The sequence below is a fragment of the Eriocheir sinensis genome, unplaced genomic scaffold (assembly GCF_024679095.1).
Source record: "Eriocheir sinensis breed Jianghai 21 unplaced genomic scaffold, ASM2467909v1 Scaffold64, whole genome shotgun sequence".
NCBI classification, from domain to species: domain Eukaryota; kingdom Metazoa; phylum Arthropoda; class Malacostraca; order Decapoda; family Varunidae; genus Eriocheir; species Eriocheir sinensis.
In genome coordinates, this window is record NW_026111987.1 from 864,901 (window position 1) to 936,989 (window position 72,089).

Sequence of the window (72,089 nt, forward strand, 5' to 3'; positions counted from 1 at the left end):
GGAAGGGAAGAGTGTCGGAGGGACGTGATGGGGAAGGGAAGAGTGTAGGAGGGACGTGATGGGGGAAGGGAAGAGTGTCGGAGGGACGTGATGGGGAAGGGAAGAGTGTCGGAGGGACGTGATGGGGGAGGGAAGAGTGTAGGAGGGACGTGATGGGAGAAGGGAAGAGTGAAGGAGGGACGTGATGGGAGAAGGGAGGAGTGTCGGAGGGACGTGATGGGGAAGGGAAGAGTGTGGAGGGACGTGATGGGGAGGGAAGAGTGTCGGAGGGACGTGATGGGGGAGGGAAGAGTGTAGGAGGGACGTGATGGGGGAGGGAAGAGTGTCGGAGGGACGTGATGGGGAGGGGAAGAGTGTCGGAGGGACGTGATGGGGGACAGAAAGAGTGTCGGAGTGACGTGATGGGGAAGGGAAGAGTGTCGGAGGGACGTGATGGGGAAGGGAAGAGTGTAGGAGGGACGTGATGGGGGAGGGGAAGAGTGTCGGAGGGACGTGATGGGGAAGGGAAGAGTGTCGGAGGGACGTGATGAGGAAGGGAAGAGTGTCGGAGGGACGTGATGGGGGAGGGAAGAGTGTCGGAGGGACGTGATGGGGAAGGGAAGAGTGTCGGAGGGACGTGATGGGGGAGGGAAGAGTGTCGGAGGGACGTGATGGGGAAGGGAAGAGTGTCGGAGGGACGTGATGGGGGAGATGAAGAGTGTCAGAGGGACGTGATGGGGAAGGGAAGAGTGTCAGAGGGACGTGATGGGGAAGGGAAGAGTGTCGGAGGGACGTGATGGGGGAGGGGAAGTGTCGGAGGGACGTGATGGGGAAGGGAAGAGTGTAGGAGGGACGTGATGGGGAAGGGAAGAGTGTAGGAGGGACGTGATGGGGAAGGAAAGAGTGTAGGAGGGACGTGATGGGGAAGGGAAGAGTGTCGGAGGGACGTGATGGGGGAGGGGAAGAGTGTAGGAGGGACGTGATGGGGAAGGGAAGAGTGTAGGAGGGACGTGATGGGGAAGGGGAAGAGTGTAGGAGGGACGTGATGGGGAGGGGAAGAGTGTAGGAGGGACGTGATGGGGAGGGGAAGAGTGTAGGAGGGACGTGATGGGGAAGGGAAGAGTGTCGGAGGGACGTGATGGGGAAGGGAAGAGTGTCGGATGGACGTGATGGGGGAAGGGAAGAGTGTCGGAGGGACGTGATGGGGAAGGGAAGAGTGTCGGAGGGACGTGATGGGGAAGGGAAGAGTGTAGGAGGGACGTGATGGGGAAGGGAAGAGTGTAGGAGGGACGTGATGGGGAAGGGAAGAGTGTAGGAGGGACGTGATGGGGAAGGGAAGAGTGTAGGAGGGACGTGATGGGGAAGGGAAGAGTGTAGGAGGGACGTGATGGGAGAGGGAAGAGTGTAGGAGGGACGTGATGGGGAAGGGAAGAGTGTTGGAGGGACGTGATGGGGAAGGGAAGAGTGTCGGAGGGACGTGATGGGGAAGGGAAGAGTGTCGGAGGGACGTGATGGGGAAGGGAAGAGTGTCGGAGGGACGTGATGGGGAAGGGAAGAGTGTCGGAGGGACGTGATGGGGAAGGGAAGAGTGTCGGAGGGACGTGATGGGGAAGGGAAGAGTGTCGGAGGGACGTGATGGGGAAGGGAAGTGTCGGAGGGACGTGATGGGGAGGGGAAGAGTGTCGGAGGGACGTGATGGGGAAGGGAAGAGTGTCGGAGGGACGTGATGGGGAAGGGAAGAGTGTCGGAGGGACGTGATGGGGAAGGGAAGAGTGTCGGAGGGACGTGATGGGAAGGGAAGAGTGTAGGAGGGACGTGATGGGAGAGGGGAAGAGTGTCGGAGGGACGTGATAGGGGAGGGAGGAGTGTCGGAGGGACGTGATGGGGAAGGGGAAGATTGTCGGAGGGACGTGATGGGGAAGGGGAACAGTGTCGGAGGGACGTGATGGGGAAGGGAAGAGTGTCGGAGGGACGTGATGGGGAAGGAAAGAGTGTCGGAGGGACGTGATGGGGAAGGGAAGAGTGTCGGAGGGACGTGATGGGGAAGGGAAGAGTGTCGGAGGGACGTGATGGGGAGTTGTCTAGTGTCGGAGGGACGTGATGGGGAAGGGAAGAGTGTCGGAGGGACGTGATGGGGAAGGGAAGAGTGTCGGAGGGACGTGATGGGGAAGATGAAGAGTGTCGGAGGGACGTGATGGGGAAGATGAAGAGTGTAGGAGGGACGTGATGGGAGAGAGGAAAAGTGTAGGAGGGACGTGATAGGGGAGGGGAAGAGTGTAGGAAGGACGTGATGGGGGAGGGGAAGAGTGTCGGAGGGACGTGATGGGGAGGGGAAGTGTCGGAGGGACGTGATGGGGAAGGGGAAGAGTGTCGGAGGGACGTGATGGGGAAAGGTAAGAGTGTCGGAGGGACGTGATGGGGAAGGGAAGAGTGTAGGAGGGACGTGATGGGGAAGGGAAGAGTGTCGGAGGGACGTGATGGGGAAGGGAAGAGTGTCGGAGGGACGTGATGGGGAAGGGAAGAGTGTCGGAGGGACGTGATGGGGAAGGGAAGAGTGTCGGAGGGACGTGATGGGGAAGGGGAAGAGTGTCGGAGGGACGTGATGGGGACGGGAAGAGTGTCGGAGGGACGTGATGGGGATTTGGAAGAGTGTCGGAGGGACGTGATGGGGCAGGGAAGTGTGTCGGAGGGACGTGATGGGGATGGGAAGTGTGTCGGTGGGACGTGATGGGAGAGGGGAAGAGTGTCGGAGGGACGTGATGTGGAAGGGAAGAGTGTCGGAGGGACGTGATGGGGAGGAGAAGAGTGTCGAGGGAGGTGATGGGGACGGGAAGAGTGTCGGAGGGACGTGATGGGGAAGGGAAGAGTGTCGGAGGGACGTGATGGGGAGAGGAAGAGTGTCGAAGGGACGTGATGGGGGAGAGGAAGAGTGTCGAAGGGACGTGATGGGGAGAGGAAGAGTATCGAAGGGACGTGATGGGAGAAGGGAAGAGTGTAGGAGGGACGTGATGGGAGAAGGGAAGAGTGTAGGAGGGACGTGATGGGGAAGGGGATGAGTGTCGAAGGGACGTGATGGGGGAGGGAAAGAGTGTCGGAGGGACGTGATGGAGAAGGGTGTCGGAGGGACGTGTTGGGGAACAGGAAGAGTGTCGGAGGGAGGGACGTGATGGGGAGGGAAGAGTGTCGAAGGGACGTGATGGGGAGGGGAAGAGTCGGAGGGACGTGATGGGGAGGGAAGAGTGTCGGAGTGACGTTATGGGGAAGGACAGATTGTCGGAGGGACGTGATGGGGGACAGGAAGAGTGTCGGAGGGACGTGATGGGGGAGAGGAAGAGTGTCGGAGGGACGTGATGGGGGAGAGGAAGAGTGTAGGAGGGACGTGATGGGGAAGGGAAGAGTGTCGGAGGGACGTGATGGGGAAGGGGAAGAGTGTCGGAGGGACGTGATGGGGAAGGGGAAGAGTGTCGGAGGGACGTGATGGGGAAGGGGAAGAGTGTCGGAGGGACGTGATGGGGAAGGGAAGAGTGTCGGAGGGACGTGATGGGGAAGGGGATGAGTGTCGGAGGGACGTGATGGAGGAAGGGAAGAGTGTAGGTGGGACGTGATGGGGGATAGGAAGAGTGTGGGAGGGACGTGATGGGGAAGAGAGTGGAGGGACGTGATGGGGAACAGGAAGAGTGTCGGAGTGAAGTGATGGGAGAGGGAAGAGTGTCGGAGGGACGTGATGGGGAAGGGAAGAGTGTCGGAGGGACGTGATGGGGAAGGGAAGAGTGTCGGAGGGACGTGATGGGGAAGGGAAGAGTGTCGGAGGGACGTGATGGGGGAGGGAAGAGTGTCGGAGGGACGTGATGAGGAAGGGAAGAGTGTCGGAGTGGACTTGATGGGGAGGGGAAGAGTGTCGGAGGGACGTGATGGGGGAGGGGAAGAGTGTCGGAGGGACGTGATGGGGAAGGGAAGAGTGTCGGAGGGACGTGATGGGGGAAGGGAAGAGTGTCGGAGGGACGTGATGGGGGAGAGGAAGAGTGTCGGAGGGACGTGATGGGGAAGGGAAGAGTGTCGGAGGGACGTGATGGGGAAGGGAAGAGTGTCGGAAGGACGTGATGGGGAAGGGAAGAGTGTCGGAGGGACGTGATGGGGGAGGGAAGAGTGTCGGAGGGACGTGATGGGGGAAGGGAAGAGTGTCGGAGGGACGTGATGGGGAAGGGAAGAGTGTCGGAGGGACGTGATGGGGAAGGGAAGAGTGTCGGAGGGACGTGATGGGGAAGGGGAAGAGTGTCGGAGGGACGTGATGGGGAAAGGTAAGAGTGTCGGAGGGACGAGATGGGGGAGAGGTATAGAGTCGGAGGGACGTGTTGGGGATTGGAAGAGTGTCGGAGGGACGTGATGGGGAAGGGAAGAGTGTCGGAGGGACGTGATGGGGAAGGGAAGAGTGTCGGAGGGACGTGATGGGGAAGAGGAAGAGAGTGTCGGAGGAGGGACGTGATGGGGGACGGGAAGAGTGTCGGAGGGACGTGATTGGGAAGGGAAGAGTGTCCGAGGGACGTGATGAAGGAGGGGAAGAGTGTCGGAGGGACGTGATGGGGGAGATGAAGAGTGTCGGAGGGACGTGATGGGGAAGGGAAGAGTGTCGGAGGGACGTGATGGGGAAGGGAAGAGTGTCGGAGGGACGTGATGGGGGAAGGGAAGAGTGTCGGAGGGACGTGATGAGGAAGGGAAGAGTGTCGGAGGGACGTGATGGGGGAAGGGAAGAGTGTCGGAGGGACGTGATGGGGAAGGGAAGAGTGTCGGAGGGACGTGATGGGGGAAGGGAAGAGTGTCGGAGGGACGTGATGAGGAAGGGGAAGAGTGTCGGAGGGACGTGATGGAGGAGGGGAAGAGTGTCGGAGGGACGTGATGGGGAACAGGAAGAGTGTCGGAGGGACGTGATGGGGAAGGGAAGAGTGTCGGAGGGACGTGATGGGGAAGGGAAGAGTGTCGGAGGGACGTGATGGGGAAGGGGAAGAGTGTCGGAGGGACGTGATGGGGAAGGGAAGAGTGTCGGAGGGACGTGATGGGGAAGGGAAGAGTGTCGGAGGGACGTGATGGGGAAGGGAAGTGTCGGAGGGACGTGATGGGGGAGAGGAAGAGTGTCGGAGGGACGTGATGGGGAACAGGAAGAGTGTCGGAGGGACGTGATGGGGGAGGGGAAGAGTGTCGGAGGGACGTGATGGGAGAGGGGAGGAGTGTAAAAAGGATGTGATATGAGAGGGGAAGAGTGTCGGAGGGACGTCATGGGGAAGGGAAGAGTGTCGGGTGGGCGTGATGGGGAAGGGAAGAGTGTCGGAGGGACGTGATGGGGAAGGGAAGAGTGTCGGAGGGACGATGGGGAGGGAAGAGTGTAGCAGGAACGTGATGGGGGAGGGAAGAGTGTCGGAGGGACGTGATGGGGGAGGGAAGAGTGTCGGAGGGACGTGATGGGGGAGGGAAGAGTGTCGGAGGGACGTGATGGGGAGGGGAAGAGTGTCGGAGGGACGTGATGGGGGAGGGGAAGAGTGTCGGAGGGACGTGAGGGGGGAGGGGAAGAGTGTAGGAGGGACGGGATGGGGACGGGGATGAGTGTCGGAGGGACGTGTTGGGGACGGGAAGAGTGTCGGAGGGACGTGATGGGGGAGGGTAAGAGTGTCGGAGGGACGTGATGGGGAAGGGAAGAGTGTCGGAGGGACGTGATGGGGAAGGGGAAGAGTGTCGGAGGGACGTGATGGGGGACAGGAAGAGTGTCGGAGGGACGTGATGGGGAAGGGAAGAGTGTCGGAGGGACGTGATGGGGAAGGGAAGAGTGTCGGAGGGAAGTGATGGGGGACAGGAAGAGTGTCGGAGGGACGTGATGGGGAAGGGAAGAGTGTCGGAGGGACGTGATAGGGAGGGGAAGAGTGTCGGAGGGACGTGATGGGGAGAGGAAGAGTGTCGGAGGGACGTGATGGGGGAAGGGAAGTGTCGGAGGGACGTGATGGGGGAGGGGAAGAGTGTCGGAGGGACGTGATGAAGGAGGGGAAGAGTGTCGGAGGGACGTGATGGGGGAGGGGAAGAGTGTCGGAGGGACGTGATGGGGAAGGGAAGAGTGTCGGAGGGACGTGATGGGGGAGAGGAAGAGTGTCGGAGGGACGTGATGGGGAAGGGAAGAGTGTCGGAGGGACGTGATGGGGGAGAGGAAGAGAGTCGGAGGGACGTGATGGGGAAGGGAAGAGTGTCGGAGGGACGTGATGGGGAAGGGAAGAGTGTCGGAGGGACGTGATGGGGGAGAGGAAGAGAGTCGGAGGGACGTGATGGGGAAGGGAAGAGTGTTGGAGGGACGTGATGGGGAAGGGAAGAGTGTCGGAGGGACGTGATGGGGGAGAGGAAGAGAGTCGGAGGGACGTGATGGGGAAGGGAAAAGTGTCGGAGGGACGTGATGGAGAAGGGAAGAGTGTCGGAGGGACGTGATGGGAAAGGGAAGAGTTTCGGAGGGACATGATGGGGGAGTGGAAAAGTGTCGGAGGGACGTGATGGGGAAGGGAAGATTGTCGGAGGGACGTGATGGGGGAGATGAAGAGTGTCGAAGGGACGTGATGGGGAATGCAATAGTGTCGGAGGGACATGATGGGGAAGGGAAGAGTGTCGGAGAGAAGTGATGGGGAAGAGGAAGAGTGTGGGAGGGACGTGATGGGGGAGAGGAAGAGTGTCGGAGGGACGTGATGGGGAAGAGAAGAGTGTCGGTGGGAAGTGATGAGGGAGGGGAAGAGTGTCGGAGGGACGTGATGGGGGAGAAGAAATGTCGGAGGGACGTGAATGGGGAAGGGAAGAGCGTCGGAGGGACGTGATGGGGGAGAGGAAGAGTGTCGGAGGGACGTACTGGGGAAGGGAAGAGTGTCGGTGGGACGTGATGAGGGAGGGGAAGAGTGTAGGAGGGACGTGATAGGGGAGGGGAAGAGTGTTGGAGGGACGTGATGGGGAAGGGAAGAGTGTAGGAAGGACGTGATGGGGGAGGGGAAGAGTGTCGGAGGGACGTGATGGGGAAGGGAAGAGTGTCGGAGGGACGTGATGGGGAAGGGAAGAGTGTAGGAGGGACGTGATGGGGGAGGGGAAGAGTGTAGGAGGGACGTGATCGTGGAGGGGAAGAGTGTCGGAGGGAGGTGATGGGGGAAGGGAAGAGTGTCGGAGGGACGTGATGGGGGAGGGGAAGAGTGTCGGAGGGACGTGATGGAGGAGGGAAGAGTGTAGCAGGAACGTGATGGGGGAGGGAAGAGTGTCGGAGGGAGGTGATGGAGGGAGGAGGGACGATGCGGGAGGGGAAGAGTGTCGGAGGGACGTGATGGGGAAGGGAAGAGTGTCGGAGGGACGTGATGGGGAGGGGAAGAGTGTCGGAGGGACGTGATGGGGAAGGGAAGAGTGTCGGAGGGACGTGATGGGGACGGGAAGAGTGTCGGAGGGACGTGATGGGGGAGGGGAAGAGTGTCGGAGGGACGTGATGGGGAAGGGAAGAGTGTCGGAGGGACGTGATGGGGGAGAGGAAGAGTGTCGGAGGGACGTGATGGGGGAGAGGAAGAGTGTCGGAGGGACGTGATGGGGGAGAGGAAGAGTGTCGGAGGGACGTGATGGGGGAGAGGAAGAGTGTCGGAGGGACGTGATGGGGGAAGAGTGTCGGAGGGACGTGATGGGGAAGGGAAGTGTCGGAGGGACGTGATGGGGGAGAGGAAGAGTGTCAGAGGGACGTGATGGGGGAGAGGAAGAGTGTCGGAGGGACGTGATGGGGGAGAGGAAGAGTGTAGGAGGGACGTGATGGGGGAGAGGAAGAGTGTAGGAGGGACGTGATGGGGGAGGGGAAGAGTGTCGGAGGGACGTGATGGGGGAGAGGAAGAGTGTAGGAGGGACGTGATGGGGGAGGGAAGAGTGTCGGAGGGACGTGATGGGGGAGGGGAAGAGTGGCGGAGGGACGTGATGGGGGAGGGGAAGAGTGTCGGAGGGACGTGATGGGGGAGGGGAAGATTGTCGGAGGGACGTGATGGGGGAGGGGGGGAGTGTCGGAGGGGCGTGATGAGGGAGGGGAGGAGTGTCGGAGGGGCGTGATGGGGGAGAGGAAGAGTGTCGGAGGGACGTGATGGGGGAGGGGAGGAGTGTCGGAGGGGCGTGATGGGGGAGAGGAAGAGTGTCGGAGGGGCGTGATGGGGGAGAGGAAGTGTCGGAGGGACGTGATGGGGGAGGGGAAGAGTGTCGGAGGGACGTGATGGGGGACAGGAAGAGTGTCGGAGGGGTGTGATGGGGAAGGGGAAGAGTGTCGGAGGGACGTGATGGGGGAGGGGAAGAGTGTCGGAGGGGTGTGATGGGGGAGGGGAAGAGTGTAGGAGGGACGTGATGGGGAAGGGAAGAGTGTCGGAGGGACGTGATGGGGAAGGAAAGAGTGTAGGAGGGATGTGATGAGAGAGGGGAAGAGTGTAGGAGGGACGTGATGGGGAAGGGGAAGAGTGTCGGAGGGACGTGATGGGAAGGGGAAGAGTGTAGGAGGGACGTGATGGGGAAGGGGAAGAGTGTAGGAGGGACGTGATGGAGGAGGGGAAGAGTGTCGGAGGGACGTGATGGGGGAGGGGAAGAGTGTAGGAGGGACGTGATAGTGAGGGGAAGAGTGTCGGAGGGACGTGATGGGGGAGAGGAAGAGTGTCGGAGGGACGTGATGGGGGAGAGGAAGAGTGTCGGAGGGACGTGATGGGGGAGGGGAAGAGTGTCGGAGGGTTGTGATGGGGGAGAGGAAGAGTGTAGGAGGGACGTGATGGGGAAGGGAAGAGTGTAGGAGGGACGTGATGGGGGAGGGGAAGTGTCGGAGGGACGTGATGGGGGAGGGGAAGAGTGTAGGAGGGACGTGATGGGGGAGGGGAAGAGTGTCGGAGGGACGTGATGGAGGAGGGGAAGAGTGTCGGAGGGGTGTGATAGGGGAGGGGAGGAGTGTCGGAGGGACGTGATGGGGGAGGGGAGGAGTGTCGGAGGGACGTGATGGGGGAGGGGAGGAGTGTCGGAGGGTTGTGATGGGGGAGAGGAAGAGTGTCGGAGGGACGTGATGGGGGAGGGGAAGAGTGTTGGAGGGACGTGATGGGGGAGGGGAAGAGTGTCGGAGGGACGTGATGGGGGAGAGGAAGAGTGTCGGAGGGGTGTGATGGGGGAGGGGAAGAGTGTCGGAGGGACGTGATGGGGGAGGGAAAGAGTGTCGGAGGGACGTGATGGGGGAGGGGAAGAGTGTCGGAGGGACGTGATGGGGGAGGGGAAGAGTGTCGGAGGGACGTGATGGGAGAGGGGAAGAGTGTCGGAGGGACGTGATGGGGGAGGGGAAGTGTTGGAGGGACGTGATGGGGGAGGGGAAGAGTGTCGGAGGGGTGTGATGGGGGAGGGGAGGAGTGTCGGAGGGACGTGATGGGGGACGGGAGGAGTGTCGGAGGGTCGTTATAAGGGAGAAAAAGAAAGTTGGAAAGTTTTGTTTAGTGGGCTAATGACCTCCAAGTTATGGAGCCCTCCATGATTATATGTCGGGAAAATAAATATGGGTGGAGGTATCTTTTATGTAGTAGTTGAAAAAAAAGTAGTAGTAGTAGTAGTAGTAGTAGTAGTAGTAGTAGTAGTAGTAGTAGCAGCAGTAGTGGTAGGAGTGGTGGTGGTGGTAGTAACTCGAACATCACCAAAGAGTGAAATATAAGTATGACTGACCTTTCTGTCGCGTCCTTGCATGGTAATTCTGGGCTGTTCTACTCTTGTGCCTGTGTGTCTGACTGTCCTTATGCCACGACACTCTGATGGACGGGAAAACGATCATTAATAAATAGTACCATTGAAGGATAGTTAGAAAAGCATAGGAATGGATTGGATAAATTGGTCATGGCAGCAATTGTAAGGATGGTAATAATGATGATAATAATGAAAATAAAAATAATAATAATGATAATAATAATAATTACAAAAATAAAAATAATAATAATAATAATAATAATAATAATAATAATAATAATAATAATAATAATAATAATAATAATAATAATAAAATTAGTTACAAAACAGAACATTAAATCACACACACACACACACACACACACACACGTCAGACGTCAACCACAAATCGGAGCAATACCAGCACACTATTACCAGCGCCTATCACACCTGCTTCCCCATCAAGACGTTCCCAGTCCATCCATCTGATGCCCCCTGGATCAACCCCACCGTCAAGAGGCTCATCGCGCAGAGAATCAGGGCCCACAACGCAGACCCTGCCCGCTACAGACAGCTCAGGAACAGAGTCATCAGGGAGATTAAAACCGCCAGAGCAAACTATTATCCTGAAAAAATACACCATCTTAAACAGGCCAACAACAGACAGTGGTATCACAAGGTCAGGTCTCTTTGTGGACTCGGCAAACATTCACCCTCCTTCCCTTGCACTTCACATTCATCACCTGACCGGGCGGCCAAGGAGATAAATACCCATTTCGCGGGTATCTGTCAAAGCCTCCCAAAACTTGATCTCACCGCCCTCCCCGCTTACCTACCATCCCCCTCCCCACCCCCCTCTGTCCAGGAGGTTGACGTTTTCAATAAATTAAAGAAATTAAGGACGCACAGAGCTACCACGCCCACTGACCTCCCAATCAAAATCTATAAGGAATTTGCCCGTGAGCTTGCCACCCCCATTTGCTCCATAACAAATGCTTCACTTGAACAAAACACTTACCCTAGCGACTGGAAAACTTCCTTTGTCACTCCCATCCCCAAAATGTCCAGCTCACAGTCCCTTAATGACCTAAGGCCAATCGCCATCACGTCCATTCCCAGCCTCATTTGTGAAGATTTTATTTTTAACTGGACTTATGATGATATTAGCAGCCTCATAGACATCCAACAATTTGGCAACATGAAGCACTCCTCCACCACTCATTGCCTGGTCAGCTTTCTAGATTTCATACACAGCCACCTGGACAAACAAGACACCTCCCTTGCCCTTGCTTTTGTCGACTTCAGGAAAGCTTTTGACCTTGTAGACCACACTGTTGTCATTACTAAGGCCATTGAGCTGGGGCTTCACCCTAATTTAATATCGTGGCTGACTGATTTCCTCAGCGCACGCCAGCAAATAGTTCGCTCCCAGGGCTCGGTCTCCACTCCTCTTGAGCTGACGTGTGGCGTCCCGCAAGGCACCAAAATGGGTCCGCTTTGCTTCTTGGTGCTCATTAACAACGCCCTCATGGACACACCGCATCGCTGGAAATATGTTGACGACAGCACCTTGGGCGTTCCCGTCAACAACAGAGATCCTGACTATGCACCTCTTCAAGCGTCGCTCGACAACCTTCAGGCATGGACGGTTGACAACAGTGCCACTATCAACCACACCAAGACCATGGTGATGCACGTTTGCACGTCCAAGAGAGATGTGCCACCTCCGCTGCTGTCTATTGGCTCACACCACCTCCAGGTCGTCCAGTCCACCAAACTACTAGGCATCACTGTGGACTACCAGCTCAACTGGAAGCTCCACGTCTCCAACACCGTCAGAGCAGCCTCCTACAAGCTGTACATGCTGCGTAGACTCAGGACGCTGGGGGCACCGGCTGCTGAGCTGTGCAGTATTTATTCATCATTCATATTGCCAAAGCTAATGTATGCCTCCCCGGCGTGGTCATCGTCCCTTACCCTCACCCAACAACAGCAGCTTGAGAGGGTTCAAAAGAGGGCATTCAGGGTCATTTTAGGCCTTGACTACCGCACCTACGACAATGCCCTGGCCACCCTGAGTCTCCCGAGGCTCTCTGACAGGCACCAGGACGCACTCAGAAAATTCGGAATCTCCCTGCTTCACCATCCTCGCCACCGCCACCTCCTGCCACCCGACGCGCCTCCTCCCACCCGCTTCACCAGACACCACAACAAACTCAACCCCTTCAGAGCGCCGCGAACCGACCGTTACAAACATAGCGCAGTGCCCGCGATGGTGCGGATGATAAACAATGCCCAGTGACAGTCATACCCAAAGGGCCGCGGTGGAGTTTAGCACCTCGCCGCTACCCCTCTAAGTTCCCCCTTCACACCACCCTCCCTCTTCCTTATGTCTCTATTTTTAGCTCTCCCAAACCACCCCCCACCCTCTCCCTCCCTCTAGTGTAGCCTATTTACTATTAGTTTCTTGTATTTTAATTTGTATATTTTCAGCCTGACGGCTGCCTTACATTAATAAACCTATTACTATTATTATTATTATTATTATTATTATTATTATTATTATTATTACACACACACACTGATGACAAACATACTAACGAAAAAAATGCTGACGAACAAATTTTCTTGTTACTGACAATGAAAAACAACACTGACGAAAACAATGTAAAGGATCTGACTGCCTTTTACAGCGCCTAAGGAAACACTCCATGGCCTGCTGTGTCACTTTACATTATTCTTCTGTGACTTCCAATAAATTATAACACACTGACTAAAGTAAAAACAATAATAAAATAAACATCAAAAGTCTCCTAAGCCATACAAATACAACAGCTGCATCACCTACCATTTATGAATTTGACAATTAATTATAACATAGCCTTCTCACTAAATCTCTCTCTCTCTCTCTCTCTCTCTCTCTCTCTCTCTCTCTCTCTCTCTCTCTCTCTCTCCAAAACAAGCTCGACCGCCACTTCCTTCAACTTAATATTCACTAAGTAGAAATGCAAAGTCTTGGTGGCATTTGATTTAATACAGTTTCACCTAGACTCTGTGAGGTCTGAGTAATTATGTAAATCTATGTAAACACTTCAGTTCAAAGTTGGCGCGGTGCTCGTCGGGACAAAGATGGCGCCCTTCAGCATTATGCAATAGTATTAATAGTTGTAGTGGTAGTAGTTGTTGTTGTTGTAGTGGTGGTACTAGTAGTAGTAGTAGTAGTTATATAAAAATAAAGTAGTAGTAGTAGTAACAGTAGTAGTAATAGTGGTGGTAGTAGTAATAGTAGTAGTAGTAGTAGTAGTAGTAGTACTGGTAGTAGTAGTAGTAGTAGTAGTAGTAGTTTCATCAGTCCACCAACAAAGCGGGAATTTTGATAGATGTGTCACCCTCGCATTCTTAGTTCGTGAATACGTGAAAATCAACTGTTGTGATAGACATTCAAGCAGATTTCTCAATAATATATTTCAATGTTTATATGTAAAAAAAAAAAAAATCGGCAGTGTATTTGGGGCTTTGGGCCCCGTTCACACTGTGCCGACTCTGGGCCACGACTACCCTAAGTCTATATACACCAAGTCAGGTCATACGCAGGTTTGTGGGAGGAGACATGGCCGAGGCGTGGTTTATGCATGACACTGCTTAGAGCCAAACTAGAGAATGTAGAAACAGGGATTTAGAGAAAACGAGGGAAGGCGTACTAATTTAAATCAATCACTTCAACATGCCCTCCCTCACATCCCACACCGCCGTTTGTAGCCACTAAAATTACAGTCATGAAATAGCGCAATAAAAAGACATATTTTTTCGTCAGTGGCTTGCCTGAATGCGCTGTGAAAGAAGGCGAGAATGCACATTCAGAGTGCACATATGGCGCCAATTTTAGCCCATTTAAGCCGGGAATTAATGAAAGTTTGAATTTGATAACGAGGCTTTAGTATACGCATATACAACGCAATTATGGCGATATGAGCTCCAAATATGAAATTCCTCTATTTTATTGAAGAAAATTTGGCGTTGCGCAAATGCAACGAGCGGCGTCCCTTCAGCAGTACATGTTGCGTAAACGCAACTACCGGCATACATATGATACCAATAACAAAACACTGAAGCATCAATGCGAATATACTAGAGAACAAAGTTACTTTCACATAAGAAAAAAATAAGATACGTTTCTTGGTACACACAAAAAAAAAGGAAATATGTAAACTACACTTTCTGTTGAAAAAGTTAAAAAAAACCATTTCGTTATAAAACAACGAAAAGTAAAATATGCTTTCTTTTAACAAACTTAGGATAACCTTCTTGATAAAAACAAAGAAAAAAATAGGATTCATCTGTTCATAACAAAAATGCACATCCGATCACATCCTGATAAGAATAAAACAAGGATATATTTTCACAGGATTATTCTGGCCTACATGGTATGATACTCTACTGAACACTTCTGATGCATGTGTACTTTACACTTCTGACATATGTATACTGTCTGACTGTTACATAATTTGCAGCGACAACGCCTGGAAGAATTCGTTTTCACAACGTGATGTCTAACGTTATCATACCGCATTTGCGCAGACACGCTTGCAGCACTGAGAATTGATCACAATCTTCCTGGATTACCTGGGTTTTTTCCATGGTTCTGAAGCCATTCAGTAGCAATGGCACGCGTGAATGATAACAAATCATCTTTCTAACCTCCCTCTCTTGCAAAAATCCAGGCATTTTTTACACATACGTTAATCATGTATCTGACAATTGGGAAGTACAACTTTTTTCCTCGAATGGAAGGCCGATACTGTGCAATGTTTTGAGCTAGTCTATCTACTCCACCCATTTTCTGATTATATTGATGAATGACATTTGCCATGGGAACTTTCATCCGTTTCTTTTGAGAAGCAATCTAACGTTCACCCTTCACTACTGGTGATACACCACATTCTGATGATGCAATAGTAACAATACCATTATTATACCAGCGTGCTGCAATTATCTTTGATTCAGTATCACAAAAATGTTCCAGAGATCCTCTTTGTAACTTCATAAACTTTGTAGGGTTACTGAATGGGCACTTTTCGATCCGTTTTTTTCTTAGCATACCTGTAGCATCATGACCCATGCTCTTGGTTTTTTTCTAAAAGTTTGAGTGATGTGAAAATGTTATCAAAATAAAGGGATAACTTCTTTGTTGGATAATATTTTTGCATCACATCTCAGCCATCAAGAACAGCTTTTCCACCAAGACCATAAAATGTGACAGATTTATCTTTAGCGCCGTCTTTGCCGTGGTAAACAGATATATCAAAGGCATAGTCATTTGGATCAGTTGCCACCCATGCTTTATAGCCCCACCGCACAGGCTCTCCTCGAATGAACTGCTTAGCCGGGTGCCTTCCAAAATATGGTGTCATTGACTCATCAATAGATACGTTACCTGGTCCAAATACTTCCCCATACTTGAGAATATTATCATTCAAGATTTCCAAGAGCGGACGGACTTTGGCATTCTTATCATTTTTCGGCAGCTTTGTGTTGTCTGCAGCATGGAAAAACTTCATTATTTCATCAAAGCGATCCCGAGGCATGGAGCCAGCAATGAGCTCACTGTACACATCTGGTTGCTTCTGCCAGTACAATCTGCGACGTGGAACGCAGCAGTAACCTGACACCAACAAAATTCCTATGAAAGTTTTCTTTTTTTTTTTTTTTTTTTTTTTTTTTAAATTGCAGCCTATTGCGCCGGTAGGCTTCTTCCGGTGGATCCTGATGGTCGGTCCAAGGCTTCTTTCCGGTAGGTCCTGATGGTCGGCCCAGCCCGTTCTGGCGCAGGCGAGTGTTTATAGTGGCGCCATCTTGCATTGGCTCATGCTGCCCTCCCAGAGCTCATCTTTGATCCTAGAATCTAGAGTCCGGGTTGATAGGTGGTCTTCTGGACAGCATGTGGGTAGTTTTAAGCCACTCGGCGGCGGCTGAAAAATCCCAGCTTGGTGGCACCGGGCGGGGATTGAACTCGCGTCCTCCTGAACACGAGGCCGTTACTTTGACGACTCAGCCACCGCCTCCCATCACATGTTAAAGAAAATTAATGAAGTAGCTTGGATACATTTTTATGGAGCACTACACTTTTTTTTTAGAAACTGCACGAGGCAGCTTAAGGGCAAAAGTTAAAAACGACAACACAAAAAACGCTAAACGCTGCTCAGGAGAAAAAAGAAAAAAAAAGAACGAGAGGCCAGAAGAGACGTCACCCTCGGGTAGAGAGGTGGAGAGGTGTCTTGACACTCTCATCAATGTGAAATCCTCTTGCATACAAACATGCAGATATACGGAGGCTATAAGAGGCCAGGCGTCCAACACATGGCATCTGAGAGTAGGCTATTCTACGAAGTTCCTTTCTATCTATATGTACACCTACCCTTTACCGGAAGTTTTCAGTTGTGTTTCCCCCAACTCTGTAGTGCCTGTTCAGGCGCGGCATCCAAGAAGCAGGTTGCTTTCCCGTTGATATTTAGCAACGTCCGATTAACCCACTGCTCTCAAGGCAACCAACTAACAACCTCCGCTCGGCGCGATCCAAAGAGAATGGCGGGGACTGGATGGTGGCGGTTGCTAACGCACTAAGCGTGTTCATTGGTGGGCGGGAGTGATACGTCACTGGTACTCACTGACTCGACGTCACACGCAAGACAGCCAATCACAAGAAGCCTTTCTCTTGAGGTTGTGGGAGTCACGCGGCATTATTTACAAGCCTTCAGACAGCGTCTCTTCACCACAGGCTACACTCATAAGTCCTGACAGCGCGTTTAACACCAACAGTATGGCTACTGGACCATCTAAGAAGAAGCTTCGGCCACGGTTCAGCGTTACGGAGATCCTAACACTGGTACAGGAGGTGGAGAGTCGGGCTGCTGTGATACGGGGGAAGCTGGACAGAAAAATCACTGCAGACAGGAAGAAAAAAGCCTGGGAGGAAGTAGCTGCATCAGTCAGTGCAGTCGGCCGAGCTTTCAGGACAGCGGAGGAGCTCATGATTAATAACGGGAGGCGTTACGGAGGAGCAGCCCCCGGGGTACTCTACGGCACGTTAGGTTTGGTTAGATTAGTATAACCAAATGGGGTAAAGTACCCCTTTACCCATATTCCCAGCATAATTTATCGTAGAGATGTTAAGATGTTTTTTTTTTTTCTAAGGGGGATATAAAACTCTTTCATTCATATTTCTTTTCATCGGATATTTTTGAAATAATTCTTCTGATGCAACCAAATGTCTGATTTATGAAAAGCACATTGATGTCTAACAGGAAAAACTAGTTTCATGAAAACAGTCTGACCTTTGCAATAATAATACCCTTGTGGTTAATAACCAGACATTACCTAACCTAACCTGCCGTCAAGTACCACGGGGGCTGTCCCACTCTCATCTCCATTATTAATCATTCACTCACATATTTCGACACTACCGGGTAGGAATTTTTCTTGACATGTTCCTGCCACTGGCTAATAACTTTATAAACCGTGGCGTACAGTCCCTTTGCTGTAGTGTTTTTCATCTTGATAAGCAGCCACACCTAAATGTCATGACTGACATTCAACATCATTTTATTCGCCCATTCACAAAAAAAAATATATAGCCGTGACGTATGTAGCGGTATTTATGGGATTTCATATAACTATTTATTTCCACTTTATCAAAGGAAAAAAAGGCCATAATTCTGAGGTGAAGATGTAATAAGTATATATGCATCACCAGAATAACACACATTATATATGTGATCACACTATCTTACCAGCAGTGTCTCCAATGGCATTTTGGAAGGAGCCACTTGCAAATATCCTCAGGGCCTACAAAACCTGGAGTGCGTTAGTATTGCATGGCCATGATGGGTCCTCCTTTGCAGGTGATGCTGCATCTCCTCGATCATCTGCTGCAAGGCATGCCGAGGGAAGCGGTATTTGAGGATGAGATCGTTGTCATTTAATGCCAGGCGGTCAAGGCGATTCCGAAAACGTCTCTCCCTCCTCATTGCACGTGCAAAGATTATTTCCATTTTGGCGCTACTCTATTGTCAGTCTGCAACAACATATTTTGGTGACTGCGTGCGCGTCTCCAACGGCACATTTACCTCCTCATCCTTACTGTATTTTTCGATGTTTCATGAAAAATTTCACTTTATGCATCACAGAATCATACTCCCTTGGTGGTAAGGCTTGCAAACCGTTAATATCAGGTTATTTTGTGCACATATGTATTTTGGTAAGAGCATAACAACCCCTTAACACCATCTCGGGAGGTGATGTTATTAGCAACCCGTTAGCGCCGCGCTAGCAACCCGCTAACGCCCTCCTCCGCGGCTTTGGATACCAAATTCTGGCCAGGCGGTTGCTATCTGGTTGCTTTCGCGTTGTTAAGCTTCTTGGATGCCGGCCCAGTGTGTTCAGCGCCTCCACCTCCTGGATCGTGGAGGCCTAGCTGTTTTTGTAGTGACACGACTTGCCTGATGGGCGAGCCTCCCATAACTCCCGACTCGGTAAGGAGTGGCTCTCCCGTCACGTTGGTCGCGGGTTCGATCCCCGGCGCCGGCAAAACCTTTCCTTGTCTGGATTAATTTCTCGTGTGTTTCGTTACACGCAGAGATCGTGTTGGAGTGTAGAAAAGAGAAAATTCTGGCATTTCATTTTCCCCCTAGCCCCCTACCCCCCCAAGAAATTACGACCTTGGGGTGGCCTGCAAACACTCCACCCTAGAGAAAGCTGCTGGGTGGAGTATAAAAAGGATGGGAGACAGAGCAAGGCCCTGTGCAAAGAATAGGTATTGCATGTCTACCACAGTAGAGACCTCAAAGGAAACTGAAGATAAAAGTACAGAGAGAGGGACGGAATCCGTAGGATGGTAGTTTAGGAAGCAGATATGTCCCCTATGGTTTTCCTTATAAGACATCTTGTAGGATGACAGTATCAGACATAGTATTATTTCACGAGTCGGGGCTGTAAACTGCAGTGGGACAGGCCTGGTAGTCATGTGGTGAGTGCCAATACTAACAGTTGTGGATGAGTGGAACAGGCTTGGCAGTCATGTGGTGAGTGCCAATACTAACAGGGTGGTGGATGAATGGAACAGGCCTGGTAGTCACGTGGTGAGTGCCAATACTAACAGTGGTAGATGAGTGGAACAGGTATGGGAGTCATGTGGTGAGTGCCAATACTAACAGAGTGATAGATGAGTGGAACAGGCATGGCAGTCATGTGGTGAGTGCCAATATTAAAAGAGTGATGGATGAATGGAACAGGCCTGGTAAGTCATGCGGTGAGTGCCAATACTAACAGAGTGGTGGATGAGTGGAACAGGCATGGCAGTCATGTGGTGAGTGAAATACTAACAGAGTGGTGGATGAGTGGAACAGGCATGGCAGTCATGTGGTGAGTGCCAATACTAACAGAGAGGTGGATGAGTGGAACAGGAATGGCAGTCATGTGGTGAGTGCCAATACTAACAGAGTGGTGGGTGGATGGATCAGGCATGGCAGTCATGTGGTGAGTGCCAATACTAACAGAGTGGTGGATGAGTGGAACAAGCATGGCAGTCATGTGGTGAGTGAAATACTAACAGAGTGGTGGATGAGTGGAACAGGCCTGGCAGTCATGTGGTGAGTGCCAATACTAACAGTGGTGGGTGAGTGGAACAGCCCTGGCAGTCATGTGGTGAATGCCAATACTAAGAGAGTGGTGGATGAGTGGAACAGACATGGCAGTCATGTGGTGAGTGCCAATACTAACAGAGTGGTGGATGAGTGGAACAGGCATGGCAGTCATGTGGTGAGTGCCAATACTAACAGAGTGGTGGATGAGTGGAACAGGCATGGCAGTCATGTGGTAAGTGCCAATACTAACAGAGTGGTGGGTGAGTGGAACAGGCATGGCAGTCATGTGGTGAGTGCCAATACTAAGGGAGTGGTGGATGAGTGGAACAGGCATGGCAGTCATGTGGTGAGTGCCAATACTAACAGAGTGGTGGGTGAGTGGAACAGGCATGGCAGTCATGTGGTGAGTGCCAATACTAACAGAGTGGTGGATGAGTGGAACAGGCATGGCAGTCATGTGGTGAGTGCCAATACTAAGGGAGTGGTGGATGAGTGGAACAGGCATGGAAGTCATGTGGTCAGTGACAATACTAAGGGAGTGGTGGATGAGTGGAACAGGCATGGCAGTCATGTGGTGAGTGCCAATACTAACAGAGTGGTGGATGAGTGGAACAGGCATGGCAGTCATGTGGTGAGTGCCAATACTAACAGAGTGGTGGATGAGTGGAACAGGCATGGCAGTCATGTGGTGAGTGCCAATACTAACAGAGTGGTGCATGAGTGGAACAGGCACGGCAGTCATGTGGTGAGTGCCAATACTAACAGAGTGGTGGGTGAGTGGAACAGGCATGGCAGTTATGTGGTGAGTGCCAATACTAACAGAGTGGTGGATGAGTGGAACAGGCATGGCACTCATGTAGTGAGTGCCAATACTAACAGTGGTGGATGAGTGGAACAGGAATGGCAGTCATGTGGTGAGTGCCAATACTAACAGAGTGGTGGATGAGTGGAACAGGCATGGCAGTCATGTGGTGAGTGCCAATACTAACAGAGTGGTGGATGAGTGGAACAGGCATGGCACTCATGTAGTGAGTGCCAATACTAACAGTGGTGGATGAGTGGAACAGGCATGGCAGTCATGTGGTGAGTGCCAATACTAACAGAGTGGTGGATGAGTGGAACAGGCATGGCAGTCATGTGGTGAGTGCCAATACTAACAGAGTGGTGGGTGTGCATATACTATATTGTTTGTTTGTTAGTTTGTTCATTTCCCTCTACCAATTAAATGATAATAATAATAATAATAATAGTAATAATGATAATAATAATAATAATAATAATAATAATAATAATAATAATAATAATAATAATAACACTAGACTTGCATATAAGGTTTGAACAGATGAAGTAAAAAAAAATGGCGATAATAAAAAAAATAAGAAGAATAGGAATAAGAAGAAAAAGAAGGAAAAGAAGAAAAAGAAAAAGGAGAAAAAGAGGAAATGTATATAAAGGAATAACAATAAGAAGAAAATGAAGAAAAAGTAAAAAAATAACGATGATAAAAAGCAGTAATAATAATAATAATAATAATAATAATAATAATAATAATAATAATAATAATAATAATAATAATAATAATAATAATAATAATAATAATAATAATAATAATAATAATAATAATAATAATATACCGTAATAATAATAATAATAATAATAATAATAATAATAATAATAATAATAATAATAATAATAATAATAATAATAATAATAATAATAATAATAATAATGATAATGACAATAATATCACTCACCCAAGCCTTGACGTAGATGCTATAATTCTTTATCTCTTTGTTCTTCCTGTTCTTGCGATAACAAACTTGGTGATAACATGGACTTGATCAATCTTACCCTATATAATTATGTAACCGCAAAGACACACCTCTGCACGCACGCACACACGCGCACACAAATTTCAAGGCCTTTTCTCACCTTCTTCTCTTGCACTTTCCTAACTCTCTCCATCACCACTTCCATCACCACTTGGTCACTGGCACCTTCCCTGGCACTGTGACGCTCTGGGAAACACGTAATTCGATGTAAATTGAGAAATCCACCATTGGCACTCACTCCCGCCATTCCCCCCTTCACTTTCTCTTATTTCCAGCCTTATATACGCTTTTCCACACGCTAGGATTGCCACTATAAGAACACTGGCACCTTTGCTTTCCTTTCCTCGCACTCGGCACTTTGGGATACACGTAAATCGCACGAAAACACGAAAAATAACGTTGGCACATCGGGTTAAGATCTTCCCTTCCCCCGCCATCTTCCCTTCCTCCCCACAATTTTCACGCCTTTATCTCGTTTTCTAAACCTTCTCGCGAAAAAGGAATGGCACCCATGTAATCTCTGGCACTTCTTATACTTGCTGTGGCACTATGGCTCTCTGGCACCGCGTATTTACAGTAAAATGAGCAAAAATGATTCGCGGGACCACACTGTCACGAGCAAAGGTACGCCACGCCGGGAACTGCCCACTGCCGAGCCGAGCGAGCAGTGTTGCCAACTCAAAATTTATAAATCCGCTAGGATGGCCTAAAAAATCCGCCAGATGATAGGTGAAGCTATAAAAATTTGCCGCCAGATTGGTCTTGAAAATCCGCCAGTTACTCTTGTCAATTCTAAGATTTTTCCCGCTAGATTAACTGCAATTCCGCCAGATCTAGCGGAAAATCCGCTAAAATGGCATCACTGCGAGCGAGTCGAAGGTTCTTCTTCTTCTTCTTCTTCTTCTTCTCCTCTCTCTCCTCCTCCTTCTCCTTTTTCTTACTGTTAATATTATTCCTACTTCCACTTAGTATTTTCTCCTCCTCATTCTTCTTCTTCGCTGTTCATCTTTTTTCTCCTCCTCCTCTATCTTCTTTAATTTCCTCCTCCATAAGAGTAAGCAGGAATTAAAGAACTATAGGCCAATCTCTCTGGTAAACTCAATAGGAAAAATCTTTAGTGCTGTGTTGAATGAAAGGTTGTGTAAATGGATTGAGAGTGCCAGGGTGCTGGGTGAGGAGCAGAACGGATTCCGAGTGGACAGGCGAGCAGAAGATAATATGTTTGTTGTAAATGAGCTGATTGAAAGGAAAAAGAGAGAGGGAGGGAAACTGTACGTAGGCTTCCTAGATATAGAGAAAGCTTATGACAGGGTGAAGAGATGTGTTATGCAGAGTGCTTGAAAAAGTTGGGCTGAGTGATAAGATTGTTAACATAATTAGAAGTATGTATGTAGGTACAAGAGCAAAGTATAGACTAGGTGATCTAGAGACAGGTTGGGTGAAGAGTGAAAGAGGAGTGAGACAAGGCTGTATATTATCACCAACATTATTTAGTCTTTTCACAGAGGAATTAGCAGTCAGAATGAGGAGAATGAATGCAGGAGTGAAAATTGGAGAGGATAAAGTATGTGTGTTGTTGTATGCGGATGATGTGGTGGTTATGAGTGAGTCTGCTGAAGAACTACAGTCTCCTAGATGTGGTAGGGGGTTATGGAAGGGATTTTGGGGTGAGGTTCAGTAGTGAGAAGAGCAAAGTAATGATAGTAAATAGGTCAGAGGATGAGAGAGAAACAACTTGGAGACTGGAAGGGGATGAGTTGGAACAGACAGAAGAATACAAGTATCTAGGGGTGTGGATGGAGGTAAATGGATGCGGCAGGGCCAAGAATGTAAAGATAAGTATGGCAAACCAGTGGGTAGGCCGTTTAGGGAATGCAGCGAGGATGAGAGTCAGCAAGTATGATGTCATCCGTGAGGTTTGGAAGAGTGTGGCTGTCCCGAGCATTATGTATGGTGTGGATGTGATGACATGGAATGACAGTGAGATAGAAAAATTGGAAGTGGGGCAGAATAGGGTAGCAAGAATGGCACTGAATGCACCAAGGTTTGCAGCAGTAGAGGCTCTTAGGGGTGACATGGGATGGAGCACGTTTAGGGAAAGACTAGTAAAGGCAACCTTGAGATATAAAGTGAGACTGGAACAAATGGAGGATGCAAGATTAGCAAGGAAAGTATACTTGTGGAGTATAAGAGATGGCAATTGGGCGAATAAATGTGGGCGAATGATAGACACGAATGTTATGCTAAGTAGGTGGGTGTACCGACCCTTTGAAGATAGACAGAATGTGTTTGAATGGAGAATAACAAACAGAAATAGAGAGGGGTTTGAGTGGGATGTAAGAAAGTGGAAGAATGTGATAGATATGGCAGTTAAAGATGAGGGATTGAGCAAGTGGAAGAATGAGATGGAAAGAAAGGAAACTCTCGACTGGTATAGGGAGAAAGAGGCCCCAAAGTGTGAGGTGTGGTATGAGGGAAGCCTGGGAGGTGATCTTCTTTTCCGTGCTAGAGCGCAGTGTCTGGATGTGAATGCAAGGAACTATAGATGGTCTGAGTCCCGCAGCAAAGTGTGCCAGATGTGTGATAGGGGTGTGGACGAGACTGTGCAGCATGTAGTGCTGGAATGCAAGAAGTATGACAGGGAGAGAACGAAGATGATGCATGTGTTTTTGAGCGAGATGGGACGTGGAGTAAACGGGAGGACTGGAAGGGAGTGGATGGTGCTGCTGCTGGGGCTCAGTGGAGAGACGAGTGGACGAGTGATTGAGGCAGTGAAAGAGTTCTTGGAAGGCATGTGGCGTGCAAGATGTAGGGAATGATATCTTGCCCCGAGAATATTGACTTCCCGCATGTTTTTTTGTTTTCTTTTTCACAGGAGCTGCCGCTACAAAGGCCTGGCTGGGGAGAAATCCCGAGCCACCTGTGACATCAAGATCAAGATCAAGATCTTCTTCTTCTTCTTCTTCTTCTTCTTCTTCTTCTTCTTCTTCTTCTTCTTCGCTGTTCTTCATCTTTTTTCTCCTCCTCCTCCTCCTCCTCCTTTGCCCCAAAATTCTTATATTCATCAGGATCATAAAATGACAAGAAGGAAAAACGGAAAAAAATATATATGCTGTGATTTCACAAGCTTTCTTTCACCTCACTACGGCAACAATATTACCACTGTTATTATCGTTATTTTTACTGTTTTTGTTATTGTTATTAAGATTCGTCAAGGGAAAAGAGGAGAAAAACATACATGGCCAACGTGAACAGATCGAGTCCCAATGATAAGAAAGTGAAGACATTCCTCTTAAAAATAGCCGAGCTCTCTCTCTCTCTCTCTTCGTGAAGGAAAACAAGGGAAAGAAGAAAAGCAAGAAGGGAGAATAAAATATATAAGTAAATTATACGAGAGAGAGAGAGAGAGAGAGAGAGAGAGAGAGAGAGAGAGAGAGAGAGAGAGAGAGAGAGAGAGAGAGAGAGAGAGAGATGAAGGAAGAGACAGGAGATAAATAAATATATAAATAACGAGAAAGGGAAAGGATGAACTGGAAGAGAGAGAGAGAGAGAGAGAGAGAGAGAGAGAGAGAGAGAGAGAGAGAGAGAGAGAGAGAGAGCAACGAAGCAAAAATGTTAAGAGATATAAAAGAGTAATAAAATACAATAAAATACGTTTCTTGAGAAACTAAACAGACAGATAGACAGATACCCCCCCCACGCTTCCTTTCCCTCCATCCCTTCCCTTCCATACTCTCCCCTTCCCAACCCTTCCCTTCCCTTCCCTACCCCTCCCTTCCTTTCCTTTCCTTTCCTTACCCTTTTTTCCGATCCTTTCCCTTCCCATCCATTTTCTTCCCTTCCCATCCCATCCCTTCCCTTCCCTTCCCTTTCCTTTCCCTTCCTTCCTTTACCATCCCATCGGTTCCCTTCCCTTCCCAACCCAATAGCCTTGCCTTCCCAACCCTTCCCTTTCCTTCCTACCCTTCCATTCCTTTCCTTTCCTTTCCTTACCCTTTTTTCCGATACTTTCCCTTCCCATCCCTTTCCTTCCCTCCATCCCTTCCCTTCCATACTCTCCCCTTCCCAACCCTTCCCTTCCCTTCCCTACCCCTCCCTTCCATTCCTTTCCCTTTCCTACCCTTTTATTCCGATCTTTTCCCTTCCCATCCCTTTCCTTCCCTTCCCTTCTCTTCCCATTCCTTCCCTTCCATTCCTCTCCTTTCCTTACCTTTTTTTCCTTTCCTTTCCCTTTCCAACCCTTCCCTTCCCTTCCCTACCCTTCCCTTCATTCCTTTCCTTTCCTTATCCTTTTTTCCGATCCTTTCCCTTCCCACCCCTTTCCCTCCCTTCCCTTCCCTTCCCATTCCTTCCCTTCCATTCCTTTCCTTTCTTTACCTTTTTTCCTTTCCTTTCCCTTCCCAACCCTTCCCTTCCCTTCCCTACCCCTCCCTTCATTCCTTTCCTTTACTTAATCTTTTTTTTTCCGATCCTTTCCCTTCCCACCCCTTTCCTTCCCTTCCCTACCCCTCCCTTCCCTTCCCTTCATTCGTTTCCTTTCCTTACCCTTTTTTTTCCCATCCCATCTGTTCCCTTCCCTTCCTAACCCTTCCCAACCCTTTTCTTCCCCTCCCTTCCTCTCCCTTCCCTGCCTTTCCTTTTCCTCCCCTTCTCATCACTCCGTCGATCACTCATACCCATCCGTTCCCTACCCCTCACCTCCCTTCCCTTCCCTTCTCAACCTATCCCAACCCATAAATACTCTTCCCTTTCCATTGCTTCCCTTCCCTTCCCTTCTCATCCCATTCCTTACTTCCTCTCCCATCGATCCCATTCATACCCTTCCCTTCCCAACCCTTCTTTTCTCAACCTTTCCCTATCATTCCCCTCCTAACCCTTCATTTTCTTTTCATTATCTTCCCTTCCTTCTCTCTCTCTCTCTCTCTCTCTCTCTCTCTCTCTCTCTCTCTCTCTCTCGCGTACCGACTAACCGTTACGCTCTAGCCAATAACAGTCATGAACACACACACACACACACACACACACACACACACGTAATTATAATGCCTGACTTAATTCCACTTCAAGGAAAGGAAGGGAAGGGAAGGGAAGAGAGAGATAGGAACGGAGGAAAAGAAGAGAAAGGAAGAAAGGAAGGAAGAGAAAAGGCAGAGAGAAAGGAGGAGAAAGACAGAAAGGAAGAGGAAAATTAAAAAAAACCGCTAGAACGAAGAGAGAGATACGAACTGAGGAGAAGAAGAAAAAAGATGCAAGAAAGAAAGAGAAAGGAAGTCAAAGGGACAAAAGAGAAAAAGAAAAGGCAAAGAGAAAGCAAGAAAAGAGGAAGAGACAGGGAAAAGGATAAAAAAGGGAACCGCTAGAACGCGTCGACTCGGTTTGTTTACGTTTTTTCCCCGCGAGAAGGTGTACGTGTGGGCGGCGTTCAAAAAGATCTACGTTTATTTCACGTTCTTGACCTCGCCCGCCTTTAAAAGTAAGTAGGCCTCTGGGAAAGACCTTGGGGCATCGGTAAGCTTATAGTACGGAGGTCTAGTGGAGCGGTAGGCCTATAAATATGGGTGCTAGGTGAGGGTAAGGTAAAATTTTCTACTACGTTGTTCTCTTCCTTCCTCCTCCTCTTCCTCTCTCTTTCCTCTTCTGCAGACCTTAAATTTGAGTGTAAGGTCAAGTTTAGGGCTTATGCTATAGCTACTACTACTACTATAGGTGCGCGTCGCCTCAGAGCTCATCTTTGTCACATCCTGCGTGGCCGGCCTGAGGGGTTGTAACGGCGGGCGTGACATTACCACAGTGTGCCTTCCCCAGGTCCTCGTTGCTATAGAGCGTAGCTCCGCTACCCTGGGGGGGCTATAGGGGTGCGGGGTAGAGGCACCCATCGCTCCCCTTACCCAGGGGTCCTGAGGGAGGTACATCTTTCAACCCCAGGGAGGATGAAGAGCTCAATACTAAGTTACATGAAGAGAGGAGGAAGGAAGTGAAAGAAAAGTTTAAATATATAAACGGATGATTGAAACAGCAATCAATTGATAAGACTGACTTTGCGTAATACTGAGGAAAGCATGCACAGCCACCCCTGGCCAAGTTAATACTTACAACATGGATTATTTTTAGTCCCTGAAAGCAGTGCATTAACAAGGGACTTCCTATAAATAAAAGGGGGTTGAGAGGGGGCAAAGTCCCCCTGAGTGCTAGGTTACATAAAGTAAGGTTTGGTTAGTTTAAATATACTGGCCAGGCAGTGAGGGGTGGCGGGAATACACAGTGCAGGGTGGGGGTGGCCCACTACGTGGGCCGGTGTTGTGAGAAATGCCTCCTGCAGAAATGAGTGGCTCTGGTGTCCACCATGCATGGGGCAATACACAGCAGAAGACATTAATATGCCTGGTTTTGTTCTGGTCTGTCCACTTTTTTCCTTAATAAGCTTGGGTGTGATTCTAGAGATTTTGGATAAGTAAGTCACTGGTGTCCAACGCTCACTGGGGGAACACACACACAGCGGCAAAAAACAATAATTTGCCTGGTTTTGTTCTGGTTTGTCTACTTGTGATCTTGGTGAGCGCTGAGTATAATCAGTAAGCAAATTGAACCTCTCTGTCAGCTATATAGAGGCAGTGGGAGGTGACGGGTGTACAACAGGCATTGAAAAGTCAATCAGATAGTGATATCTGAAAGTGAATACTATCTCCATAATAAACAGCATCATATTTTGTCCAGAAATAAGCAGCCAGCATCTCAAAATTAGTAGGCGACCCTCTAGTGAATAATCCCACCTGAGGTTTTGTGACCCGGGAGGCCTGGAATGTCTGTAAATATGAGTTGATGGTGGCAGGAATGCATACTCCTGAAGTCTGTATGGGTGTGTTCTGCCTACTCTAGAACAGGGCAGGATAGTTTAGTTTTTATTTATTATTATTATTTTTTTTTCACATCTCCGCCTGTAGCTTTCTTCATGGGCCTGGATGGTGGTCGGCCCAAACCTGTCATGGCGCAGGCAATTTTTATAGTGGCGCCAATTATTCTTGGCTCATGCTGCCCCCCGGAACTCATTCTTGATTCACTGGGTGGTTTCTTCTTGAGTCTGGATTGATAGGTGGCCTTCTGGACAGCATGTGGGTAGTCTGTGGCCACTTGGCGGTTAGGCTATGTAAGGTTAGGTAGGAAGTATTACAGGTAATGTTGAGCGGGAATCACAATGAAAGTATTTTCCAGAATGGCCCGTGGTTAGTTTTCAAGTTACAGCTGAGTGTCTTCACTCAGGAACCACATACCTGCAGAGACTTCCAGAATATGCAGCCCAGCGGTGTGTTTAGGCAGGAAGGTAAGGCAGACAGACTGGTTACATTGATATCACTGTGTCTCCTGATGCAGGCAATGCTATTTTGTTCCTGTTGGCACCTTTTGTTCTTACTTACACTAAATATAAAGTAATAAAGAAGAAAGAAAAGCAAATGTGGTAAATGTATAGTTTAGTTCTGCTGCCCCAAAATATCACCATGATGTGAGAAGGCACATAAAACTAACTTAATAAAGTAATGGTAAATAAATGACAGTAATAATTGATAAATGAATAATTGCTAATGAGTTAAATCTTAGTTATGTCATAAGTGCCATGCCAATTATTATTTTCACTATTATTATTATCATCATCATTATTATTATTATTATTATTATTATTATTATTATTATTATTATTATTATTGTCATCATTATTATTATCATTATTATCATCATTATTGAAGGAAAGAATATAAGGTTCTAGTCTTTGGTAATTGTTGCTACTACTACTCCTACTACTACTACTGTTACTAACTAACCTAAAGTAACCTTGATAGTTTTGTTTTCTCTCTTGAAACAGTGATTGCCCCAAAATAATCATAAAGAAAAAAAGGAAAAAGAAAAGTCAGTCCAGGTATATAAATGTGTAGCATAGTTCAGCCACCTCAGAAAGCCACAACAAAACTAACCTAACCTAACCTGGATAGTTTCGTTCTCTCTCCTGAAACTCTTGAGAAGTTGTGCGTCAGTAAAACAGCCTTGCAAGCCTCCCTGCCTCATGTAACTGCCATGATGGGAAGGTTCACAAAACTAACGTAACCTTACCTGGATACATTTTCTCTCTCTTTCTCTTTAAACTCAGAATCTTGGTGTCAGTAACACAGCTTTCCTGCCTCATGTAACTCATAATACTGCCATGGTGGGAAGGTTCACAAAACTAACTTAACCCAACCTGGATACTTTTTCTCTCTCTCTTTAAACTCAGAATCTTGGCATCAGTAACACAGCTTTCCTGCCTCCTGTAACGCATAACGCCGCCATGGTGGGAAGGTTCACAAAACTAATGTTACCTAACCTGGATAAGTTTTGTTTTCCTTCTCTCTGGAAAATAAACAATTGAAATACCTAAACAGAAATAAAGAAAGATGGCAGTGTGACCCTTCTGGTGTACCATGAACCTAGAGGAAAGTATTAGCATTATAACTCTGTGCCCTGTGTCCCCAGCTGTGTGAAGAAGCTGAGCAGCGTCTCCCTGGCCTGGGCGTGGAGTGAGCTGGTCCCCTCATCACCAGCACCATAGACCAGGGGATGAGGTGCTCCTGGCCCTCCACCACCACCACCTGGGTGCCGGCACACCCTCCTGGGCGGACCAGAGGATGTCCACTATGCTGGTGAGTGGCCTGACCCTTGCATCTCTCTGGGTCATTGTAGTGCTCCAAACTTGCTCTTTTTCTGTGGCCTGACCCTTGCATCCCTCTGGGTCATTGTAGTGCTCCAAACTTGCTCTTTTTCTGTGGCCTGACCCTTGCATCTCTCTGGGTCATTGTTGTGCTCAAAACTTGCTCTTTTTCTGTGGCCTGACCCTTGCATCTCTCTGGGTCATTGTAGTGCTCCAAACTTGCTCTTTTTCTGTGGCCTGATCCCTGCATCTCTCTGGGTCATCATGGGTCATTTCAATTTCAATTGCATTTTTTTTCTTCATTGTTCTATTTATTCTCTCTCTCTCTCTCTCTCTCTCTCTCTCTCTCTCTCTCTCTCTCTCTTTTTTTTCCCCTAAAAATCAAGCTTGACCAACACTTCCTTCACCTCAGTATTCACTAAAGTAGAAATGCAAAGTCTTGGTGCCATTTGATTAATATAATTTCACTCAGGGCAGGTTTAAGGGCAGACCGCCCAGTGTGGACCATAAGGTGTGTGTGTGTGGTTTGAATATCTGTGTAAATCTCTCTCTCCCTGAGATCAGCAGCAGCAGCAGGCAAGGTCAAGGAGGGTAAGGTCAAGGACTTCTGCCAAAATGTGTGACCCCAGCATGCAGTAAACTGTGATAAGGAACAATGTTTTGCCCTCTGTATGTGTGTGTGTGTGTGCAATATGCCTACAAGTTACCTGTTGTCAATTTTTTAGGTCACTCCACACTCCTATCAAGGCCGTGCTGGACAGGCTCAGTGACGACTCGGACACACGTCAAATATCTTCCCTCAGAGGCACTGACAGGTACGCCAACACACTTTGTATATCTTAGGAAGCAGGCTCACCATTCCTTGTATACATAATATTACTAGTATTATTATGCTACTACTACTACTACTACTACTATTACTACTACTACTACTAATATTGCTGGTTTTGTTACAAGAGATATATTATTACAGTTAGCCTTATAACTTCCTGGACCTCTACTTATTTCACTATATCAACTGCTTTTTACATTGATTAACTTATTTTCTGCTTTCTCTGCTGCTCCCAGGCCATTCTTATGCTGCTGCTACTCAGTGGGATTCTGTTTACAATTCTAATTCTCTGGTTCTCTGTGTTGTGTGCGTCCTTGTATAGAGTCTCCTGAGGCTATTTGAGTCACCCTTCACTTGCCCTCAGTAACCTTACACTCTGCCATAACCTCTGATACTCATCGATGGGATTCTGTTTACAGTTCTAATTCTCTGGTTCTGTGTGTTGTGTGTGTCCTTGTATAGAGTTTCCTAAGGTTACTTGAGTCTCCCTTCACTTGCCCTCAGTAACTTTACACTCTGCCATAACCTCTACTACTACTACTACTACTACTACCACCACCACTCCGCAGGCTTCTACAGTGGTAGGGCTGAAGCGATACATCCTGGTGGGGGGCACCTTTGACAGCCCAGGGCACACCTCCGCCCCCGCCAGCAACCTCATCACCCAATTGCTAGTTCAGGACCCAGCGCAGTGGTCCAACCCAGAAGAGATTGCTGCCACGAGTACCTGGCTAGTGCCCCCCCTGACCTTCAGCGATGACCCCGACCCCATGGAGGTAAGTTTAGGGGAGGGAAGGGATGGGAAGGGGAGGGGAGGAATGGAAAGGAAAGGGAAGGGAAGGAAGCATTTGTGTGTGTGTATTTACCTAGTTTACCTAAAGTTGTGATTTACAGGAACGGAGCTGTGCTGGTGCTGTCCTGCCTTTCCAACTACCTCCATCTAACTTGGCCTTAAATGTGCTTATTGACTTAGCCTGCACCACTTCCCTCTCCAGCCCATTCCAGACCCCCACACATCTCTGCGGGAAGCTGTTCTTCTTGATGTCTCTTCTACAAATTCCTTTTCTCAACAGTTTTCCATTTCCTCTTAAGTTTCTCTCTTCTCTTATCAAGAGGTCATCTCTATCTGATTTCTCTAGAACATTCATCACCCTATACACTGCTATTAAATCTCCTCTTTCTCTTCTACTTTCCAATGTAGGGAGGTTCAGCCTCAGCAATCTTTCTTCATAAGGCAGGTCGCTCAGACTAGGTGCCATTTTTGTTGTCGCTCTCTGTATCCTCTCCAGTTTTCTAATGTGTTTCTTAAGTGATGGCGACCAAGCCACTGATGCATATTCTAGTCTAGGGCGTATCAAGGTCACAGTTAATTTCCTTGCCATGTCCTCACCAAGGTATGTGAACGCTGCTCTGATGTTCCTCAGCAAGTTGTGTCTCAGCTGATATTTTATTCACGTCTCTCTGGAGACAAGTTCTCTGTGATCATCACTCCAAGGTCTTTTTCTTCTGTCTTCTTGTCTAACTTATCCTTACCCAACTTATAATGTCCCTCTACTCGCATCCCACTCTTTCCAAATTCAATAACACTGCACTTTTGGGTATTAAATTCCATTTCCCACTTCCTGCTCCACCCCCACACTGTGTCCAGGTCTCTGGAGCAGCAAGCAGTCCTCCTCTTTTTCCACTCTTCTCATTATCTTAGCGTCATCGGCAAACAGACTCATATAGCTATCCACTCCTTCTATCATATCATTAACATATACTGCAAACATAATTGGGGCCAACACAGAGCCTTGCGAAACTCCACTCATGACATTTTTCCAACTTGATTTCCTGTCTCTAATAGTTGTTCTCATCATTGTGTTCTTCAGAAAATCTTCCATCCACTTTAGAAGACCACCTCCTAATTTACCCACCGTCTCCAGCTTCCACATCAACCTCCTATGTGGCACCTTGTCAAAGGTCTTTTTCAATTCCAGGTAGACAGCGTCAGGCCATCCATCTCTCTCCTGCACAACATCTGTCACCCTTGAATAGAAACACACCAAGCTTGTCAGGCATGATCTTCCTTTCCTAAATCTGAACTGTCTTTCTGTGATGATTTCATTTTCCTCTCGGTGCTTCGTCCATTTCCTTTTCACAGTTCTTTTGCATATTTTTGACACTACGCTCGTAAGGGAAACTGGTCGATAATTAAGTGGGTCGTCTCTTCTTCCGCTCTTGTAGATGGGGACTGTGTCAGCTTTTTTCCAGTCCAGAGGGACTACACCCTCAGCCAATGATCTTTTTATAACTTTGTGTATTTTGTCCGCCAGTTGATTCCTACACGCCTTCAGCACCCAGTTGGAAACACTGTCAAGACCCTGTGACTTCCTCACATCTAGATTCTCCATTTCACTAGTTATCTCCTGCACTGTGATTTCTCTGTCACACAGGCAGGGCCCTCTTGGGCCTAGTCCAGGTGGTATGTCAAACTCACTTTCTCTTGTGAATACTTCTTGAAAGCTTTTGTTCATTTCTTCCGCCATCTCCAACTCGTCCTCATACACCTTGCCATTAACTTTCAATTTTGTTATTTCCTCACGCTGTTTTAGTTTCCCGTTTATAAATCTGTAAAATAGCTTCGGTTGGTCTGTGCATTTGTCTATTATATCCCTATTGAAAATCAATCTTTCCTCTCTGCATATTCTAATATACTCATTTCTTTCTTGCTTATTAGGGATGTACCGATACCAAAATTTTGACCGATACCGATACTCCAATATTTGACCGATACCAATACCGATACCTGTGCATTATTTTTTTTTATACAACAATTCCAGCAGCTAAAAGGCAATATCAAATGTTAAGAAAAAAAAAAAACTTACTCGTTTTTTCCACCATAGAAGGGAAGAAAAAAAAGTAACCAGTGGTGGCCTGAAAAAAGGTGTCCATAGATCCGTAGCCAAACGTGCCGACCACTGCACCACGGAAACGCATATTAACCCTATACAGTGCGGCGAGGCAGCAGTGCATGGTTAACCCAAGTGTTAAAACCCACCCCCATTTTCGACAAGGGGCGAGGGAGGAGGCGCCTCATGAGGTCTAGTTGACTCAGCAGGGTTAGCTTTACCTTAATTGCCGTACATTTAGGCAGCCCTGGCAGCGTGCCCCGTTGTGGGGCGACCGTCTGACTGACTGAGGCAGGCAAATGAGGCGAGTGGAGGGGCCGCCAATCCCGCGCTGAAGCTACTAAACCTGTATTGTACGCGTCCGCGGTACCAAAGGCTATACTACTGTATACCGAGTATTATGTACTTGTATTCAAAGTAATATGAATCTTATTGTTTAAAGTGATGAAAATTAAATCGCGGGAAATTCCAAACAACATAGTATCATGATGCTGGATAATTACACTTTTCTAATATTTTTTTCAACAAATTAGAAAATCCAATTTCTGTTGAACAAAATTATTTGCAACGAGTGACATGCGACATACAAAACTCCTTCAAGTATCGGTAGTATCAGCAGAAAATCAGCCGATACCGATACCGATACTCTTAAAATGTGCCGATACCACCGATACCGATACTGATACATCGGTACATCCCTATTGCTTATATAGTTCCCAGACATTCTGCCGTTTCACTCTGCTCCACCTTCGCCACGCTTCCTCTTTCTCCTTGCTTCTTTGCATCTCATGTTGAACCCGTCCTTCTTTCCCCTGCAACTCTCCTTCACTTTTGGCACATACTTCTTAACCCCTTCATTGTAAATCTCTAATAATATATTCCAGTCTGTGCTTTCAAAATATTTCCCCAGTTCAGTGTAGTTAGTTTTGCCAAAATTACACCTTCCAATTCTGTGTCTTTCCTTCCTTGCTTCTCCTCTTTCTTGTTTTATCTCAAACTGAATCACCACATGATCAGTTTTTCCAATTGATAAGTTATAGTCAATGTTTTCAATCACATTTACTTCATTTGTTAAGACTAAGTCCAGGCTAGATGGCTCATCCTGTCCACTATACCTTGTGAAATCTGATACCCACCGGGTCACTATATTCTCCATCATCAGCTTTTGTTACACATTACCCCGTGCTTCCCCTTGTTGTCCAGTCTTCCCAGCTTACTTCTTTACAATTAAAGTCTCCCATAATTGTTAATTTGTTGCACGCTTACTTCATGTTGTCCAAACAGATTCTAGTATCTCCAAGCATGTTGTTACAGTCCTCCACTGACCATGATGAGGTCATAGGCAGCACATACACAACTACATATGAGGCCGTGCGAGCAAAAACGTACAAAGCGCCATTTTTTTAAATGCGGGAAATCGCGTTTAAAGTTTTGCAATGTTTAAATTATCATAACTTCATTGGTTTTTAAGGTGGACACTTCAATCAAAGACCAAAATGAAGGCTAAGGTATGTAGAATATTGGCATGTACTCAGTTATAAAAAAAAAAATATATATAGGTCCGAAAAAGTAGGTTTTTCAAAAACATCCATGATGTGCAATATTAATTAACTTTTTAATATGTCATACACAGTTCATGATATTCATAATAATCTGGAACATGAAGGAAGTTACAAAACGTAAAATATACTAATAAACAATAAATGCTAAGAGTTTGCACTACGCGCTAGACGGAAAAGCTTGCACGTTTGCAGTGATGCTATTGGCGCTCTGTACATTTTCGCTCGCGACTGCTTTCTTATCTCACTTTCAACTGCGTAGGTGATAATGTAGGGTTATTTTGAAGGACTCCCAGGCCTATTTCCACTGCAGTTTTGTACAAACCGACATTCCTCGCTTATAAAGGAAGGGTCAAAATAGTGTTATACCACAAAATCGCATTTTTGGCCAGATGGCGCTTTGTACGTTTTCGCTCGCACGGCCTCATATATGTGTGTGTGTGTGTGTGTGTGTATGTGTGTGTGTGTTTACTATATATATAAACTTCCTCACTCTCTCTTTCTCTCTCTCCAGGGGCCTTCGTGGTGCAGTGGTTAGCACACTTGGTTCACAACTGAAAGAGCCCAGGTTTGATTCCCGGGCGGAGTGGAAACATTTAGGCGGCTTTTCCGATACCCTACGCCCCTGTCCACCCAGTAGTAAATGGGTACCAGGTATTAATCGGGGGTTGTGTCCTGTCTCCTGGAATATGTTCCCTACTATAATTCCTTCCCTTCCTGTCTCTCTCCGGCATATGACCACAGATGTTGCGCCCAATAAACAAAACTTTCCAACTTTCTTTTCTCTCTCTCTCTCTCTCTCTCTCTCTCTCTCTCTCTCTCTCTCTCTCACACACACACACACACACACACACACACACACACACACACACACACACACATCTTCTCTTCCCTTCCTTTCCCTTCCCATCCATTTCCTTCCCCTTCCTTCCCTTTTCTCCTCTTCCCTTCCCTCCCCACACATTCCCCTCCCACATACTCTCTCCCTTCCCTACCTCCCCCTACACCCTCTAACCCCCCTCTCCCCAGAACAAGGTCTTGAAAATCCTCCCTACCCTTCCCTTCCCTCCCCTTCGCTTCCTCCTCCCCCCTACACCCCCTAACATCCCCTCTGCCGTACAAAGGCAGAAAGCATTAACTCCAAGATCCTTGTGCTGAGAAAATCGATGGTAAAGATTTGAGCTCACAATTTTTTTACTATATACATCTGCCGCCTATAATTTTGTAGAGCTATAGATTGACACGTGTACCCTTGATTCATGGTATTAGATTTCTGATAATCTTTAGTAAACAGCCAAATTTGTTGTCCAAATTACACCAACTACTACTCTGTGTGGAGATAATGCATTTTGCTTTGTGGTCATTTCCTGCAGGTATTACCAGACTATTGTGGTGAAATGTTGTTTGTCCTTTTTAGGAGGTAAAACACGTTATCTCCACCGTGTTTAGTTTGTACAACAACAGAGATTAAATGAGTCTGGTGTAATATTTTGATAGGTAGTATTATTAACTTGACCATTGTGGCAAATAGTAAGCAAGCAGACATAATCTGAAAGGCATTCATGATTAGAAATGGGTCTTGATGAGGTCAGTAACAGGTCATGTCTTGCCTTACAGTGTTCCTGTGACCATGAGTACCGCAAGAACAACGCTGTGCTCCCTGTGGAAGGCTGTGACCTGCCCACCGTCACGGCCGGAGGTCACCAGGAGCAACACAGCACCAGGAAGTCAGGGTCAGGCTTTTGGGATGGGAAATGACGCCACTCAATGTAATAATATTTGTGTAGATGAATTGTTATTTTTTCCCTCAAGTTTATTTGTTCTTGTTTATGTAAAAACAGTTTTTACTCTAATGTCTTTACCCTCACTCCCTTTTACTTATTTTTTTGTTTTTATTTATTGCCCTTGAGCTGCCTCCCTCGCTGTTAAGATAAAGAAATCTCACAGTCCACTTACCCAAGAACTGAACATCACCAGCAACAGTTTTCACCCTGATGCCTTCACCCTTCCTCCACAGCCTGGCAGCCAAGAGGAGGAAAACAGCCAAGAAGTGGACGACTTTGAGTGTTATGAGGACGAGAGCAAGACCAGTGAGGTGGAGGGCTGTGACTGGGCGGACCACCCCATGCCCACCCAGCACTTCCAGCTCCCACTCAGAACAGGGAAAAAAAATGTCTGGAGTGCAGGGAGGAGTTTTCCACAAAGAAGGCCGCCCTGAGCCACCGCTGCCACCAGACCAAGAGGAAGGAGCGTGAGAAAGTGACCTACTCCTGCAAGGGCTGCCTGCGTAGGTTCCTGCTGCAGAGGGAGTACTTGAAGCATGCCGACGCCTGCTGCAAGAACACTCCCGTCGCCTGTAATCTGTGTCTGGTGAGGAGAGGACACACTCACTTCTTTCTCACTCTGCTGCCACCCCTGTGGTATGAATGTGATGTCTGTTATCCATGTCTGTATCTGTGTCTATATCCATGTCTGCCACAGTCTGCAGTGATCCAGCTGATACAGAAAGACCCCAAAATCTACTTGGCTGTGGTACCTCTTTAGCAACTGGGTAGAGAGTTGTCTTCCCGTCTGGCTGGTCGTGGGTTCAGTCCCCAGCACCGGAGAGTTTATTTCCTTCTTTCCAGGCTAGATTAATTGCTTGTGTTTCAAGTCACTGAGACAATGTATAAATAAATACATTCAAGAAGCTTTCAGCACACATCAGATACGTGTAATCCTAAGCTCAACCTGAGGCATGGTGATTCTATAGGGCTGAAAAGTGTAGCAGCAATTTCTGCTGCACCCACAGCCATGGTATCTTTGGTGGACGCTTCTCTGCCTTTCCTCATGTGTGTAACTTGTCACTGACATGGATGTGGACCTGAACATTGACGTGGATCACACACAAATGGATGCCCGGCTGAATGCTGAACTCATAGGTAATGTATTGTTCTCTCTTTTCCTCAGGTAAAGTTACCCAGTGCTGCTTACCTGCCTGGCCACCTGGCTGCCCTGAAGCCTCCTCTCAGCAAGGTAAGAGATTACTATTGCTGTTGAGTAAGTGAAGGTTGGGGGCATGCACTAAGCTGTGCATGGCCTTAGTGCTCGTCTCTGTGTCATTGGCCCTTGAACCTGTTATACCTAACAAGAACCCGTCACTCTGGGACACAGAGCCAGTGTGAAATCTGTGCTGCTACTTTCCCCAGATACCCATTTATCCTCCAGCCTGAAAGAGAGGATGAACAGCCAGGGGAGCCGGGCGCTGGCTGACCAGAGGCAGGATTGAACCCGGGCTATGGATCCACAGCTAGGAATGCTAACCATTACACCACCTGAGACTATTGAGACCAAGGCAGACAAAGAATCAGTAGGAGAGTGTAACAAAACAGACTACTCTAAAATCAGACTGAGAAGTGGAGAAAGTTGGGACAGACCTCTTGTCATGCAGTGTAGCTATTATCAGCTAAAGATGATGACAACATGTTTTTTGTGTAGACTGTGATGTTGTTGGTGGGTGATGTGTGTGTTGAGGCTTCCCTGTCCCTTGCAGGGCAGCACCTTGTGTGAGGCGTGTGGCCGAGGGTTCAGCAGGAAGGAGGCGCTCCAGCGGCACAAGGCGAGAGTCCACGGGAAGGCCCACGGCAGCCACCAATGTGGCTGCACCTTTCCCCACACCTCCCTGCTGGCCGAGCACCTCAGGCCACACCAGGGATGCACTTGTCCGGAATGTTCCAAGGTGTTCAGGTAGGCTGCAGGGAGTGGTACCTTTAATTCCTAGTTCTGTCAGCTGCATGTCTCCCCCCAGGGGTGAAAGTAAGATTAGAATCTTGCCGGTACTGTCTTCAAAAGCGTACCCCTGCGTACCAGCTGTTGACGGCTGTATATCTCTGACCGGTACAGTGTACCCCTGCGTACTGGCTGTAGACGGCTGTGTATTTCTTACCGGTACGGCGTACCCCTGCATACAGGCTGTAGATGACTGTATATCGCTGACCGGTACGGTGTACCACTGCGTACCGGCTGTAGACGGCTGTATATCTCTGACCGGTACGGCGTACCACTGTGTACCGGCTGTAGACGGCTGTATATCTCTGACCGGTACGGCGTACCACTGCGTACCGGCTGTAGACGGCTGTATATCTCTGACCGGTACGGCGTACCACTGCGTACCGGCTGTAGACGGCTGTATATCTCTGACTGGTACGGCGTACCACTGTGTACCGGCTGTAGACGGCTGTATATCTCTGACTGGTATGGCGTACCACTGTGTACCGGCTGTAGACGGCTGTATATCTCTGACTGGTACGGCATACCACTGTGTACCGGCTGTAGACGGCTGTATATCTCTGACTGGTATGGCGTACCACTGCGTACCGGCTTACTGTCACCCCTGTCTCCACCCCCATCCAACACCTTGCTCATGGCTTTCTGTGCCTTTCTTTCTTCATCCTAAGCAACTTCAATTCTTTTCATTTTTTCCTTCACATCGCTGTCTGATTTTGCCTTATTGTTATGTCAATGAGTGAGATCTTTCTTCTTTACATTTTTTCCTTCGCACGTCAAGCCATTTTTTATTTCCCCATTTAGTAAACTGACTTTCCTTTCTTTCTTCATGCTAAGTCCATCCCTATGCTGTCCAACTCCCTAATGAGGTGCCAAGTTTATGAAAAAAGTATATTAGAGCAAAAATATTCTTGAAGGTCCCCGCAGTCATCTATACTGGCCATGTATCGGATATCCACATCCGCGGAACATCCGCACAAGTTTTTACATCCGCATCCGCATCCGCATTTCTGATAAATGAAACATCTGCATTCATATTTGTGATGAAATAAACATCCGCATCTGCATCCGCACCACACAAAGAGGATGTTGTGGGTATATTTTAATCATTACAGAGTCACAGACTTAGAGATCACCATGCAGACTACAGAGTACAGAGCTTCCAAAGTTGAAGAAAATTAATTAATGCATGTTAATTTTTCTACTAAAATTACACCTTCTATTCATTTCCTTTCAAATTTACACAACCTAATGTGTCAAGAATTTTGTGGAGGGGCACAAGGAAGGAGATCATTTTACATAGTAACTGTGTAGTATATATGTATCATGTAAATTTCTAAAAGTATGTACCTATGCATGTATTGAACTATGTAACTGTATGTACTATATATATAATATTGCGTAGGTATGAAAGGAAGCAGCCTGGTCGGCAGAGAGAGAGAGAGAGAGAGAGAGAGAGAGAGAGAGAGAGAGAGAGAGAGTGTGTTCCGCGCGTGACCCTGGAGAGAGAGAGAGAGAAAGTTCCGCGCGTGACCATGGAGAGAGAGAGAGAGAGAAAGTTCCGCGCGTGACCATGGAGAGAGAGAGAGAGAAAGTTCCGCGCGTGACCCTGGAGAGAGAGAGAGAGAGAGAGAGAAAGTTCCGCGCGTGACCCTGGAGAGAGAGAGAGAGAAAGTTCCGCTCGTGACCATGGAGAGAGAGAGAGAGAAAGTTCCGCGCGTGACCATGGAGAGAGAGGTCGCACTGTTCCTGCTGCCTCCCAGGTAAGGGCAAGTCAGGTTAAGCCTGGCGGCGTTCCGAGGCGCCCTGGGCGTAGTGGACCACGACCCCCTCCCTGTTCATCTCCTCGATCTCCAGCTGCATGTCGGACCCTTGTGCAGTGGCGTCGCGAGGGGCGGGGACTTATGTCCCTGGTGCAATACTTCAGGGGCGCCAGAGTGAAGATCAACCAGAGTTTTGTTCCGCATCCTGGTAACCTGCAACATGTGCGGCTGAAACTCGTCATAAAGCTTTAAAATTACAAAATGCAGTACTGTGTAACAAAGCAGCTAACATCTTGCAATAGGTAGGCGGTGGCTGAGTGGTTAGTGTGCTGGCCTAGCATTCACGGCGCCATGGACAACGTCGGTTCGAATCCCCACGCTACAACCTGGGATTTTTCAGTCACTGCCAAGTGGCCTAAGACTACCCACATGCTGTCCAGAAGACCACCCATCAACCCGGACTCTAGAAGATACCATCCAGTGAATCAAAAATGAGTTCAGGGGAGCAGCATGAGCCAAGCATAACTGGCGCCACTATAAAAAATTGCCTGCGCCATGAGGGGCTTGGGACGACCACCTGGCCCCTGAAGAAAGCCTACTGGCACTACAGGTAGAGATGTAAAACAAAGAAAAAAAAAGTGCTATTTATTGAATTAACAAAATCATGAACACATCCGCATCCGTGAGGATGTCATAATTTGATATCCACATCCGCATCCGCAAAATATGTAAATATGACATCCGCATACACATCCGCATCCACGGATCTAAAATATGACATCCGATACATGACTAATCTATACAATTGATTTTCGTTGAATTCTAATTAAGGGGCGTGTAGTCTTAGAAAGCATATGAAGTTGCATATTTTTGGCTGTAAATTTTACACAGTAAAGTAGACCATAATCTAACATCTCTGGCAAAGTTTTAGCCTGATTGACGAAATACTTCTTTTCTTTTTTTTTGGAATTTTTTTGACCGAATTTGAGTTCTAAATAACTTTTATATATGGGTTTTCAGCTTTTTTGTTCATTGGAGAATGTAAAGTAACCTCAGTGCTAACATTTGGCCAATATGTGTTGGTAATGTTTTGTTTTCATATCTATAATAATATTTTTTTATTACGTAACCAAACACATTTCGCTGTTTTGGTGTAAAATATATGAAAAAAAATTCTATGGCGCTTAGAAGAGTTTTGCCTTGATGTAAATATTGTCTTACCATTACCGAATTGAATGAACTTATCCAATTGGAAATATCTTTTATAGGCTAGCAGAATTTTAACCAAAAATGCCAATAACTTACATTTTGAGAAATCATCGTTTTTACATTTTGTTACCATAATATGTTTGATATGCTAGTTCTGCAATGTAATTTTTATTCTACAGATATTTCTGAGTTATGGTACCTGGTGCCCTCCTTTTCAAAGGATATTATACACTCGATGGTGTGGATATCATGGGGCACCACCCCACTCATTGTAGATAGGTTTTTACTCAGAAGCCTCCAGGCTTATAATGTTTTTCTGCTGCCTTGCTGGCTTGTTTTCTTGTCTTTTTCTTCTTCCTCTTCTCGTTCTTGGTTCTGCTTGTCCTCTTTTCCTTCCGCTCAAGATAATCTATGAAGTTGGAGGGCCTCTTGAACCCAAGCGAGGTCACTGTGCCCAAAGTTATGCTCCAGGATTGTGACCTGGGACACAAAGACAGTCCTATGTAGGTCACAAAATTTGTCTTTTGAAGCCTTCCTCCAGACCTTTCCGTGTAGGCTCTCATTTCTGTTCCGTGTCCTCCCCTTCAGGCACTTCTCCAGCACCTCTGGGCTTGTGAGGTCACGGTACACCGTCCTGGTGAGGCTGAGGTTGTCGTATGATATGTGGGACAAGTAAATCCTCTTGTCAGTGTGTGGTGCTGGTCTCTCCCCTTTTGCCAGGCTTCTCTGCACCCAGCACCATGAGGATTTACTCTTGGGGCACAGCCGATGTTATTCATTTTTGGTGGCAGTGTGGTGATAACAGCTGGCCATTATTGCTGACCTCATGCTACCAACAGTCTCATGCTTGCCTCTGACAGCCTTAGTGTAGTATTTTTTTTTTACAACAAAGGAGGCAGCTCAAAGGCACACACAAAAAAGTAAAACAATAATAAAAAAAAGCCCGCTACTCGCTGCTCCTAAAAAAGAAACAAAAGAGGTGTCCAAAAGCAAGGTCAAGTTCGGGAGGAGAGGTGTCCTGATACCCTCCTCTTGAAAGAGTTCAAGTCGTAGGCAGGAGGAAATACAGATGAAGGAAGATTGTTCCAGAGTTTACCTGTGTGAGGGATGAACGAGTGAAGATGCCGGTTAACTCTTGCATGAGGGGTTTGGACAGTATAGGGATGAGCATGAGTAGAAAGTCGTGTGCAGCGGGGCCGCGTGAGGGAGGGGAGGCATGCAGTTTGCAAGTTCAGAAGAGCAGTCAGCGTGGAAATATCGATAGAAGATAGAAAGAGAGGCAACATTGCGGCGGAATTTAAGAGGCAGAAGACTATCAGTAGGAGGAGGAGAGCTGATGAGACGAAGAGCCTTAGCCTCCACTCTGTCCACAAGAGCTGTGTGAGTGGAGCCCCCCCACACATGAGATGCATACTCCATACAAGGGCAGACAAGGCCCCTGTATATGGACAGCAACTGTGCGGGGGAGAAGAACTGGCGGAGACGATACAGAACGCCCAGCCTCAAGGAAGCTGATTTAGTAGGAGATGAGATATGAAGTTTCCAGTTGAGATTTTGAGTTAAGGACAGACAGAGGATGTTTAGTGTTGAGGAAGGTGATAGCTGGGTGTTGTCAAAGAATAGGGGATAGTTGTTTGGAAGATTGTGTTGAGTGGATAGGTGGAGAAACTGCGTTTTTGAGGAGAGCTTGTCAATAACTTCGTCAGTCAGCTGCTTTGCAGCTACATATATTGAAAAACTGCCTAAAATCATATAAATAACGTAATAAACACATATCACCTTTGTTCTAGAGCGGTCTGGTAGCCTGAAACATACACAGGTAACTCTCGATTTATGCGAGTATTGTGTTCAGTTCAGAGAGAGAGAGAGAGAGAGAGAGAGAGAGAGAGAGAGAGAGAGAGAGAGAGAGAGAGAGAGAGAGAGAGAGAGAGAGAGAGAGAGAGAGAGAGAGAGAGAGAGAGAGAGAGAGAGAGAGAGAGAGAGAGAGAGAGAGAGAGACACACACCACGGCACACACACCATCGCCCCCAACCCCTCTGGACTCAGGCCTCACCACCCTTCTGTGGCAGGTGCCGTCCAGCGGCCACACAGTTAATTACTGCACCGAGACCATCTGCGACTTCTGTGGCCGACGTCTGCTCTTCGCTGACTAGTGTCGTAAGAGGTAGGCAGAGGCAAAGCGAAATCTCGAGTGTGCATACTGCCAGCGGCTCGGACACACCGATGATGAATGTTAGTGTTACGCTCGAGCCGCCGACTCCAGACATGAACGCCTGCTTCGAGCAATCCTGTCTGAACACCAGCCACCCATCACCCAGCCTGCTCCCTACCAGCAGGCGCACGCCCGCCCTACCCATCCTGGCCTCATCCCCGCACACTCCCTTCCGCTGATCCGATAAGGCGATACGGACACCAGCGGCCTCAAGATTCTGTCCGCCAACGTACGAGGCTTTAGGACCAACATCGGGAGCTGACACACGCCCGTCCTCAGGCACCACATCGACATAGTGGTGACAGTGGAGACCTTCCTGACGACACATGTGCCACCACCTGTGATAAGATCCCGGGTACTCGCACTGGGCCAGACGAGACCGCCACACAGGACAGGGGAGGCATTGCTGTTTGCCACCGAAACGGCCTGCAGATGGACGCCTCACCACAGACACTCCCTGGAAATGGAGATGATGTTCCTCCGCATCATTCTCGAGGACAGGAGCGCTCTGCTACTCTGTGCCATGTACCGGCCACAGTGGCAAGGCAGCGCCCTCACCTACCTCACAGAGCACCTGGACGACCTTATGGCTGCCCACAGCTGTCAGTACGCGATGGTTGTGGGCGACCTACATCAACACCTGGTGGCGAGGGCCTTCACCGAGGTCACAGCGGAGCATGGATTGCACAACCATTTTGAGTTCCCGACACATCAGCGAGGAGGCTCCCTGTACCCTGTGCTCACAGACCTGCCAAGTGACTGCGTGCTGTGCTGCCCACTAGACCGCGTGGGCAGTTCCACCACAATGCCATACTCACCACCATCAGCCTGGCCCCAGCGCGTGAAGAGGAACACCAGCGAGTCATCTGGCTGTGGGACCACAAGGACTGGACGGCTGCAAGGCAGGCCCTGGCAGCGACTGCTTGGGGCACAGTCCTTAACGGTGACCCACAACATGACGTCCGCCCTCACCACTGTCCTCAATACCGTCCAGCAGCAACACGTCCCCACCGCACCTACTCATCCAGCCCAAAAGACCAGCCTTGGTTCGGGTACAGGTGCCGTGTGCAGCCGGAAGGAAATACAAGGCTTGGACAAGATATAAAAGACACCCCACGCAGGAAAATAAGGCCCAACACAGACGAGCCTGCAAAAATATGACGAGGACAGCAAAGTGGGCAAAAGAAAGGTGGGACGCCGACAGGAGGAGAAAGCTGTCCTCTAACCAAACCGACCCGCAACAGTGGTGGGGGCTGGTGAAGGAACAGCAGGCCATACCCCCAGGAACGTATCCCGCCCCTGAGGAAACCTGGCGGAGACCTGGCCATCACCAGCCGGGAAAGGCTGACCTGCTGGCCTGTCACTTCAGTCAAAAGATGACAACCCAGGAGCCAGACAGGCAGCCGCCCACCTCCCCAACTCATCGCCTCAAGACTAGAGAATGTGCTAATCTCTGAGGACGCTGTCAGGAGACATCTGAGGCGTCAACACCAGGAAGGCGCCAGGCCCTGACAGCGTGAGTCCATACTTACTGCGGCGATGCTCGATGAGCTCACCACCCCCCTCGCCCAGATCTTCCGGCGATGCCTGCAGAGCGGGGTGTGGCCTGCACAGTGGAAGGAGGCCAGAGTCACACCCGTACACAAGAAAAAATCCAGGTCCGAGCCAGGCAATTACAGGCCAATATCACTCCTCCCAATCATCAGCAAGATATTTGAGAGGATCATCGGGGAGCAATTGACATCCTTCCTCGAGGAAAACCACCTGCAGTCACCGAAGCAGTTTGGTTTTCGGAAGGGCCGCTCTACCTCAGACCTCCTCCTTCTCCTCTCAAAGTCCTGGCATGACGCCCTTGATGACGGCCACCCCTCTCTCGTGAGAGCCCTTGAGATAGCTGGCTCGTTCGACTACGTTTGGAACAGCGGTCTGACGGCGGCTACAGCAACTAGGCATCACGGGGACCTGCGCCTGCTCTCAAACTACCTGTTAGGCAGGAGCCTCCACGTAGCAGTCAACGGAAGCACCTCGACCAGCTTCGGTGGAGGCCTCCGTTCCACAGGGGTCCGTCCTTGGACCTATTCTGTGGAAAATATACTATAACGACCTCCTGCAAACCATCCCGGCAGCAAGCGCTTACGCCGACGACTGCACCCTCTCCAGAACATACAAGAGAGAGGACGCCCAGGACGTGATAGAGTCCGTCAACAGACAGTTGGCAGACATAATGGCCTGGGGAAAGAGGTGGCAAGTCAGGTTTGCCCCTGACAAAACCCAGGCCATGGTAATATCACGTTCTCGGGAGGACGCGAGGCAACTCCACGGCAGACTGAGATTCGGGAATGACACCATACCTCTGAAGTCCAGCGTCGACATCCAGGGCGTGGAGGTGGACTCCCATCTGCGATTTGACCGTCACCTTGAAAGGGTGGCGCAAAGCCTCCCAGAAGGTGAACCTCCTGCGCCGCATGAAGAACCTCCTCGATGCTGAAGGCCTGAACACCCTCTATAAGGCACAAGTCCGTCCAGTGATGGAGTATGCACCGCTCACCTGGATGGCCAGCGCCCGCTGCCACCTCAACCTGCTAGACAAGGTGCAGAGGAGGGCTGAACGCCTCATCAACGGCACCCAGCACCACCGACCGAGCCAGTGGGAGACACAGCGACAACAACAACAACAACAACACCCACACGAAGGAAGGGCAAGACCAGCCACGAACCAGCTGAATAGCCTGGAGCACCGTCGCCGCGTCGCTGCCCTGACGGTGCTACACAAGGCACAAGTGGGCCTAGTGCCCCACCTGACGGACCTGAGGGCTACTTGGAGGAGGTCTGAGCGCAGCACGAGAACGGTGCTGAGCAACGCCTCCCTCCTGGAAGTGCCAATGGCCCGCCCAGCACCCACCAACGTGCCTTCTCCATCGCAGCGGTGGTGTGGAACAACCTCACTGCTGATGTGGATGTGACACTACTGTCCACACAGCAGATGAAGGTTGCGTCCCACAGGTGGCTACTCCTACACCCACCGTAAATATGTATATATATAATTGTATAATATATTGTATAATAATTGTATAATATAATCGGCAGAAGCTTTTAAATAGCTCCCCAACGGTCGGGGGAACTTTAGCATAGACAAATAATACTGCCATGTACTAATGTACTGAACACGTTTAAATAAAAAAAAAAAAAAAGAGAGAGAGAGAGAGAGAGAGAGAGAGAGAGAGAGAGAGAGAGAGAGAGAGAATATCCATATCACCGAGATATCCACTCAGACACTCAGTCTCAGCCTCACTCGTGTGAGGAAGAAATGAGGGACACCATGAGCGACTGGCTAGTATTAGTACCGGTACCGAGCAGTCTGGTACTGGTACCGTACCGTATAGCTGGTACCGTTAGTACCGGTACTGGTACCGGTTCCTGCACACTCTTATTGTTGAGTAGCGTGGCAGCGTGGGTACTGTATCGTTGTTCAAGTGGTGCGTGGGAAGAACTGAGCTCAGCTGTGTGGCCACGGCGCCGTGTGAGTCCAGTTGCGTGAGACAACTGGTGGCCACTCCATAAAATATCGCATATAAGCGGAAAAAAAACGTGTAAATTAAACATTTATTTGGATTTTGGACCCTGTGTTATTTCAAAAACGCGTAAACCAAACTCGCGTAAATCGCGAGTTACCTGTACGTATTCCCAGGTCTTTCTCTGCCTCTGTGGTGGATAGAGGAGTGTTTCCCATGTGGTATTGATGTGCTGGATATCCCCTTCCAAGGTGCAGGACTTTACATTTTTCTTCATTGAATTGTAGCAGCCACTTTGTTCCATTCCTGTATCTTGATGATGTCTTCTGGTAGGAAATCCACAGTCAAGGGGTTAAAGAAGTATTGATCTTAGAAGAACTCTTGCAGTGATCCGTGACACCCGGAAGGGGTGGGGCTCAGGGGGCAAGTGGCCTGGTGTCTTCTGTGGTTATGAGCAGACACATGTTCATTGTTTTTCCCGGTGTTTCAGCTGCAGATCCAACCTCACACTGCACCGCCGGGCCCACCACATGCGCCTACCACTGCACTGCCTGCAACAAACACTGGAAGTTCCACGCCAGCTACACCTACCACATGAAGAAAGTAAGGGAGGGCCAAGGGACCACTCACATCCACTGCCATGGCCTTGGAGAGTTAGGATGTGGCTTGGAGACTATTTTGGCTCCTGTTTCAACTCATCTTAAATGAGGGTTCATATTTACTTGATTTGATAGACGTAAATGTGGTTGATGCATTAATAAAAAAGGGGAGTCTTGCAGCAAATGAATGATCTGTAATTTCATGAATAGATTGGAAAGAACAAGAAATATTGAGCAATCAGTTCAGTTATTGAAGAGTCTGTCAGTGATGTTTGTCAGCTTTGTAACCAGAAACAGTGAAGGTGCGAGCATTGTGTGTAATCCCTTGGGGCCTATTTATCTATAGGGACCCCCAAATATTTACAAATTAATGAATAAGGAATATTGTTAATCACTATTGTCAGTTAATCTAATCAAAGTGTGTATATGCAGGAGGGCCACACTATTGTGCTCCTGAACATAATCTAGCCTCAGAATACATGAGGCGGCAGTGTTTGTAAGCTTCACTTTGTCTCGTCAGTTCCACGGGAGCAGCGGTGTGGCGGGTGCCGGCCGGTGGTGTGCTCTGCGTCAGCACTCCTTGACCTGCCACGTCCACCACACTCAGAGGTAAACCAGGGGTGTTGTGAGCCCTAACAGTGGACAGTAAGATGAGCCGTTGCATCTTTAATGAAGACTGAATTTATTCAACAAAGTTTGTTCATGAATATAAATAATACATATTTTTTTCTTGACAATTCATGTTGTCCTTTGATAGAACAATATTTAAAACAATGGTTAACATAATTTTATTTTGATGAAACAAAAGAATATTAAACACAAAACAATACCTTTTGCTTCTATTTGATACTAGCTATTGATATGTTTTGATGCAACAAACATTGGTGTGTTGAGCAAAGTGTTCACTGTTACCTTGTCTGCTCCCCTGAAGACCACCGGAGTGCTCACCGCTTCTTCTTGTTACCATTTAAACTTGTTTTTATATCAGACTATTCTGACTCCTTCTACAAGTGGTGGGTTAATAATAAAACAGTTTTCCTCTAGAAAGGTTTCAGTACATTTTTTGTGACCAGCTACTCTTTACTCTTGGCCTTGAATAATAATAAAATAAATATACTTTTATTTAAGCATGTATGGTGGGCAAAAGTGGGCAAATTCTTAGTACTCTATTTGATCAATAAAATGTTAGTATGAATTGGAGAGCGGGAAAATGCTCAATAGTTGTCACTTTTGCAGCACAGGGCAGGAGGCAGCTTTGGAAGACATGCAGGGGGTGGCAGGGAGGTCATGAAGCCACTCCCTGACAGTGCACCAGGTGAGTCTAAAGTGACAGCACCACAGCTCATCAAGGTGTTATAGGTGTGTGTGTGTGTGTGTGTGTGTGTGTGTGTGTGTGTGTGTGTGTGTGCCTCGGCTGGGTGCAACAGGGTGAGATGGGAAGCGAGCATCATGGTCATCATCATAGTTAATTTTAGGGTACCTTCAAATACATGACAGGCAGCAACTAATAGTGAAAATCAATAAAGGAAGGGCTGAATAAATTAGACATAACCCATCTGCTGTGATTGGTACAGACTTGCTTTTCACTGTTAGCCTGGTAACATATACTTCCAGGTCTTTCTCTGTCTCTGTGGTGGATAGTGGAGTGTTTCCCATGTGGTATTGGTGTGCTGGATTTCCCCTCCCAAGGTGCACGACTTTACGTTTTTCTTCATTGAATTGTAGCAGCCACTTTTTGTTCCATTCCTGTAGCTTGGTGATGTCTTCTTGTAGGAAATCCGCACTCAAGGGGTTAAGCCGGGAGTGGAAATTTGAGGCTCAGGAACGTGCCAAAGCTGCATTTCAAACCCTTGTCTTCAGTGGCCCAAGCTGCTACACCTCCTTCCTCTTGGAGCTGATGCAAGGCTGTGATGAGAAATATTGTACACCCATGTCATCACCAAGTCTCCCGCAGGTTGTGGCTCCCTGCTCAGCCCTGCCCACCTCAGCAAGCAAGGAACTGACAGCCTTGTCCTGCTCTCAGAGATGAGGAAGATTCAAGTGTACCCACCTCCAAACACCTCCCACCAGGCGCCTCCTGCGGGGGAGATCATTGTGGAGGTGTTGGAGGACACGGATGCAGAGTACCAGTACATCATCTTGGTGGAGGACGCTGCCGTGGCCCACTTCACCATGACGGACACTGCTGCCATATGGAACACCTCAGGCCGCCAGTGTAAGTGTTCTCTGTCAGTGTTGTAGTTAGGTTAGGTTAAGTTTAGGGTATCTTCAAACACATGATAGCCAGCACCTTATGGTATAAATCAACAAAGAATAGCCTCACTTTGTTGTATAGAAAGTGGGTGTTCATCACCCCGGCATTTGTATCTGTCACCTCACTTCTTGAGCCTGTGGTGGGTAAGAGCTTGGTACTCAAAGGTACTGCTAGTGTGACATCCAGGTCACCACAGTTTACCTTCTCTAGATTTTCCCAGGTGCTCATTTCCTGACCTTCCTGAAAGGGGAGCATGAAGAGTTTGGTAGGCTGGGCGCCGACTGCCCCAGGCTGGGATTGAACCTAGGCCTGCTGGCTCATAGCTAGGCATGCCAACCACTACACTGCTAAGGTGCCACTAAGTAGGCAAGGGTAAGAATAAGCAGCAAATTATCATCATATCTATAATACTTGGTTTTATTCATAAAAACTACAAAATTGGTCATCTGTGTAAATGAGTATATCATAACAATAACCTTTATAGAATATACATAAGGGAAACTTAAATAGCAAAATAATTGTTTAGCATCAGTTATTCTGGCCTCAGTGATACCTTGTAGCACATGCCTCTCTGTGTCCTCTTTAGAAGTCCAGTAGTCGTGTAATGCCGGGATGTGAAGGCCGGAGAAGAAACTTAGAAGTATAAGGAAAAGACTTAGCTTAAGTCATTATAAGTGATTACAAGTAGTTGTAAGTGAGCATAAGTAGTTGTAAGTAATTATAAGTCACTGTAAGGCCATCATAGATGTGTAAGAAAATGTAAGTAGGTATTCTTGATCACAACCTATAACAGAGTACACCCCCCCCCCCCTCAGACTACAATTACACAATATTGCGCAATGCCACGCCAAGACTTCCTGCCAGAGAACTTAGCGTCTGTCGTCCCTCCCTTTCCCCCCCTTCCCCCTACCAGCCCACACACCTCGGAAATTGTTACCAGCCCTTGCTTGTCAATCCCCTATCAGTTAAAGTCATCCACCCTTACATAGATTTTTTCCGCTGCTCCACATTAAATTTCGTCACCTTGCACGTTAAGTGACCGTACCCATATATAAACTACCCTAGTTTTCCCTTAATTTTGAATTAAACCGTGATAGATTATAAATCAGCTACTTGGCCCCCTTGTCTGCACGACGGGGCTGCCCCAGGACAGGTATAAAAGCACGGGGCAGCGTTTCCCGGGCAGACTCGAGGCTCACCCGCTGTGTTTTACAGGTATGTACGTGGCTCTCCCACTTTCGCCCCCCATTTGTTCCCCCCTACGTGATCCCCAGTTCAATTACCATCTCCCCTTTAGCCAATGTGTATCTTAATTACCCTGTAAATGCATTTCTGATCTCAGTAAACGAAATAAGGAGACTCGAGGCTCATCCGCTGTGTTTTACAGGTCCGGGCAACCCACTCCCTCTGCCACACACACCCCACACACACCTACACGAACCCGTGTATCCATCCCGATGTGTTCTTTTAGTTGTTGATCTCAATAATTCTCTTCTTTCCGCGGTAGGAGCTGTAGGAGATAGCCCTGTATGCGTTCTTGGAGCCATACCAGGGGTAGGAAATGGGGAGTCGAGTCCCCCTTAAAATTCCCTCCTGTACTCCTATTGCGGGAAGAATTGTGGGAGTATATAGGCCAGTAATCTGTGCTTTATCTGTAGTGTAAGACGTGTTAGTGAAATAAGAGGCTGTATGTTTGTCTTTACGACGGAGATGGTTCTTGTCGTGTATGGGCTGTAACGTTCCCCTTCTCTGAGTCTCTTTCATACATCATATGTACCTGGTTTTACAATAATTGTACACCCACCCAAGGGTAAAGATTTCGTGGAGAATCCTCAGCCTTATTCTGGTTACCATTGTGAGAGGAGAAAACTAGAAATCAGTCGTATGTCCATTCGCCCATTTCCGTCAGTTTCGGGTAAATCATGCCTTCTATGAGGAATTAATTGTAAACCATGTCGTCAGGTATACCTATGTATTACCTTCTAAACTAAGTCACAGGAATAAATGTAAGCACTCCTATATATAGGCCCTTATTTCTTGTCACTCCCCGTTGTGAGATTTGTCCGGCCGGCTGTGAGTTAAACTAACCATTTACCGCCCCCAAGTCTGCCCCGCTCACCTCGCTACCCTGCCCAAGGGATCAGAGTCTCGCTCTGGGTCATTTTAATCCCTCATTAAATCCTTAGTCCTTTATATACACATACTCTTAAGGCTCCCAGTGAGCTACCGGTGACATAGTTCATCGGTAGATCTCTGGGTGGTGGCAGCAAAACTACCCCCAGGGTGAGTCCCCCTTGTTTTTCCCCAGATATCCATTAGTTGAACTTCCTTTTTTTTTACATCATTTAGTGACCCGAATTTCCGGGCACGACAGTCAGTAGTCAGAAGTGTGGTACAAATAGACAGAGGAGCAGCTTTTTTGACATTCAGCAAGTCTTCTGTTCCAGAATATTTGCACCCAGTAGCTGCCACACCATTACCATTTAAGTAATACTTAACACCATGAGTGGTTAGGTTGGGAAACTGGCCTTTGAGCTCTGGCACACTTCAGGTTACTGACTGATGGTGGTATTGAGAAAGAAGGGTGACAATAATTTCTTCCCTTTGAATGGTCCTTACAGATGTTGTCTATTGTCTGGTACTGTTGTCCTGATCAGCACTGGTGACAGGACAAGTAGACGAAGCTAATACTCATTCTTGAGCTTGTAAGATCTCTTCCATATTTCACAGAGGCAGACAGTGACATGGAACGGGTATAAGATGGCGAAAGGCAGTAATGTATAAGAACATAAGAACATAAGAACGTAAGGAGTCTGCAAGAGGCCGGTTGGCCTATACAAGGCAGCTCCTGTACACTCAACCCCACCTAACCTCACCATCCATGGCTTTATCTAACCTCTTCTTGAATGTATCTATGGTATTGGCACCCACAACATGGCTCCCAAGCCTGTTCCATTCGTCCACCACTCTATTAGTGAACCAATTCTTGCCTATGTCTTTGTTGAATCTGAATTTGTCTAACTTAAAACCATTGCCACGCGTCCTACCTGGCTCTTTCACTCTCAGAATTTTATTGACATCCCCTTTATTAAATCCAGGCCGAGATGCCGCAGAAGTTGAGTTGTGTCGGGTGGGCGGGCATCAACGATGGAAGTCTGGAAGAATAGCTGACCGTCCACACGGCAAGACTTCACACCAGGAGGAAGGTAACCTGGAACAAAGCATGCCAAGATGAGATGTCCTCGCACACAGATACCTATTGTGTTTTTTTATTCATATATTATTGCCAGAATGACATTTAAGAAATCCCCTTGATATCTTAATTGTAGTTTTCATTTCACTTTATGCATCCTCCTCAGAAAAGTAACCCTAGTTTAAAATGAGAGCTGCCAGAGCTCACAAGAGGTGTGATGGAGGAGGCAATATAATGTTGTCACCCTGAGTGGCCAAATGTACAGCAAGGGCAGAGTGGGAAGCTAGATAAAGCCTCAAGAAAGGTAGACTTAGGGTAAGGTGGGGTAAGTTGCCCCCTTTAAGAGAGATTGCCTGTTGTAGCCACATTTTTTGCAATAGAATTTAAAAAAAAAGTTTGTTGAAAGTTTAGTTTAGTATATATCTATGGTATATATTATATCCACTCATTATGATTTACACCTTATTATGATGACAATTTAAAAATAATAATAAAGGGGGCTTCTTACCCCGCATGTGGGGTAAAACGCCCACTGGCTTACAATAATAAAACTCACAGAAACATAAGGAAAATAGTTTTTTCACATTATAGAAATATAATATGTATTCCCTTTTTGAAAAATATACCCTATAAATCTCTCGATGTGAAATATAGGAACACAATCAAATTTGTGTCTCCTAATGAACAGAATGTAAAACTAAACATTTAATTAATTTTTAAAAGGTATCCCCTTCTTTTAGACTTGTAATATTAGACTAGCTTCCCTTTCTTCTGAATTTTTGTAACAAAAGGAACATCTATTTTCATGAAAAATATATGGAACTAAATATTCAATTAGTTTGATAAAGTATGTCCTTTCTGTTGCATATTGATATCTGAAACAGCTAAAAACACCAACTTCCTTATAGTCTCAAACTCAGGTGTTCACTAATGGATGCCTTTCAAAAACTTAAACAAATTATATTTATAGCAATACTGTAATGCCTAATCACTCACAGTTTTGACATACGTACAGATCTAGGTCTACTCCAGTTGTACATTCTGCATGTGGCCAATTTCTACAACCCTGACATCGGACCCATTTTTCTGAAGGTCTGCTATTAGCAAATAGTTCCCCACACACCAAACAAAGCCATTTGCCAATTTGCTGATAATGCGGTAAAAGGCCCACATGTGGGGTAAAAGGCCTCCCTGTGAGCAACTTACCCCAAAGGCACAGGGGGCCTCTTACCCTGGCAACTCATATATACACAAAATGTCACCAACTTTCCTACAAGTAAGTAGACAGAGTATAATCACATGCAATATGGTCTAGACATCTTAATTAGAGCAAGTATCCATAGCCATCAGGCTAACTCTACAGTTCTTTGTTGTTAATTAGGTATCATTAAAATCACTGAAAACTTACAAGAAATTAGTCAAAAAGAAGAAATGTCCCCTTGTGGCCAGAGCAACGGTCCATTGTTTACTCCAGTAGTTCCTGTGAGCACAGAGAGTTGGCATTGCCTACTTGATCATGTGACTGCTTGAGAAAAGAAAGAAAGAAAGACAAAACCAAGGGAGGCCTTTCACCCCAGGGGGGCATCTTACCCATAGCTGGGCGTTATCGCGATAAGTTATCGTGATACTTTATCGCTGATAACAAAATCGGGTTATCGGCCATCCGCTACTTATTTGAATATATATCGGTATCTTCGTTACTTTTGTAACCAAACTAGCGATAATCGCTACTTTTTTTCCGCCTCCCAGAAAAAAACGTTGTCTCCTCCCTACTGCGCATGCGTGGCCGGACGCCCGGTGTTGTATGAAAAAACTTCGGGGTATGAAATATCTTCGGTGAAGAGATTTCATACATAGATCATCAACATTAAAACACTAGGTTATTTTTTATGTTAGACTAAAAAATCAATATATCAAAGAGAAAAATCAGTTAACTTTGCCCAAAAAATTATTATTCGCTCTCAAATTTGATATTCCATATTCATTTGTGAGCATGCCATAGTATTGAAGGCACCCGGTGTTGTGTTATTTGGTGTCCCATCGTCAAAAGCTGGCGCTTTTGTTTACAAACACTGGTCTCTCGTGAACTGTGCATGTTCAGACCAGTAAGCGTAGCCCTAGTACGTCTCATAATGCTTTTTTTAACACATTAAGAGTTGCTGGAAGGCTGAATCAGACATACAGTACCACCATCTTTGCTGTTTCTAGAACGACACTCTGTACATATAAATACAACTCGTACAGGGTGTTGTTCTAGAAACAGCGGAGATGGTGGTAGTGGTACTGGTCTGATTCGGCCTTCCAGCAACTCTTAATTACGGTTATAAAGCTTTGTAACACTGTACAGGTCTACGATTGCTGGTCTGAGCATGCGCAGTCCACGAGAGACCAGTGTTTTGACGGTGGGGACGCCAAATAATACAACACCGGTTCAGGCGTTTCTAGTATTACCGTCCATAGGTACGTACGTGTCAATGTGTGATTTTCAGGTTTTGTAAGTTTTCTAAAATACAGATAATGGAAATTTGAATTCATGTATGTTTTTTATTTGAAATATCAATATAGTATCGTTTTCGCCTATCGGACTTCTCGCTAGCTAGTGTCGGAATTGTGGATTTATATCGGGTATCGGTTATCGGTTATCGCCTATATTTGTGTCTCCAGTTAACGAATATCGGTTTTCCATTATCAGTTATCGGTTATCGGGAATAAGGTTTTCTGTTATCGTGCCCAGCTATGATCTTACCCCCCCAACCTTACCCTACTAAGTATTGAGGTCACCAGCCTGAATCTTGGGTGTCTAGCCATCATGGACTGGACTAGGTGATAGGAAGTTATGAGGTTATGGAGGAGAAAAGTAATGCTCATTGAATTGGAATAGTTTGTTAAACATTTATTTACTTTCCACTAATATGACAACTTCCTGTTCCCACCTAGCCCAGTTCAAGGTAGCTCCTAACATTCGGTATCTAAGTTAGGGCCGGCAGTGTGAATCCTTCATTAATAAGAGAATCATATTTGCATATCTCTGTTGCACATTCTCACTGACACAAGCCAGCAGGTGTAGATGTGTTTGTACATTGCAGGACCATTGAGATTATTTTTATTAAGTGGTGCAAAATTGTTTTCCAGGCCATCCAGGATGAAGGTGGTCTGCAGGGTGGTCTGACGGCACAGCAGCACCATCAACTATCAACCCTGAGGAGAGATGCGTCATTAGCTGGCAGGGCTCACGGCACGGACAGTGGACAGCCAGTGGGCATGGCAATCAATTTTGAAGTGTTTCCTACAACTTGTAGCAGTGTCACCGATGAGCCCAACACCCTGAAAACGTTTCTTGCTTTAAAAGATGTAAATGGTAATGTCTCGAACAATATGGAGGATGCAGTTATTTGGGATGGAGAAAAACTACATGGAGTCATACAGTTATCATGAAGAGGTCACTAGTGAAGAGAATGAAGTGCTAAGCTTGGAAGTTCTCAGTGCAACAGCAGATGAATTAAATAAAGCTGTACAAGGAATGAGTGAAGGAAAAGCAGGAAGAGGAGATGGCCTAGTTAAAGATGCTAGTGATTTCATACCTATTAAATTTAGTAGAAGTTCTGCATTGTAAGTAACACATCAAACCAATCACATCAATACACTTTACCATTTGATGCTGTAAAATTAAATAAACCTTAAAGACAGTATTTGATCATCTTAAGGAACCCTCCTGGCAGAAGCTGTAGAGGAACAGTGAATGAGGAGAGCTGAGCCATGGGGAGCAGTGAGTATGTGGCTGCCTGTGTACTTGGCTGACAACCCTCATCCATGCTGGCTCCAGTTTCCTATTATATATGTGAGGGTTAGAATAGCTTCCTTTGTGCTAGGGGGGAGGGTGAACAGTGCTAGGAGGAAGGAATGATAACTTTAATGTGTTGTGTAAGGATGGGAGGGAGAAAGGAATGAAAGCTTGTATCAGAGGTTTGGTGTGGGTGTAACAGTCATGGATGTATATTGTGGAATGGTTGAATGGGTGAAGTGTGGTGCTCTGAGATGATTTAACCCTTTGACTGCAGATTTCCTCCAAGAAGACATCACCAAGCTACAGGAATGGAACAAAAAGTGGCTGCTACAATTCAATGAAGAAAATGTAAAGTCCTGCACCTTGGGAGGGGAAATCCAGCATATCAGTATCACATGGGAAGCACTCCACTATCCACCACAAGGCAGAGAAAGCCAGTGAAGGCGAAATATGTGCCAATTGGGTTAAACATGTGACAGGCACGAGGGAGGGTGTTAGAGGCGGACCACCAGAGAAATGGATCAATAGAGTGGACAAGAATGAGAGAGATGGTAGATGAGGGACTAAGTGTGCTGAGAGATATAACAGGGAAAGCTGGAGATATACTGTTGTGGCCACCCCCTTGAGGGAAGCTCTCATAGGGGGACAAACACTGTGTCAGATGCAGAAGAAACAACAACTCAAATTTAATAACAAGAATTTAAGGAGTCTCCTAGAGGCCGCCACCACTGACCCTTGTGCTGAAGCCTTGTGAATTGGTTTAAATTTATGTAAGATGAATAGCCTACATGTGCACCATGTCTAAACACTTAGCAATGATTAGGTTCAAGCATTCGTGCAGTATTGTGACATTAGTGAATCCTACTATGGTTAAAATAACACTAAAATAAACTTTCATCATTGAGCAAGTTTTAAAGTTAGGATAAGTGTCTGCAGCCATGGATCAGCAAAGGAAGAGATCGCCTGGCTGCTGCTCGCCTGGTAGTTCCCAAAAGGTCTATAGTATTCTTTTTACAGCATAGGAGGCAGCTGAAGGCAAAACAATATGACGAGAAGCATGCAACTCACCGTCCCGATAATGTTAGCAAAGGTGACCGCTGGGAAATCCGTGACGTCATGTGTTAACCACTGAGGCAGCGACCTATTACTGGGCATCCAATAATTGTTTGTCATTGTTCAAACTTTTATTTTCCTCTTCCAAAATATTTCTACGTGATATATATGCACGAGAAGGGAGGAGAATGCCTTGACAGGAGGAAGGAAATATCTTAAGTCCGTATTCTCAGTGACAACAAAAACATGGTTTACGGTCATTTCGCCCACACGTCAATTCGCCCACATGTCAGAGTCAGTTCGCCCACATGTAAGTCAATTCGCCCACACGTTTCACGTCACGTCTACATTGTTGGAGTAGTCATATAGTACCATGTCATTGGTGTGTAGTTGGAGAGGCTGCCATCAGGGCAGTGCAGCAGTAGAAGGCTTGTTGGGGCTTTTATCGAGTGGTAAATAGAGACTTTAAAAGAGAAAAGCTATATGTAAGTTTATTAAACCCATGTGCCGAATACAAATATATGATTAAAACCTTTAAGACTTACTTAAATAACCTTTACTAATACATGCAAGATTCAGCTGCACACTGGGCCATTGAGATCAGCGCAAGCTTTCAGCAGTTGATCATATGATGACCTCTCGCCCCTTACATGCTCATCCCAAAGAGCGAATATTCTATGCTGCATTATTTTCTCTCGTTTACAAATAAATAAGAAAACGAGAATGATCAGCTACATTTTTATTAACAAGTGTTACTCATTGTATTGAAGTGTAATTAATTGTTACAAGTCCCAGAGAAACACGGGTAATTTACGATAACTGAAAGAATGTAGTTCAAGCCCTCTGGGCACAATAGCCCATTCACTGCATGCTGAGAATGAATATACCACATTGAAACGCGTGAGAGGTAAATGAACCACCGGTAACCTTGGGGGAAATGACTCCATAATGTGGGCGAAATGACTTGTGGGCGAATTGACTCCATAGTGTGGGCGAAATGACTCCATAGTGTGGGCGAAATGACTTGTGGACGAATTGACTCCACAGTGTGGGCGAAATGACTCCATAGTGTGGGCGAAATGACTTGTGGATGAATTGACTCCATAGTGTGGGCGAAATGACTTGTGGGCGAAATGACTTGTGGGCGAATTGACTCCATAGTGTGGGCGAAATGACTCCATAGTGTGGGCGAAATGACTTGTGGGCGAATTGACTCCATAGTGTGGGCGAAATGACTTGTGGGCGAAATGACTCCATAGTGTGGGCGAAATGACTTGTGGGCGAATTGACTCCATAGTGTGGGCGAAATGACTTGTGGGCGAATTGACTCCATGGTGTGGGCGAAATGACTTGTGGGCGAATTGACTCCATAGTGTGGGCGAATTGACTCCATAGTGTGGGCGAAATGACTTGTGGGCGAATTGACTCCATAGTGTGGGCGAAATGACTCCATAGTGTGGGCGAAATGACTTGTGGGTGAATTGACTCCATAGTGTGGGCGAAATGATTCCATAGTGTGGGCGAAATGACTCCATAGTGTGGGCGAAATGACTTGCGGGTGAATTGACTCCATAGTGTGGGCGAAATGATTCCATAGTGTGGGCGAAATGAGTAGTAACAAATGTACGGAAGTGGGGGTTGCCTCAGCGGGGGGGACTGGAAGTGGGGGTTGGGGGGGTCAGCGGGGGGGTTACGGAAGAGGGGGTATCTGGACCCCCCCCCCTCCCTAACCCCCCCCACACACACACACACCCATCTCTTTTACCTTTTCATCCCCCCCCCTCACCCCCTCTCGGACTAGCGTACGGAAGCGAGAAGGTGACGGGAGTAGGGGTGCCCAGCAGGGAGGGAGGGGGGGGGGGTGACGGGAGAAGGGATACTTGAAGGGTTAAGATAAGATCTTTCTTTGACCCTCGAATGACCACGAGATTATAATCACGGAAGTGGTTAAGGACATTAGGTTAATGACCAGGCTGAAATATGAATTTACTCTCTAATGCAAGTCCGAAAATAAAATAAAAAATCGCCATTGAACGTAAGACTCGATAAATTATTTAAGTTTTTGCTGGATGTATTGTATCATTATCTTCTTATTTCTCATTTCTCAACTTGTTTCTTCTTATTTCTTTCCTCAACTTATATATATTTTTTTTTACTCCGGTTATTTGGTGCCATCTAACCCTAAACACTGCATTTCTTTATATTTTCTGCCTGCTCTTCGGTGTCATATGACCTTAGACGTTGCCGCATCGAGTTTACCTTTTTCCGTGAAAAAGGGATCATGTGTGTGTGTGTGTGTGTGTGTGTGTGTGTGTGTGTGTGTGTGTGTTCCATTCCCCTCCGATTCTTGAGAAATCTGCGGCTAGCTCGAAATTTTGTGGGCCATCTTTTTTAGCCGATTATATGCTCCGAAGCGGAATTTAGTGAGGATTCTTATGGTATCTTCAAATTCCTCATACGTCTATTAGTTCCCGAGTTACACCGAGAAAACTGATTTTTTTTTCTCTCGTCAGAGTAGCCTAAATAAAAAACACTCATTAATTAATGTCTTATATCTCATTTCTTAACTTATTTCTTCTTATTTCTTTTCTCAACTTGCATTTCTTTATATTTTCTGCCTGCTCTTCGGTGTCATATGACCTTAGACGTTGCCGCATCGAGTTTACTTTTTTCCGTGAAAAAGGGATCGTGTGTGTGTGTGTGTGTGTGTGTGTGTTCCATTCCCCTCTGATTCTTGAGAAATCTGCTGCTTGCTCAAAATTTTGTGGGCCAACTTTTTTAGCCGAATATATGTTCCGAAGCGGAATTTAGTGAGGATTCTTATGGTATCTTCAAATTCCTCATACATCTATCAGTTCCCGAGTTACACCGAGAAAACTGAATGTTATTCTCTCGTCAGAGTATCCTAACAAATAAAAATCACTCAGAGCTCCTCATCTACGTTCCTTAGAAAGATTGCCATATGTTACTATTAAGAAACTTATCCCAACAACTGCAAATTTGACGCACTTTCATCGAAAACTTAATTTTTAATAATTTTTTATTTACTTTTATGGCGCGTTTCGCGTCATCGTCCGCCAGAACCTTTTACCCTTGATGACATGAAATGCGTCATCGTGCGCGAGAGGGTTAAATAAGTCAGATTTATCTCAAATTCACTGTCTGGGCAGACAAATATTCGGAAAAGAGAAGGCAAACCAGTTTGTAGATATATATAAATATGCCGTATATTCACGTCCTTATGGATATCTTCTTGTTGATTAGGGTATAAATACTCCTGAATCCCTACAGTTTCGCTCAAACATTGTTGGAGAGCCTCCCAGATGAACGCGTATTCCAATGGTGAACTCCAGGAAAAAGGAACTCTTACACGTTCTATACTCCCAACATAACGAACCCTATGGTTTAAGCTCTCAGCTACTTCTGATCTTACTCTCTTAAGCCTTTGCAGTTACTTTCTTAAACCATCGAAGCCCGCCTTCCTGAAGTCAGGTATTAAGTGTTGTTTCTGCTGACTCTATCCTCCCATTTAATATTAAATTTAATTTCCTTATGATCACTGTTACCTAATGAACCCCCAACCTCAATGTTGCTTATTATGTCCTCTTTATTAGTTAACAACAAATCCAAAATATTTTCTTCCCTCGTTCGCACTGTTTTGTATATAGAACGAACTTACATTAGCTGAACTCACACTGTTTTGATTATAGAACGAACTTACATTAGCTGAACTCACACTGTTTTGAATATAGAACGAACTTACATTAGCTGATCTCACACTGTTTTGAATATAGAACGAACTTACATTAGCTGAACCCACACTCCTGGAAGAAGCTAAAATTTTCTAAAGGCTACAATAAAATCAATATGACTGATGATGATACGGCACGTCACAATGAACAAACTCACTGTCTTCTCTGTAAATACGGGTTTTAAAAGGTAAAGGAGTAAAACATCATGACCATGAAAAATCAGGAAACAATTACATTGAAGCTTATTGTAATAGATGCAACCTTCAAATGAAAAAAATCACAAATTGCAGCGCACTCTCATTGCACATTATGCGAATTACGACATGACGTTAATCCCGCGTGAATTAACGCTACCTGGCTTTGAAAATCAAACTAAGACCAAAACATTCAGTTCAGAAATACCATGAAGTCATCATAAATGACTTGAGATTTATTGACACGTATGTCTTTATGTCTGGTTCACTCGCGGCTTTAGCGAACCAATTCATCAGCACTGGGAACGAGCCCATGTGCACACAACAGATGTTGAAAGATGTGCCAGCACCTGCGTTACCATTATTGATCAAGGGAAAGCAGGTTTTTTGTTATGACTATATGGACTCGATGGAACGACTTTCTGAGACACGTCTTCCATCCCGCGAAGATTTTTTTCAATTCGCTTCAAGAAGCAGAACTTTCCGAAAGTGATTATAAACATGCTCAGAATGTTTGGAAAGTAGCTGGATGTCAGAGCCTGATGGACTATTTGTTGCTTTATGTAAAAGTGGATGTTGGCCTTCTATGTGATGTCTTCCTAGAGTGGAGAGGTATTTTGAAAACCCAGTGGAGGTTGGATATTGTAAATTATGTTAGCCTGCCAGGATTTGCCTATGACTCTTTTTTGTTAAAAACACAGCAGGAATTAGAGATGCTTAGTAGCCCACACATATATCATTGCATTCAAACAAATGTGCGTGGGGGCTACACAAGTGTTGTGCGTCGTTTTGTACGCACCAATAACATCTACACGAACCCTCAGTTTCATCCAAAACATGATAGAAACACTTTCCTTTCATATCTTGACTTCAACAGTCTTTATCCCACTGTAATGCAAGAGAAGTTACCATGTGGAGATATGAGAAAACTAGATGAGACAGAAATGCACTGGTTTTTGAGCGTTAGGGGGGCTAGGTCAATCAAGCAACCGATGGCGATTTTGGATACCTCATTCTGTGCAATACTGAGGCTGTCTCACGTGAAGTCATTGAGAAAACGGATGACCTCCCACTGACCATCAGAAGACACAATATCATCAATAGAGATATATCGTCAGCCGCACACGAATGGTATGAAGAAGAAAACCGTCCAGTACCGTGTAAGAACATAAAACAGATTGGAACACATGTTGCTCAGGAGAAAATACTGTTTGCTCTGTCCCTCTTAAACTGCTATTCAACTAGGCCGGGTTGTTAAAAAGTGCATGCTATTTATATGTTTAAGCAAAGCACTTTCTTGCGGACTTCATTCAGGATAACATAGAAGCCCGCAAAAGTGCTACTTGCCCTATCAAGAAAACTGCAATCAAGTGTATTTCAAACAGCATTTTGGTCGATACCTGATGAACGCGGACCAATATAGTGACGACATAGAAATTGTCACCAACCTCGAAAAGTTATTGAAGCTTTCCCGAAGACCTTACTTTAAACTCGTTGTACCCATCAATTATGTTCATTTATTAGTAGTTCGCCATAAGAAATATTCACAGGCGAATCATCCAAACTACATTGGCTACTAAGTCCTAGAGCTGTCCAAGCTGCGACTATATGATTTCTTTTACAGTATCATGAAGGCTCATTACGGGGATCGGGCGAAACTAGTGTATTGTGACACTGATTCCTTAATAACAGAAACTGAAACTCCTGATCTATTAACAGAGTACTCGCAGGAACCCTTTAAAAGCTATATAGACACAAGTAACTTTAGCTCCTCACATTCCTTGTACAACACAGACAACAAAGGCAAGCTCGGATTTCTCAAGTCTGAAGTGAGGGAAAGAACCATCTCAGAATTTGTAGGTGTAAGAACAAAGTGCTACTCCATCCCCATGGCAGACAGTGACCGGTTGAGTTCAGCTAAGAGCGTTCCAAAGCTCATAAAGAAAAAAATTGCTCATCAGCGATACAAAGACGTCCTATTCCAGAAGCAAACATTTACCTTTGGCTATCAGGGATTCACAGTGCGTAATGGACGAATGAGTACAGTAAAATATCCCAAGAGAGGGATATCTGTAGTTCAGGACAAAAGACACTGCTTTAGCACCTTGGAGTTACGACCTTACGGTCATCCCGATAATTCTACAGGGGTAGAGGAGGAGGAGGAAGAGAAGGAAGCTGTAATCATAATTTGACCAAATTCCAATAAACATTGAGTTTGTTTGACTTGTTTATATGTCCTTTATCAAAAAATGAATGAAAAAAAACAATAATTGTCTTAAAATTTATTCGATTTGTGGAAACATGTAGACAAAACGCGTCTATGTTTCGATCTGGCTCATATAAAAAAATTAAAAAAAGACTCGCGAAATGTGCGCGACGGCGGCAGCAGCGGGCCCTGCGGCGACATCATGCGACGACAGGATGCGACAGGATTGCGTGGGCTCGGGGCGGGGCGGGGCGGCAGCACGCTACCAAGTTATTCTAAAAGAGAAATGAGACACTGGATTTGTCTCTACTATGAACCGGACATGATAGTGTTCTTAGATAGTTATGCTCTCGACCTCAAATTATACTCTGATTATTTTAAATATATTGCTTACCCTGGGCTCAGGATATATAAAAATGCATTTCGACTTCAAAGCACGCGAAGCGATGTGTGCGGGGCTTATGTCGTGTACTTTGCCTACAATGTTTCACACTTGGGTGTAAGAGAAACTCTTGAAAAAATTTGTATGGAGTTTTCCAAGACCGAATATTCGAGGAATGATGAACACGTGATGAGATTCGCTTACAGCAAGTTTATAATGCCCGTATGACATCAAACATTTAACACGTGTTCATAAAAAGTAAGTATTGACTTTATTGATTTTTCATATTGAAGTGTATTACATTCCATGAAGCTATTCTCAGCATAAATAATTTTCTAGTTCCTTTATCGTGGTTTGTATAACACGCTTAAATCAGTGGTCTGGCTCCATACAGGACCTCACTCGTCACCACCACTAGCCCCAGTGCTGCCGCCCCGCCCCGCCCCGCCCCGCCCCGAGCCCACGCAATCCTGTCGCATCCTGTCGTCGCATGATGTCGCCGCAGGACCCGCTGCTGCCGCCGCCGCGCACATTTCGCGAGTCTTTTTTTTTATTTTTTTATATGAGCCAGATCGAAACATAGACGCGTTTTGTCTACATGTTTCCACAAATCGAATAAATTTTAAGACAATTATTGTTTTTTCATTCATTTTTGATAAAGGACAAATAAACAATTCAAACAAACTCAATGTTTATTGAATTTGGTCAAATTATGATTACAGCTTCCTTCTTCCTCCTCCTCTACCCCTGTAGAATTATCGGGATGACCGTAAGGTCGTAACTCCAAGGTGCTAAAGCAGTGTCTTTTGTCCTGAACTACAGATATCCCTCTCTTGGGATATTTTACTGTACTCATTCGTCCATTACGCACTGTGAATCCCTGATAGCCAAAGGTAAATGTTTTCTTCTGAATAGGACGTCTTTGTATCGCTGATGAGCAATTTTTTTTTCTTTATGAGCTTTGGAACGCTCTTAGCTGAACTCAACCGGTCACTGTCTGCCATGGGGATGGAGTAGCACTTTGTTCTTACACCTACAAATTCTGAGATGGTTCTTTCCCTCACTTCAGACTTGAGAAATCCGAGCTTGCCTTTGTTGTCTGTGTTGTACAAGGAATGTGAGGAGCTAAAGTTACTTGTGTCTATATAGCTTTTAAAGGGTTCCTGCGAGTACTCTGTTAATAGATCAGGAGTTTCAGTTTCTGTTATTAAGGAATCAGTGTCACAATACACTAGTTTCGCCCGATCCCCGTAATGAGCCTTCATGATACTGTAAAAGAAATCATATAGTCGCAGCTTGGACAGCTCTAGGACTTAGTAGCCAATGTAGTTTGGATGATTCGCCTGTGAATATTTCTTATGGCGAACTACAACTACATGACCATCATTGAGGGGTACAACGCGTTTAAAGTAAGGACTTCGGGCCAGCTTCAAAAACTTTTCGCGGTTGGTGACAATATCTATGTCTTCACTATATTTGGCCGCGTTCATCAGGTATCGACCAAAAATGCTGTTTGAAATACACTTGATTGCAGTTTTCTTGATAGGGCAAGTAGCACTTTTGCGGGCTTCTATGTTATCCTGAATGAAGTCCGCAAGAAAGTGCTTTTGCTTAAACATATAAATAGCATGCACTTTTTAACAACCCGGCCTAGTTGAATAGCAGTTTAAGGAGGGACAGAGCAAACAGTATTTTCTCCTGAGCAACATGTGTTCCAATCTGTTTTATGTTCTTACACGGTACTGGACGGTTTTCTTCTTCATACCATTCGTGTGCGGCTGACGATATATCTCTATTGATGATATTGTGTCTTCTGATGGTCAGTGGAGGTCATACTTTTTATCAATGACTTCAAGTGAGACAGCCTAAGTATTGCACAGAATTAGGTATCAAAAATCGCCATCGGTTGCTTGATTGACCTAGCCTACCCCTCCCGCTCAAATACCAGTGCATTTCTGTCTCATCTAGTTTTCTCATATCTCCACATGGTAACTTCTCTTGCATTACAGTGGGATAAAGACTGTTGAAGTCAAGATATGAAAGGAAAGTGTTTCTATCATGTTTTGGATGAAACTGAGGGTTCGTGTAGATGTTATTGGTGCGTACAAACGACGCACAACACTTGTGTAGCCCCACGCACATTTGTTTGAATGCAATGATATATGTGTGGCTACTAAGCATCTCTAATTCCTGCTGTGTTTTTAACAAAAAAGAGTCATAGGCAAATCCTGGCAGGCTAACATAATTTACAATATCCAACCTCCACTGGGTTTTCAAAATACCTCTCCACTCTAGGAAGACATCACATAGAAGGCCAACATCCACTTTTACATAAAGCAACAAATAGTCCATCAGGCTCTGACATCCAGCTACTTTCCAAACATTCTGAGCATGTTTATAATCACTTTCGGAAAGTTCTGCTTCTGAAGCGAATTGAAAAATCTTCGCGGGATGGAAGACGTGTCTCAGAAAGTCGTTCCATCGAGTCCATATAGTCATAACAAAAAACCTGCTTTCCCTTGATCAATAATGGTAACGCAGGTGCTGGCACATCTTTCAACATCTGTTGTGTGCACATGGGCTCGTTCCCAGTGCTGATGAATTGGTTCGCTAAAGCCGCGAGTGAACCAGACATAAAGACATACGTGTCAATAAATCTCAAGTCATTTATGATGACTTCATGGTATTTCTGAACTGAATGTTTTGGTCTTAGTTTGATTTTCAAAGCCAGGTAGCGTTAATTCACGCGGGATTAACGTCATGTCGTAATTCGCATTATGTGCAATGAGAGTGCGCTGCAATTTGTGATTTTTTTCATTTGAAGGTTGCATCTATTACAATAAGCTTCAATGTAATTGTTTCCTGATTTTTCATGGTCATGATGTTTTACTCCTTTACCTTTTAAAACCCGTATTTACAGAGAAGACAGTGAGTTTGTTCATTGTGACGTGCCGTATCTTCATCAGTCATATTGATTTTATTGTAGCCTTTAGAAAATTTTAGCTTCTTCCAGGAGTGTGGGTTCAGCTAATGTAAGTTCGTTCTATATTCAAAACAGTGTGAGATCAGCTAATGTAAGTTCGTTCTATATTCAAAACAGTGTGAGTTCAGCTAATGTAAGTTCGTTCTATAATCAAAACAGTGTGAGTTCAGCTAATGTAAGTTCGTTCTATATACAAAACAGTGCGAACGAGGGAAGAAAATATTTTGGATTTGTTGTTAACTAATAAAGAGGACATAATAAGCAACATTGAGGTTGGGGTTCATTAGGTAACAGTGATCATAAGGAAATTAAATTTAATATTAAATGGGAGGATAGAGTCAGCAGAAACAACACTTAATACCTGACTTCAGGAAGGCGGGCTTCGATGGTTTAAGAAAGTAACTGCAAAGGCTTAAGAGAGTAAGATCAGAAGTAGCTGAGAGCTTAAACCATAGGGTTCGTTATGTTGGGAGTATAGAACGTAAGAGTTCCTTTTCCTGGAGTTCACCATTGAATACGCGTTCATCTGGGAGGCTCTCCAACAATGTTTGAGCGAAACTGTAGGGATTCAGGAGTATTTATACCCTAATCAACAAGAAGATATCCATAAGGACGTGAATATACGGCATATTTATATATATCTACAAACTGGTTTGCCTTCTTTTCCGAATATTTGTCTGCCCAGACAGTGAATTTGAGATAAATCTGACTTATTTAACCCTCTCGCGCACGATGACGCATTTCATGTCATCAAGGGTAAAAGGTTCTGGCGGACGATGACGCGAAACGCGCCATAAAAGTAAATAAAAAATTATTAAAAATTAAGTTTTCGATGAAAGTGCGTCAAATTTGCAGTTGTTGGGATAAGTTTCTTAATAGTAACATATGGCAATCTTTCTAAGGAACGTAGATGAGGAGCTCTGAGTGATTTTTATTTGTTAGGATACTCTGACGAGAGAATAACATTCAGTTTTCTCGGTGTAACTCGGGAACTGATAGACGTATGAGGAATTTGAAGATACCATAAGAATCCTCACTAAATTCCGCTTCGGAACATATATTCGGCTAAAAAAGTTGTCCCACAAAATTTTGAGCAAGCAGCAGATTTCTCAAGAATCAGAGGGGAATGGAACACACACACACACACACACACACACACACACACACACGATCCCTTTTTCACGGAAAAAAGTAAACTCGATGCGGCAACGTCTAAGGTCATATGACACCGAAGAGCAGGCAGAAAATATAAAGAAATGCAAGTTGAGAAAAGAAATAAGAAGAAATAAGTTAAGAAATGAGATATAAGACATTAATTAATGAGTGTTTTTTATTTAGGCTACTCTGACGAGAGAAAAAAAAATCAGTTTTCTCGGTGTAACTCGGGAACTAATAGACGTATGAGGAATTTGAAGATACCATAAGAATCCTCACTAAATTCCGCTTCGGAGCATATAATCGGCTAAAAAAGATGGCCCACAAAATTTCGAGCTAGCCGCAGATTTCTCAAGAATCGGAGGGGAATGGAACACACACACACACACACACACACACACACACACACACATGATCCCTTTTTCACGGAAAAAGGTAAACTCGATGCGGCAACGTCTAAGGTCATATGACACCGAAGAGCAGGCAGAAAATATAAAGAAATGCAAGTTGAGAAAAGAAATAAGAAGAAATAAGTTAAGAAATGAAATATAAGACATTAATTAATGAGTGATTTTTATTTGTTATGCTACTCTGACGAGAGAAAAAAAAATTCAGTTTTCTCGGTGTAACTCGGGAACTAATAGACGTATGAGGAATTTGAAGATACCATAAGAATCCTCACTAAATTCCGCTTCGGAGCATATAATCGGCTAAAAAAGATGGCCCACAAAATTTCGAGCTAGCCGCAGATTTCTCAAGAATCGGAGGGGAATGGAACACACACACACACACACACACATGATCCCTTTTTCACGGAAAAAGGTAAACTCGATGCGGCAACGTCTAAGGTCATATGACACCGAAGAGCAGACAGAAAATATAAAGAAATGCAGTGTTTAGGGTTAGATGGCACCAAATAACCGGAGTAAAAAAAAATATATATAAGTTGAGGAAAGAAATAAGAAGAAACAAGTTGAGAAATGATAAATAAGAAGATAATGATGCAATACATCCAGCAAAAACTTAAATAATTTATCGAGTCTTACGTTCAATGGCGATTTTTTATTTTATTTTCGGACTTGCATTAGAGAGTAAATTCATATTTCAGCCTGGTCATTAACCTAATGTCCTTAACCTTTTCCGTGATTATAATCTCGTGGTCATTCGAGGGTCAAAGAAAGAGCTTATCTTAACCCTTCAAGTATCCCTTCTCCCGTCACCCCCCCCCCCTCCCTCCCTGCAGGGCACCCCTACTCCCGTCACCTTCTCGCTTCCGTACGCTAGTCCGAGAGGGGGGGAGGGGGGGGGGGGGGCAAAGGTAAAAGAGATGGGTGTGGGGGGTTAGAGGGGGGTCCAGATACCCCCTCTTCCGTAACCCCCCCGCTGACCCCCCCAACCCCCACTTCCAGTCCCCCCCGCTGAGGCAACCCCCACTTCCGTACATTTGTTACTACTGAAATGACTCCATGGTGTGGGCGAAATGACTCCATGGTGTGGGCGAAATGACTCCATGGTGTGGGCGAAGTGACTCCATGGTGTGGGCGAAATGACTCCATGGTGTGGGCGAAATGACTCCATGGTGTGGGCGAAATGACTCCATGGTGTGGGCGAAATGACTCCATGGTGTGGGCGAAATGACTTGTGGGCGAAATGACTCCATGGTGTGGGCGAAATGACTCCATGGTGTGGGCGAAATGACTTGTGGGCGAAATGACTCCATGGTGTGGGCGAAATGACTTGTGGGCGAAATGACTCCATAGTGTGGGCGAAATGACTTGTGGGCGAAATGACTCCATAGTGTGGGCGAAATGACTTGTGGGCGAAATGACTCCATGGTGTGGGCGAAATGACTTGTGGGCGAAATGACTCCATGGTGTGGGCGAAATGACTCCATGGTGTGGGCGAAATGACTCCATGGTGTGGGCGAAATGACTCCATAGTGTGGGCGAAATGACTCCATGGTGTGGGCGAAATGACTCCATGGTGTGGGCGAAATGACTCCATAGTGTGGGCGAAATGACTCCATGGTGTGGGCGAAATGACTCCATAGTGTGGGCGAAATGACTCCATGGTGTGGGCGAAATGACTCCATGGTGTGGGCGAAATGACTCCATGGTGTGAGCGAAATGACTCCATGGTGTGGGCGAAATGACTCCATGGTGTGGGCGAAATGACTCCATGGTGTGGGCGAAATGACTTGTGGGCGAAATGACTCCATGGTGTGGGCGAAATGACTCCATAGTGTGGGCGAAATGACTCCATGGTGTGAGCGAAATGACTCCATGGTGTGGGCGAAATGACTCCATGGTGTGGGCGAAATGACTCCATGGTGTGGGCGAAATGACTCCATAGTGTGGGCGAAATGACTCCATGGTGTGAGCGAAATGACTCCATGGTGTGGGCGAAATGACTCCATGGTGTGGGCGAAATGACTCCATGGTGTGGGCGAAATGACTCCATGGTGTGGGCGAAATGACTCCATAGTGTGGGCGAAATGACTCCATGGTGTGGGCGAAATGACTTGTGGGCGAAATGACTTGTGGGCGAAATGACTCCATGGTGTGGGCGAAATGACTTGTGGGCGAAATGACTCCAGGGTGTGGGCGAAATGACTTGTGGGCGAAATGACTCCATGGTGTGGGCGAAATGACTTGTGGGCGAAATGACTCCATGGTGTGGGCGAAATGACTTGTGGGCGAAATGACTCCATAGTGTGGGCTTATCAACTTGTGTGGAGGTCATTAAAGTGTGTTGCAGATTACACGAATAACAATATCAATAACAATAACGGTGAACATGATGGTAATAAGGAATATAATAAAAGATAAAAGCAACATCAACAATAAAGCCTAACCATTATATTCTCCTGTATTTTAAACCATTATATTCTCCTGTATTTTAAACCATTATATTCTCCCGTATTTTAAACCATTATATTCTCCCGTATTTTAAACGATTATATTTTC

The 72,089-nt window shown here is 46.5% G+C and overlaps 1 protein-coding gene across 1 annotated transcript; it reads left to right on the forward strand.

Annotated features, from left to right (window-relative positions):
• The first annotated feature begins 37,221 nt into the window (after positions 1 to 37,221).
• On the forward strand, positions 37,222 to 57,303 carry LOC126993589 (uncharacterized). Its single transcript, XM_050852723.1, has 10 exons — positions 37,222 to 37,477; positions 38,057 to 38,122; positions 38,640 to 38,833; positions 48,059 to 48,171; positions 48,688 to 48,776; positions 49,404 to 49,482; positions 50,122 to 50,382; positions 53,520 to 53,627; positions 54,630 to 54,890; positions 56,747 to 57,303. The coding sequence occupies exons 4-9, from the start codon at positions 48,099 to 48,101 to the stop codon at positions 54,716 to 54,718; spliced, it is 699 nt and encodes a 232-aa protein (XP_050708680.1). The 5' UTR covers positions 37,222 to 37,477; positions 38,057 to 38,122; positions 38,640 to 38,833; positions 48,059 to 48,098; the 3' UTR covers positions 54,719 to 54,890; positions 56,747 to 57,303.
• The last annotated feature ends 14,786 nt before the right edge of the window (positions 57,304 to 72,089 follow it).

Bases quoted from the DNA above. Each gene is read 5' to 3' on its own strand.
- LOC126993589 (XM_050852723.1), top strand. From the start codon at position 48,099: ATGCGCCTACCACTGCACTGCCTGCAACAAACACTGGAAGTTCCACGC. The intron at 48,172-48,687 runs GTAAGGGAGGGC...TTGTCTCGTCAG, and splicing joins ACACCTACCACATGAAGAAA to TTCCACGGGAGCAGCGGTGT. The intron at 50,383-53,519 runs GTAAGTGTTCTC...TATTAAATCCAG, and splicing joins GAACACCTCAGGCCGCCAGT to GCCGAGATGCCGCAGAAGTT.